At 46.5% G+C, this 71,772-nt stretch overlaps 3 protein-coding genes across 3 annotated transcripts; all 3 read right to left on the reverse strand.

Annotated features, from left to right (window-relative positions):
• Window positions 1–5,759: 5,759 nt before the first annotated feature.
• Window positions 5,760–8,626, reverse strand: LOC144125862 (protein LLP homolog). The gene is made up of 2 exons (XM_077659608.1): window positions 8,297–8,626; window positions 5,760–6,044 (listed from the first exon to the last, which is right to left on the reverse strand). The coding sequence occupies exons 1-2, from the start codon at window positions 8,508–8,510 to the stop codon at window positions 5,839–5,841; spliced, it is 420 nt and encodes a 139-aa protein (XP_077515734.1). The 5' UTR covers window positions 8,511–8,626; the 3' UTR covers window positions 5,760–5,838.
• An 11,630-nt stretch (window positions 8,627–20,256) lies between these two features.
• On the reverse strand, window positions 20,257–47,838 carry LOC144125863 (uncharacterized). The gene is made up of 14 exons (XM_077659609.1): window positions 47,402–47,838; window positions 47,194–47,300; window positions 46,965–47,102; window positions 45,773–45,881; window positions 44,527–44,661; window positions 35,832–35,958; window positions 35,651–35,722; window positions 33,908–34,046; window positions 30,240–30,395; window positions 27,008–27,373; window positions 26,502–26,697; window positions 24,074–24,165; window positions 21,459–21,626; window positions 20,257–21,025 (listed from the first exon to the last, which is right to left on the reverse strand). The coding sequence occupies exons 1-14, from the start codon at window positions 47,637–47,639 to the stop codon at window positions 20,660–20,662; spliced, it is 2,409 nt and encodes an 802-aa protein (XP_077515735.1). The 5' UTR covers window positions 47,640–47,838; the 3' UTR covers window positions 20,257–20,659.
• Window positions 47,839–52,526: 4,688 nt separating this feature from the next.
• Window positions 52,527–60,241, reverse strand: LOC144125864 (ocellar opsin-like). The gene is made up of 5 exons (XM_077659610.1): window positions 60,153–60,241; window positions 59,169–59,441; window positions 58,031–58,309; window positions 55,827–56,088; window positions 52,527–54,991 (listed from the first exon to the last, which is right to left on the reverse strand). The coding sequence occupies exons 1-5, from the start codon at window positions 60,209–60,211 to the stop codon at window positions 54,677–54,679; spliced, it is 1,188 nt and encodes a 395-aa protein (XP_077515736.1). The 5' UTR covers window positions 60,212–60,241; the 3' UTR covers window positions 52,527–54,676.
• Between the last annotated feature and the right edge of the window lie 11,531 nt (window positions 60,242–71,772).

Raw genomic sequence — 71,772 nt, forward strand, 5'->3', positions numbered from 1 at the left:
TATTTAGTGGTTTTAAGCCAATACCATGCAGTGATCCATGTATTATAATGTCATATGCATCATTGAAAAGCAGAATACATGCAAACAAAATTAGGTGTCTACACTAAAAAAATTTTTACCTGATTGCAAACCCTGCTCATGAGCCAAAACTTTTGTCAGTGTTGTCAAATGTAATGTTAAAATTATTTTGTGGAAAGTGCAACTGTTTTGAGTTCACAAGTTGAAAAAGTAGCCGTAAACTAAACTAGCATGTCAGCACACAAGCCAAGAGTGGCAGTCAGAAGTGTTGGTGAAATGGCACCATTCACAACAAAAATGTCTTAGAGGAGCTTCATCTGACTCAGAGTAATGAACATTTGGTTTATGGTTCATGGTGTATGGGGTCTAACGTCCCAAAGCAACTCAGGCTGAGAGATGCCATAGTGTAGGGCTCCGGATGATTTCGACCCGCTGGGGTTCGACCACCTTGGAGCACTGACACTGCACAGAACACAGGCCTCTAGCATTTCGCCTACATTGAAATGCCACCACCACGGCCGGAATCAAACCCGCATCTTTCAGGTCAGCAGCCAAGCACCATAACGACTGAGCCACTGCAGCTGCTTATGAACATTTGTTACTTGATAGAAGGTTATTTCTAACAAAGTTGCATGCTTATCTGCACAAGGATTGGAGATGAGGGTATGCATTTGTTGGGAGAATTAGTCTGGTGAACTCTGTTATAAGTTTGTGCATGTAGAGCCATCAGAATTGGCATAATTTCGACCACCTGGGGATCTCTAAACTAGCGTGTCAGCACACAAGCCAAGAGTGGCAGTCAGAAGTGTTGGTGAAATGGCACCATTCACAACAAAAATGTCGTAGAGGAGCTTCATCTGACTCAGAGTAATGAACATTTGGTTTATGGTTCATGGTGTATGGGGTCTAACGTCCCAAAGCAACTCGGGCTGAGAGATGCCATAGTGTAGGGCTCCGGATGATTTCGACCCGCTGGGGTTCGACCACCTTGGAGCACTGACACTGCACAGAACACAGGCCTCTAGCATTTCGCTGGTGAACTCTGTTATAAGTTTGTGCATGTAGAGCCATCAGAATTGCATTAAAGCCTAATGCGTTAAACATGCAATGACATTAAATTTGTACGTGTGGCATGGGTATCTGAAAGGTTACATTGCTAGCAGTTAATATACATTTCATGAATAGAACCCAGCACACAATACAGTCACCGGCTGAATCTTCAATTCTCAAGAGACCATGAAAACAGCTGAAAAACCGGGCGGTTTGAAAAACCAAATCTCACCGAAAAAATCACTTTGGTCAGTAGTTTTCTGCACATTCTGAAGCTTCATGTGACTCAAAATCTCGCTGCGCATCATGTGCATAGACGACACATGGTGACCGCTCTCATGAGCTTGGCGTTCAATGGCCGTACTGCCATCAGCGCCTTGCGGACGAACGGCGGGTTGAGACTAAGTCCAGGCGTGAAAGCGAACCTGCCAACGTGGGAATCGTGCTGCGCCCGTTGTAGGGAGGGCCCAAAACAAAAAGGCGAAGGTGACTATAAAGGTAAAGGTGGGTTGCAGAAATCTGGAAGCCAGCTTCCCTGCACAAGTGAAATCCTTCACCATGGCCACCGGATCAGTTTCTGGGGAAGAAATTACATGCAGCGCTGGAGAGTTCTGCAGTCAGATAAATGCCAAGAGTCTCCTTCACGCTCCTGCATTGTGCTGCCATCACGATTAAAATATTACGCGCAATTATCTCAAACCACTGCTTCGCGACAGGGGATGAAACGAAGCCGTGCCAAGCTTTCTGTGGCTCTGCAGCCAAGACTAGACAGGAAAGGGAAGGAAACAGACCTTTGTCCCCATGCCATGGAGAGTGGGTAATTGTCATCCGGATCTACAGGCGTATGCAGGCATAAGGCTTAGAATAGAAATCTGCATTGCAGCACCCAACTTCTGCCAGCAGGAGGAGCCGCGCTGCTAGATTGAACTGTTTTTGCTTTGCAGAAAAGCTAACATCTGTGCTTCTGCAACCCACCTATAAAGAACCGACAAATGGCCTAAGCAAGTTCTCAGTCAGCACTGGCCTTTGTAATTGGGCCTAATGACCGGAACCGAAAACCAATCTTAGAAAAGATGGCACATGACACATTATTATATATACTCTGCGGTGGCTTAAAATGCGTCATCAAAACTGTAGTTCTGATGGTTTACAATAGAAAAGAAAGCTGCAGCAGCATTGTGTACTGTCACGGGTACGACTTCTCGCTTTGAAAAGCACTGCCATTTTCTTCTACTCATTGTCTCTGTGAAGCTGCACACCGCATGCGCTTGCTGCTGCCCCTTCATTATGTTCGGCATGAAAGAACTCATCAAAGTATGTGCAGCGGACATCACCCGAGAACAGTACGAGCTCGCAACAATGAGTGCACAATATGCTAAACCACAAAAAATGTCAGCCCTAACCATTTAATAGTGTCCCTTCTAGCTTGTATTCCACTTTACTCGATCCCCCTGAAGTGAGAATAAACAATGTTCCAATGTATGCATTGCACAGCGGCCTGGCTATTGGCGACAGCGCTGCGTCGAGTGAGAATCAGGTTCCGAAAAATTGCGCAATCAGTTGCGATTGATCCAAAATTTCAGTCTCTCTTGTACATTAGCTCTATCAATCATGTCGCAGTGCTGCAAAAAAAGTCCGAATAATCAAGCATGTCCAGAAAGTACGGTTCCAAATTTTTGGTCAGCTTAGTTTTTTTTTTTTTGCTAAAATAAACGTCAGGCACCTGACTTTTCATTCTCAATTTGTGTCATTTAATGCAACAATTTTTGTTTTCCACCTAAAATTTTTTGAAACGGAAGATCACAAAACCATGCACTTCCACTATATCAACTATCAGCACTGCCTGTACAACATACCAGCAAAATATGGCTGTGGATATCTATGCTAGGTATTACCACACATACGTAAGATGATTTCTTTTTAACCTTTACAGGTCTTTATTTTAAAAACTGTGCGAGACACATCGGTACGATCCTTTTAGCTGGATTGTATTATGTACCTCATATGGAACAAATTAGATTAATTAACTTAAATTAACTAATAGACTTTTTATTTTATGGGGCACAGTTATATTGCAATATTAATAGCCGCCAACATGGAAGGCCATCCTTGTTTTTAATTTCTCTTTACTGGCAATGGAGTTCGGAATATTGAACGTCAAAAATATGCACTTCACAGCTTGTTGGATTGGCTTTCCCACATTATCTACTCATAAAATGCCATCACTGCGTGTTGCATCATCGAAATCAAGTTAACTTCTCCTGCAACATAGGATATACCAACTACAGTTGTATTTGATGCATAAGAAGCGCGAAAGATAATCAATTTATAAAATGCAGTGCAAGAAAGCCAATCCAGCGCGCTTTCAAATGCACGTTTCTGGCGTTCAGTATTTTGAACCGCATTGCCGATTAAGAAATTTTAAAAACACAGCTCACCATCAATGTTGGCAGCCATTGATTTCGAAATATAACCCTGCCCCATAAAATCAGAAATAAAAAGTTTATTAGTTAATTGAAGTTAATAAACATCTAATTATTGACTCATAAGAGTAGGGGTTGGTCTTATCAATTTCTATTTTGGAAAAATTTGGCAGACTTCTTTTGGATTTTATTTCCGAACACAGGTTTCAGTTTTTTCCAGTGAATATTATTTTTGACGAATGAAACATGGTCTTTTTTCTATGATTTAATGTAGCAATTTTGCGTGGATAAAAGTGACTTAAAAGTCTATTTCGGTGCTTTTGTCATCCTGAACAATTTATTTCCCAGTAACTAATGTGCAAATGATAGTACTTGGAGCTGTGCTTGTAGAAGAAATTGCTGTAGTCATTAAAAGAGAAATTCAAGTTAAATGAGATAGCCGACAGGCAAAAACAGAAGAGGAAGTTCACTTCTACAATCTAAGCTGACATGTTTTCCGTAGGTTATCATCCGCAAGTTTTCCGCGGGGCATCACATGGTCTGTGATGCCCCGTGTTGATGGCAGCATTGGAACAGTTGCTTAGTCATCGCAGTAGCCAGAACTTTTACGTGACTCCCATGCATGTTCTGTGTCAGTGTCCTACATTCAGTCGATTAATGTACTTAACCGACTAACTGGTTTAAGCAAGTGATGATAGTGAAGAAACAGTGCTTAGCTAGAAGGTGGCAAGGAGGTGATGCTTCCCAGTGTGCAGTTATCAGTTTCTTTTTTTTTTGTTTAAACCAAAAAGCTCAACCCATACACATGAGGTACACAATGTCTGCTCAACTTGCTGTACAATCCAACTCAAAAGTCTGCATCAACGTGTCTCTCAGTTTCTAAAATAAAACTCCGTAAAGGTTAATAAAGTCATTGTGTTTAGAAAGTCTTTCAAGGAGGTTTTAGTGCTTTAAACTATAGCTCCTCACAACTATGTGCTTCAGTTACTGCCATGGCTTTCACTACCTTGGTGGTTGGCAGGTGCTACCCCATTTTTGTCTTGCTTTCCAGACACTACTGTCTACCAAGCAGGAAGGTTCGTTCCCAAAAGATATTGGCAGGCGCTACGTGACACAACTCTCAGAGCCTTTCATCAATGTTAGGTGAGACTTGGCCAATAACTACAAAGGGTTGAGCACCAACAGTAGGTGATGCATGCAAGTGATTTATACACAACTGGCACAAGAATTCTCTCACATGGCTCACGGTTCACAGCTGCTACTTCTCATTCCTCCTCAACAAAAAAGGAACTGGTCACTTATTCACAAAAAACCTGTCTTCCAGTTGTGGTGCAACAGGAACATTCTGACCCAATGCCCCGCTTCCATAGTAAGTGCACTGAAAATGGTGCAAAAAAACTGTTAGGCAATCCTCGGTGAATCGGTTGAATGAGCTAGCAGGCAAACGTTCGTTCCAAACGTTAGCAGCCACACGTTCGGAACGTTCGTTCCGGAAGGTTGACACACTTTTAAGGTTTCGTTATAGGTTCATTATATCTGAGGTCCAGCCAAGAATGTTCGGTATATCCAAGGTGGCATACTTAGGCACGTTATATTCCAGGAAACATGCAAAAGATTTTATATGCAAGGTGAACACATGAATGTTTCATATATTCGAGGTTAGCACACTAAGTTCATCAGATTCGAGGCGGCATACTAAGGTTACTTATATCTGAGGTTAACACACCAACAGTCCGTATATCCGAGGTGGCATGCTAAGGTTTGTTACATCTGATGGTAGTATACTGTTTGTATGAGTAGTATACTAAGTTTATTCGTAGCCCGAGGAGCAGGTTGCCACCTGCCACTGGCTACTGACAGATGGTAGTCGCCATTTCCACTTGCACAGACCCTTCTACAGCTAATGCATTAATAACCAAAATGGTGTTTCTACAAGCAGCACACACTAAACACTATCTGTGCTAGAGGCACTGTAGATAGCAAAGAAACATTCCTAATAGTACTATAATGTAAGCTAATAGCACCATAATGTAAGCTTTATCTCTAAACCTATACAAAAGCAAAAATGGAGTTACTCTCTTTTCTGGATGTTGATCATGCCAATAATGCATGTAGAGCATTTAATGAAGTGAAAGGCAGGGTATAATTTGTTCCTAGTGCATGTACATAAAACATAGTTATTGTGTTCACTATAGACCAAACTTCCAGCGCTAAAGTAAAGCACAGAAAAATCCACCTTGGATCCACACAGGGGCACACAAGGGCATCTTCAACAGTGAGCATACCATCTTTATTTCCATGTGCTTTCTATTAACAAATAGTGAATAAATGTGAGAAAAAAAAACAACTAATGAGAGGACTTGCGCTTCCTGTTTTTCTTGACACCCTTGCGAGAAGCTGACTTCCGAGACTTTCGTCCACGCTGAGTTTTTAGCTTCCGTATTGCCCTCTGGCTCATCCAAACAGGGTAGGTGCCGTGCTCATCTCTGAGTGTCTTCGGATCATACTTTCGCACGGGCTTGTCAATGTCCATTGTTCCCGTCTCGTCATCGACTGCAACAAAATGGTTGAAAATGCTTGCATAGACAATGTTTTGTGCAATCCCAACCAAAAGTGCGTGCCTGTGTGAGTTTACGGTGGAGTAGAATTTAAATCAAGATAACTATTACACTGAGCACCAATACGAATGCACCAATTACGCTACAAGGGGGCTGTATGACTGCACTCAAGTGGATGTCAAAGACAGTTATTCTTATGCACAATGCTCGCGGTGTTCCCAATGAAAGTTTTAATACTGCTGTCACACAGGCACTTTTAGCACTGAACGAATCAATGACGACTGGACTTGGGCCAGATTCAGTTGCACCTACCGTGGCTGTGAGCAGGTGCATGCTGGCAGGTGCAAGACAGCTGACCACAAAGTGATAATAATGAATCAAACCCAGTGCTTAGACAACATCCTTTGAGAGGCATTCACAGCTTCATTCTTGAGTTGTAATCTGACTTGACGTGTTACAGTGAGAGAACGCAGGGACTGCCATAATTGGTATCGTGACCACTCTGCCGTCGCCAGCCTACAGGCCTTGTGTTTTTGATGGCTACCACCGTGTTAGCACCATGCTGCAAGGCGCTGTTCAGGCTCTTGCTGTGGATAATTAGGTTGTGGCTAGCACGAAAATCTTTTGTGAATTCGCGTACTAGTATGTGTTAGTGCTGCAAAATGTTTCCATCAACCAACTGATTACCACGTCTCTTCTGTCAGCATCCGCCCAAATGTGTCGACAAAACAGTCAACCTACTGTGAGTTTTCTTTTCTTATTATTAAATTCAGCACCTTTGTGAACCACATAATTCACTGTCAAACTGCCCAGAATACAAGCACAGTATTGCGAGAGAGCTTGCTTACAGAGTTCGGTATTTTTTGCCAAATGGACGAATGTGTACAGACTTCAATGGACACATCCTAGGCGTACGGGCTGCTACCAGCTAATCAATGCCTGCTGAATGGGTGAGACATAAACATAACTACAACCGTAAGTTTAATTACGTATTAAAATGGTGCCTGCAATGTCTTTTCGAGCACGAATACCGAGGCAAAAAATGACGCATTAAAATGGTGCCTGCAATGTCTTTTCGAGCACGAATACCGAGGCAAAAAATGGTCTAGCCAGGAAGTGACGACTAGCATGACAAACAGGCAAAACACGAAGGTCACATGGTGATGTCTAAATTTCAGACAAAAGTATTGATACTCTCCACATGGCATCACAACAGAAATGTTAGTGAGTATCGATGTAAGCAAAAGGTGAAAAAGGAAACCTGGCGGGCTGGTTGGTGCATGATGTTATGTGACCAAATAGTGCTAAAAAGAAGATAGAGACAAGCCTGTGTGTGCTTGTATAATCTTGCATGCCACCCGTGTAGTCTTGTCTACCCCTTGTTCTTAGCGTTGTTTGGTCACTTAATGGATCTTCCTTTTCAGAAAAAATAAAAATCAGATTTTCCAGGACATGTGCATCCTGCGAAAGTTAATCCCAATTTTGCCCTACCCCCCTTCCCCCTTTTACTTTCTGAAACATGTTTGTCCACCGGGCACTTCCGGACACTTCGTTGGTGCGACCTAGCTTTTATAGGCTGTTTAAGGATGAACCAATTAGACCACTAACTGGTTTTATTGTTGAGTAGTTACGGCATTGCATAACACGCCAGGGACTTCTCCGGGCTCATTTTTTCCATACAAAAATTCTGACTGCAGGGGTATCACGAAATTTTCATCCTTCGAACTTCTTGAGAGGCGGCGCTGTCCAGCTCACATTCGGAAGCAATAGCGGCGGCAAAAACTAATGGACTCCTGGAATGAGGGCCCACCCAACCATTCTATGCATTAAACGTATCCTCTCTCCCCTCCAAACTTCAAAAAAATATAAAAACCGAAGGCTAAGGGTCATCTTTTCTTAGCGACGCGCCTGCACAGTTTTCCAAGTCAAAATATGCTGAAGCACTTAGGGCGGCCCTGCGTGTATACGCAAAACAATCTTATACTCATCCATACGCGGCTATGCTGTAATCTCAGAAGTCGGGAGGACTGTCTTGGTCCTGTGCATTCACTGCCGAAAAACTATTACGTTAAAGCTACATCGGCCGCCCTTCACGCAAATGAAGGAACGCTTCAAATCACACGTACAGTACAGCAGTCATTGTCATGTCCGCATCGCCGTGCGCACTTCACGTCACCGGTATGATAGGACCAAATGTCAAAGAGCAGAATTCACTAATGAGGCGTATGGTTTAATCAGGAAGCGTACCTTGCGCGCCAGACGGCTCATCAGCCGCAACAGGAGGCTCGGTGGCATGCTTGGCGTCAACGACGGTGCATAAGTCGGACATTTCACTGTCGTTTTTCGAACCAGCAGCAGCAGCCAGCATCTCTTTCAGCTTAGCCAGCTCTTTGACGGAGTACCTCTCGCGCTTTTTTGCTCGCATTTTGCGCTTCCACTTACTACGTAAGCTCTTCGCCATTGCTGAAGATTATAAACAAGCGCGCGAGCAAACTGCGAAAGAATCACGCTACAGCGACGTTACAACGTGCTCCGAGCTGCTGGAACACCCTCAACAAGGCTACGGCTATGAATATTAACGGCTACTGTCGGCTTCAAAATGAAGCGCTAGCTGAAACTGACCGTTTCGGTTTTGCTATTAGCAAAAAAAACGACGTGATTTCCTTTCTTCTTTCACTCCCTCCTTTCTTCTTCACTCCCTCCTTTATCCCTTCCTTTACGGCGCGGTTCAGGTGTCCGCCTATATATGAGACAGATACTGCGCCATTTCCTTTCCCCAAAACCAATTTTCGTTTTCATTTTTTAGTCCCAGTCATGGTACGTTAGAGCAAGTGCTCACGCTGCTTAGCTTGATCTCTCGTCACTATGCCTGAGGTAACCGATCACTGTCCCTTCGTGCTTCTGAAGAAGCTGCCGCAGTATATTTTTTTTTCACGGGAACAAGTAGGATAACACAGCCAAACATTCGTATTATTCACAAAAGATAAATATTAATTAAAATATGTAGCTCAATTATAGTTATAAGCGAGCTGAGATGAATCCGATGGTGTTAAATGCTCAACGCAGTGCATTACTTGCTTGGCTCTGATCGGGCTGCCTTTAATTTTCTGAAGTTTGTGGTCATGACATCGTCAACCAACAAATCGTGCTTTTACTGTTTTTACTTTGAAGCTACTGCTCCCGACGCTATTATGCGTACTTAAACAAGAAGTAGGGCTCTACGCGCGCATTTTAGCTGGAAATTGAAATTTGAAGTTATCGCCTCTAAGCCACTTCCCTGGTTCTAGGCCTCTGTACCCCTGGGCCCTGGCAGCGACGGCCATTTCGAAGCAGCCTCATCGTCGTCTGCTACAAAACTGAGCGCGCGCAGCAGATTAGAGCGCGCGCCTATTCGAGTCCGGCCGTGACATATATTGTGGTGACGTCACTGAGACCGGGTTGAAGCTAGACAGAAAAGGGAAGGACACAAAACTTTGTTGCGTCTTTCCCCCTCCAACTTCCCCACTTCGCTCCACCGCACCCCAAGCCTGAACAACGAGCAACTCACTCCCCTAAGCTCACTACCCGCAGTTCAGTCGCTCAGTCGCGAGCAAGTACATGCCAGTTAGTTTATGTCGTCAAAGCGCTTACTTAATTCACTAGCAATCCTGAAAAAGCCGATGGGTCTCTAAAGCAGCGATCTACATTTTAACCTTGACCTTTGATACCTCTCAGATACCTGCAGTAATTAAGATAAATTATTGTCGTGACAGGGCTTGCCACTGCACGAGAGCACTATGCTACAGCCGCAACTTTTTTTTCTTTATTGCCTATTGCGGAAAGCACAGAAATATACAAACTGTGTCTGTTGGTTTGACGTCCAAAAACTTACGGACTTTCATTTTGACAAGAACATCCATCACTTCAATGACTTCATCACAGAAATCTTGGTTTCTGAGGATATCACGCAGATCACGCCTCGTGTTTAACTGCCATATACACTCTCGCGCTGTGTATTGCACGTCGTCGTCTTCATCAATTTCCATAAGTGCTCAAAAAGCACTATTATGACAGCCTCCTACCCAGCAGGATTCGCAAGTGGATGTGAAGCCTCAGAGATAGTCACGAAAGGAAAGGAAACGCGCATAATTGGCTCCCTAGGTCAGTGGACACATCCATAGCGCTTTGAGCTAAGTGGCGGTAGTGAGTCACAGACAGATGTGTGCTGCATGCATGGCGTTGACAACGTTGTGGCAGAAACGCGGCACTGGAGCGGTGGCTCTGTGGTGAGGGCGCTCCGCTATTGATCCGGAGTGGTAGTGGTAGAAACACCCGGGTTCGAACCCGACCGCGGCGGCTGTTTCGATGGAGGCGAAACGCAAAGACGCCCGTGTGTTGTGCGATGTCGGTGCACGTTAAAGACCCACAGGTGGTCGAAACTATTCCGGAGCTTCCACTACGGCACCTCTCTTCCTTTCTTCTCTCAGCCCTCCTTTATCCCTCCACTTACGGCGCTGTTCAGGTGTCCGCCGATATATGAGACAGATACTGCTCCATTTCCTTTTCCCAACAGCCAATTCAATTCTGCAACAGGCCGCCGGCGTTCATTGGCGTTGGCGTTGACAACGTTGTAGGCTCCGTTGATTTTGAGGAAAGGAAAGGCGCATAACTGGCTCCCTGGATCAGTATGGACGCCAATCGCGCTAAATTTGCGGTGTACGTGACGGCGGTGTCCACCTGCAAAAAACTGTTTTCGAACAATATTTCCCGAATGTAGAGAAGCCTGCCGTCTCGATGGAGGCGAAATGCAAAAGGCGCCCGTGTGCTGTGCAATGTTAGTGCACGTTAAAGATCCCAGGTTGTCGAAATTATTCCGGAGCCCTCCACTGCGGCACCTTTCTTCCTTTCTTCTTTCACTCCCTCCTTTATCCCTCCCCTTACGGCGCGGTTCAGGTGTCCGCCGATATGTGAGACAGATACTGTGCCACTTCCTTTCCCCAAAAACCAATTTTCAATTTCAATATTTCGCGGTTAGCAATGCTAAAAAAATGGCTGTGGCTCAACTCAGCTGAGCCAGGATATACAGAGCGAAAGCTTTGTTAAGCATGGTTAGACGCAGTTTAACCTTGGCTCATCTTTATTTTTTCAAGACTTCAGCGAGAAAAAACTTTCAGCGAGAGCAAATCACGTGATGCACCACGTGCCACAAGTGCAAGATCGAGCGTCCAGAGCGGCGGACGTGACTGCCAGCGCAAGAGCGAATCACGTGACACATCACATGCCAAAACTGGCCAGGAGAAGCGGCCGAGCAGCAGCCAGCGCAGCGGCGGACGTGACTGCCAGGCGCGCAACTATGTCGTCGATGAAAAAGATCGAAGCACCTGCCACGCGCGATTTTGCACGTGCGCCGCGCCTCCCATTAGAGGTCAAATCCAAGAGCCAGATCGATGGCCTTCAGGCTCAGCATGGCAGTAGCAGAACTTTTCGCTCTAAAAAGATGACGCGGAGAGCCCATGTCGGTCTGGCGGCACGTGCGCACAAAAAAAAAAACTAAAAAATATCAGCTTCGCCTTCGGGTGCGTCGACAAAGGCGACAACGCAACACGCTGCATAAAATGTTATAAGTATGATGCAACTCAAGAACGAAGCGGCAAGTGCCCCTAAAAAGAGACCTGCAGCCAATGGCGTCAACCGGTTCTTATGACATCCTGGTTAATCCCCTTAGGCATGCTAGTGTGACATCGTAAGGGACTGAGGATTAGATGAGATTAACCATGGCTTAATCAGATTAACCGCGGATTCATGAGAATCGGTCGACGCCATTGGCTATAGGGCCTCCTTTGATGGGCATCTGCAGCTTCGTTCTTGGGTTGTATCCCAGTACGTCTCATTAGCCACCGTAATCTCATTTAATAGCGCGCCTGCGAATTGCGATGAGGCTTGCGCATGTCAGTTGTTTGGAGACGATTACCGGTGTCGCCATTGCGCATGCGCAGACCATGGCACCCTGAGGGGACAGATGGGGGTAGACTAAGGTGGCTAGCCAGGCGCCGTCCTAGCTGCTACGAGCACGCCTGCCGCGTCAGGGCCAATGAGCGCGTGCTCTCTGCGCGCAGTAGGCGGTAGCATTACCACGACAGCATCGCGCTAATTTGCGCAGGTAATTCCTGGTAGGCCCAATGAGCTAAAGTTTTGCGTATTATCTTGCCTAATAAGCAGCTGGCGTCACAAAAATCGACGCAAATTTGGAAGGCTGGCGAGGTGCGGAAAAAATCTCGCCCGCGCGCACCGTAGACGTGTCGGGAAACTACTAGAAAATTTCACTGACTGCCGATAGAGAGCGCGTAATGAGCGCGCTGTTCGATGCCCTCGCCATTTCGCTCGCGCGTGGTGGTGCCGGGTCCCAAAGAAGGAACAGCTTCCTGGAAGCATCTATCCTCACCTGACCAATGGAGATGCGTGCCTCTGCTGGAGGGTGAGAGAGATGGTGTACAGTTAATAGTGTGTATGCGTGCGCGAAGTTACGAAGAGATATGGCGCGCCCTATATAGGGAGGTCGTTCAACGCTGTCGGTAAGCTTCGGAGAAGCGTTCCCGCACGACTCCCGGGTCGACGCCACTCGCCCAGCCACGGACCAGCGAGGCAGAGTGCGCCAATCTTCGGGACGGTCCCGTCATGATATCATCCGGTCATCGGACTGTCGCAGTGCCCGCGGTGAACAAATTTTGATGTTTTGTTTGCCTTTCTGTTGTTAGTTCACTGCTGTCGCAAGTTATTCCGTTGTATTATAGCTTCTCTGGTGTTACTTTGCATGTGTTGCATTATCTTGTAGACCGCTTCTGTGTTCTTACGAATGATTAGAATTCATCTGTACCGTCTCTTTGCTACATAAAGTTTGCTTTGTTTGTGAACCTTTTGCTCTGACCCATTTTCTGGCTTGTGGCCGGCGAAAGCAGGGCACCAAACGACCACCTCCCTAGTCACTTGGTGGCTGGTTTCTGGCTGAGCTTGCCATGCTGAGTCGAAGGCATCTCCTGAGACCGAAACCGCTACTCCCACATGCTCAAAGGGTGTCTGGGAGTGCACGCGACAAGTGCGCAGTGGTGACAGCTGGCTCGAAATGGTACTCATGCTAGCTAGGTTTCACCTGTCTGTAGTACAACTATAACCACGACGTCACTTTTTATACCGCGTTTGAATTGGCAGTGATCTATCCTTCGACCCCTAGAGCCGGATTTAAGGAAGGAGCGGGGGAGGGGTGGCGCCCTCTTCAAGCGAAAAGTTAGTAAACAATACTGACCCCCATTTCTGCGGCCGCCCCCTCCCTCACACCCTGCAACCAAAATCTCCAACAGTGACCCACAAATACTCCATCACTTCGATCACCCTGCGCATAAAACTCGATATACATAACCTTGCCAATAATAACCTACCTCCTAATCAGCCTAAAACATATCGGATCATGAAAAAAAGCATTTGTTGCATTTCTCACGCAAACGTTTTTCCGAAACGTATGCCACGCTAACGTCACACAATGCTACGATTAAAGGTCGCCTTCCTGAAACAACTAATATTACGTAAACTATTAAGCCGTCGATGATATTGCGCGGTTGCACATGTCATATATCAATTTAAGTATTCGCCGAGAGCTTCTTGCACGGGACTGCGTTATTCGTCACAGATCCATTTTAGCACGGCGGCATACGGCCAGCTCCGCCGTAGTAACGTGGTGACTCGATGGTGCAGCAGATAAGCGGTGCGCAGGCCTTGACTATAGCGCGACCCTGGATGAAAATTTACAGTTCGCTAATTAGTAATTCAAAGGGGTGGCTTCTTCGATATCGTCGTAAGGGGACACTGTCAGGTCAAGAGCTGTGTACTTAAAGTCTCTCTTGAAATGAAAGAGGTGATTCAAGTCGATGTACAACATTGTAAGCACGACCGCTACCGTAAACACAGACACAACTGCTAACACGCAAGTCAGTGCGAGCGCCCTAAACCGCAGCTGTTCGTACTTGGACACGGCAGGGTGCGAGTCCGAAGCGTAAGCGTTGTGGCCGGCCACCTTGCCAGGCAAGTTCAGCAACGGTTCGCTGTTTCCGCGAGAGTTGTTGACGAGTATCTCCAGAATGTCTCCGCCAGTAGGCTCATCAGCCGAGCTGCTCTCGTTGGCGTCGCGCTTGGACACGGTTCGAAGTGGTACTTCCCTCGCCTGAGAATCGAGGACGTGTATGTTGTGGCGCAGCGGCACTCCGTCAGCTCTGGGCTCCGTCATTCGAATAGGTGCCACCCTGTCGGCGCTTGCTTTTTGCGCGCCCTCCTCGTTATCCAACCGTCGGTTGATTGTGATCCTGATGCTACCGCTGTTTGCTCCGATGACACGCGACCGCTGGATTTCGCCTTTGCGAGACGGCATGTCAGCCCTCTCTGGCGGCGCGAAGCGGAGGGACCTCATGAAGCGAACGTTGTCACGTCTGGCTCTCCGGTTGGCCTTCGCCGGTTGGCGGTAGTTACGAATGCGCTGTAGACTCTCGTTCACCTGCTTCACCCTCTTCTCGAATTCTTCCACATAGTCCTGGTTGCCGAAGTACGGTTCCTGATCATCGTTCCTACGCACTTCGACATACTTCAAAACCTCCCCAGGGACGGGATCCTGATCCACATCCCTCACTTTGACCGCCTTGGAACCATTTTCCACAAAGAAATGGTCGTCGGTCTTCACCATGAGCACATCGTGGCCCGTTTTGTTAACAAGGCTATGGTTCGCGAAAAACGTCTCGTTCACGTCAGCCTGCGGGTTGGACGGCTTGTGAACTATGTGGATGCGCAAATGATCGCCCCGCGAGTGGAGATTGTAAGGTTTTGCACCACTGCCTTTGGCAACCTGACTTGTCTCCACAGTAGCACTCTGCGCATATTCAGCCGATTCATCGGCCTCGGCGCCTGTCCCGCCCTCGCTGCCCGACGCCGACTCGTACTCGTGAGCATCGTCCTCGCTTGGCAGTTGCGTATCGACATGCGGAGCGGGCTCGTCGTCATTGCTTTGAGACGCAGTTTCTTCGCTTGCATCCTCACCCGATGATTCTTCATAGTGCTGTTCGATGTCCTGGGCCTCCATATTGTTTTTGGCTACTTCCACGTCGTCGTTTTGCGGGCAATTTTTTATTGGGACACCGGTTGACCGTGTTGGAGAAGTCTTTTTGCTCGTCGGGGCTCGAGTCGTTTTTGGCCACTTGCCCTTCTTCGTGGAGCGAACTCGAGCACTGGTAGATTTACGAGCGCGGGTGACGACAGCAGTGCGCCGCACTGCAGCCGAAGAAAAGAGTGCGACTGGACACGGCGTCGTTTTTGAATGCGGCCTTTCAGCGATATCACCTTTTTCGCGCCCGTGGTGGAGTATCTTGATGCGAATAACGCGAAGCGACTCGTCGTCCCTCTTCTGCACTAAATCATCGGTGCCGGCCGTCACGTATGCGTGAGTCTTGAAGGATTTGTCGTCATTGCGGTACGCAACAGCTCCGCCGCCACCGACACCACGGCCATGCCGTCTGCGACTTCGGCGGCGCCTTCCCGCCTTCAGTACCGCGGGACCACCTTCAACGGCGAGGGCAGATGCATTTCCTTTACCCGCTGCTGCGTTGAGCACTTCCTGACCCTTCTTTTCGAAATTTCGCAGCGATGAGGCAAATTTTATGAGCGAGTCGTGGAAGTCCATCATTGCATTCCGCTGTTCTACGAGGTCGCCAGGGTCGCCATCGCTCACCGCGGTGTGGCCAACCGCGAAGGTCAAACACAAGACGAGGACAACGGCCGCGCGGATCTTCATGCCGGCCGAAGCGCATGTGCTGACGCTGTCGCGGCTGTCCTCCCTTCAGGCCATGGAGCGGCCCCGTCGCGCACTCCGCAGCAGGGGCCGTGGCCGCGGCCACTTCTTCGTTGCTTGCGAAGGCCACGTGCCATTCGCGCGCCGATGTATGCCATGATCCCTCTGGCGGCTTTTTGCGCCTCCACGCACGCATGTTCCACAAAAGGTGCGATGGAGCATAAATACTAAAATGCTAATGTTTAAGCTGCTATCTTCCGCGTTTATAACAACCCACTGCAGCCATACAGCCGACACTTCATCATCAGCTTCGTTGATTCAGTTCTTGCTGACGGTGGACGCGGGATTTTGCGCTGCTCGTACGGGTCACGTGTTAAGGTCCGTCTTTTTCATGCAGGACAGGCGTGCAAACCTGTCATAAAATTGGTGCCTGTCAATGCCTCCCTTCCATGCACAGGAATGTGCGCTGGAGAGGCTCGTACATAATATCGGCGCAATTTTAAGCAATCGTGGTCAGCTGCATGATGGCTCTTTCATAGTAGCACAGATTGTTGCTATAATGTAACAGAAATATTGCACACATTGCATGACTTTGGCGCAACACTAATGCAATGTTCATACCACAGTAGTTTTCGGCATTCGGCAACATTGCAATAACGTAGTCAATATGCGAGCTAGCATTTTGCCATTCAGAAACGCTGCCTTAACAGAAGTATAGTCAACACTGCTCTTGCATATTTTTGGCACAGCAACTCTCGAGTTGTTTGAATGTAGTATTGGCAAATGCTTGGCAACCAGCACGACAGATGCACGCACTGTGTTGATGAAAAACAAAATTGCAGTAGTATAACCTTACAGTACAGAATATAGTGTGAGGTTGAAAGGAGGAACCTCTCCCGCTCCACTAATACACCGCGGGGGCAACGTTAAAGTACAATACAAACTTTGCCTTGCACGATGTGTTCTGCTCAGCTAGAGTCGCCCTGATGAGGCCTTTCTTGCGGCGACTGCAGCACGGCAGAGCGCACATGCGGCTGGCTTGTCAAGATTGTCGTCATCACAATGACATCACGTAGGGCTGCCCTCCAGGCCACATGCTAAGGTTAAGTTTTCAGATCAAAGATTTCTGCTTAATTAAAGTTACTGCACGAGTTAAAACAAAACGTTTTGTGGCGTACTCTATTGAAAAAGCCGTCAGCAATATAAATCAACCATTAGCTGAGTGTGCTTGCCGAAGACGCACAGCATCGTTATAAGCGCAGCACGTTTCAGACCCCTTTAATTGTGCGTAAAGCGTGGCCCTAACGCGTTAACGTGCCTGAACAAGGCCCAGTGATATCTAACAGCCAGTGCAACAGCAGAGCGCGAGTGATGCAACTTAGTGTCACCACAGAGTCTTCACTCCCGGAGCCGTGGACACACTCACAAGGCATGTCGGTAGCGAGACAGATGAATAGAGAGCGATCGAACATAAGAGTTTCTCATAATATTGGGAAACTATATATGATCAACACTGATATCGAAAGAAGTCCGCTTCGAGGAGCACTGCTAACCTTAGCCTTGCCGAACCCTTGTAACAGGCTGTTGTAATCGTATTCAGTCAACCTGCCCGATGTACGGAAGCCCTGCTGACCAACAGTCAGAGAGCTCGGCCACACAACAAGCTGCATAATGCAGAACGCATACAGTGAAAGCTAGCTGACGCTATGTCAAATAGGAGCTTGTCCTCCAGCTCTCTCTCGCAGATCAGCGATCACCTGCTGTGATATTGAAAGTGCTCACTGTTCTCAGTACAGTTGGTCTTTACATTTGTTCAGGCGCTCCCACGAACCACTTATTCTGTGCCCCAAAAAGATAAAGTGCTATGTTTAGCATCGATCAACAAACAAACAAAAAATGTTAACAGATTATTGTCCAGTGAGTGCTCGCTGCCATTTCAAACCTTCTTTGTTTATTAGCTGATTACATTTCACCGCATCAGACAAAATATACAGTGGAACACATCTGTTAGGTTTTTCACGGGACCACAAAAAAAAAAGGAAGAAAAAACCTGCGAGTTGGAAAACTGGGTAGTGGTAGCAGAATACAGCGCAAGAAAAAAAATTGTACCAGGTAGAGAAACCAGCAGAAGAGGACAAGTACAACTGGCCCAACAAGCTACGCTTCGAAAAAAATTGTGTGCCGTTGCCTGCCACACATTCTTTCTCATTTCCTGCAAGCACAACTTGCTTCTCTAGAAGTTACAAGGCTTTGTGGCTCTCAATTGCAATCAACCTGCACATACAGGACGTCCTAAATGCCCTGCAGCCTAGCAGCAATCGGTGGGTGGCGACAGAAAGGAGGGATCGGGCGCGGAGCGGGCTAAATTGCAGCACGTGTGCGCTTCTGCACTTTTCGAGGCAGCTGGTTCAATCCTATACAGAATACTCGTTTTTTGGAACCTACAAACTGCAGCTCTAAAGCTGCAGGGGCCAAGAAAAGAAGAAAAATTGGCGGTGGTTTAGCTCTGGTTAAACCTGGAGTGACGCGATAGCTACAACTATCGTGACACGTGACAGCGTAAAAAGCCACTGCACTAGCTTGTTTGACCTTGTCCACAGAACCATCCGTGAAAATTTGAAGATGGCAGGCATACTCTGTTTCCAAGTATTCCAGTACAAGCGAACGCGTTGCTGCCAAAGGAGAGCTGCGCTTTGGACTGTAAGTGGTCCGTCCGCTGTACTGCTGTCGTATCCTCCACAACGGCTGAAAGTGTTGCTATTGAGGCGGCTTTACGGAAGTTAGGGTCTTGTCCGGCTCAACCTGTTGTCATCCTAACTGATTCAAAATCTGCCCTTCAGAGGTTAGAGTGCGATTCCCTACTGACCCCTTGTCTCTAAGCTCTCTGCGCTTGGTGCAGAATCTGCACAGCAGAGGCTTTACTCTACATTTCCAGTGGGTGCCCTCTCACATAGGAGTCAACGGTAATGAGGTGGCAGACAGTCTCGCCCATAAAGCTCCCTCAAGGATTCCATCAAAAAAAGTACCTCAAGATGGAAAAAGTCTCTGCAGGAAAACGGTGCTCGATCATTTCAGTACCCTGTGGTGTGCGTTCCACAAGCCATGTGTGACCAAGGAACTGAGAAGATCTCAGGTGACCCTTCTACATCGAATTCGCACGGCCTCTGCTCGCACTCCTGCATGGATGCATAAGACCGGCATAGCATCGTCTCCGCTCTGCTCTTTATGTGGTGTGTGCGGGGATATCGAACATTATATTATGTACTGCCCAGAGTACAACGCGGAAAGGCATGTGATGTTCGCTTCCTTCAAGAAGACAGGAACCCGTCACAGCACAGTGCAGGACATTGTCTACCCGAGTGGAAACCAGACATGCAGAAGGGAGGCTGCACGCCTTCTTTTAACATTTCTGCAGAACACGGATCTTGTTATTAAATGGTGACAGCAGGAACGGACTATGGCCTACTGTGATTGAATGTGTGCGTAGATGGTGTCTTCCGGAGTGGACTACTTTATACTGTGAGTGAATGTGTGTATGGAGTGTGGCACTACAATGGCGTATGTTCTACTGTGACTGAATATGTGCATAGATGGTGACTTCTGGAGTGGACTGTGATGTGAACTGTGTGGATTGATTGTGTACATAGATGGTGACTGCGGGAGAGAATGTGTGCCATTATAAGAGTCTGTGCGCTTAGCGGGGTAGATGCGGCATTGTTAATATCGAAGGGACGCTGTGGTGGAGCAATTGCCGGCAGATAACGCAAGGCTAACCCCACCTGTAGCATTCAACACCTCAACCTCAACGTGACAGCGTGGTAGTAGAGCCACAGGGTAGCGGCGCAGCCACGCTGAAGGCTCAAAATGCTACCGTAATGTAGCTATCGCTACAAAAAAAAAGGATTACAGAAACAAAAGTCTCGGAGCCTACTCACGCAACTGCACCCTATACAGCGCTGCCGACACGCTGTTTATCGCGGTGGTTTCGTTAATTATTGGTCTTTCAGACGTTCACGCTCGCATCACTGCAACAGTAAAACTGCAGCCTTTCATGCTCGCGTCACTGCAGCAGTGGAACTGTGCCAACAGCCTAAGAAAATTCATGACACCAGTAAGCTTGTGGGACGTCGGCGTGGGGCAGTGCGCTGCAAGCCGCTGAACGCCGTGGCAGTTATGTGCTGTCGCCATACTGTGCACGCTAAACAGAGGCTGTGAAAATTCCGGCACAGAGTAAAGCAATATTGCGCAACGATATTCATGATGTACTATGCGGGAGCACTGCCAGAATTGCGATGTAACAGTAGAGTTTGTGTTGTATGAGCTTCTATGGGAGCTGCAGCGAGACCCCCTCAGAACAACGTAGCAGAGGGGAAAGCTCTGTAGCATCAGTGAGAAGTGGTTGCTCTCTAGATGATGATGTTTATTAACAGTGAGGCATGACAGATGCAGAACTGTCATTATTTACATTAAACAATCAAATGTGCATTAAGTTTCAGCAGCATGAGCATTGGTGGTTTGCCAAGTCAAAACTGAACAGCTGGACCTTAAATTCAGTTCTCTTCTCAACCTCCACTTGTACTCTTCACTGCAATTTTTGCCATGCACTGTTGGAACCTGCCACTTTTGACTACCCTTTGATAATTTTCCAACAAATAGCAGGAAACATCTTCCACAGCCAATAATCTGGGAGGTGCAAAACAACAAGAATGAGTATGCACAGTGCTTTTTCTTGGACATGCTAGCATTTTGCTTTCAGCTTCCATTCTCAATGAGCTCCACAGTGCTAACTAACAAGCTTTAAGGCTTCCTCAAAATCCGTCCATGCTAACTTTCTTTTTCTTTAACGGTACCTTCCATTCTTTTGGCTTATTCAGCCGTTCCGCTGTGGAAGACATTTGTGTCAAAGATGCTAGATCATTTTCGTCATCACTGACAAACAGTGGCTGACTTGGGTCAAAGTATTCAAGAGTGGAAGCTTGTGAAGGCAACATAGTGTCCACTGAAGGTATCACATCCACAGGTGGTGGGCTAGAAACTAGGTTTTCACTAAGAGACGTGTTTTGCCAGGTATCGGGCTGATATGCCCGTTCCTCTTTCGTACAGTTCTGTGAAATGTTCAGAGAGGACATTTGTAAATCTTCAGTCATTTCACCAGGGTTTTCTGCACACTGTGCCTGAAAAAAACAGAAGAAAATGGTTACTATTAGTTGTTGGCCTTCCTGTGGAAAACATAACGATACAAAATAACCACATGTGACATGAAATCTGGTGTGCGTGCTAACTCCATGATGAATGCACTTACGAAAAAAAATTTTAAATTCAATCTTCTGTGCAATAAATACAACGAAAATGAGCTTTCGCTGGCGATCAATGGATGAATGCTACCACTATCCTGTCCTCAGCTACACCTGCTAGTCTTTTTCAGTTCGGGGCCATGAGATGACACTACCACACCTTTAAACAGCTGCTCCACAGTGATGTAATTTGTACCCTTTTTAGGATCATCAAAAGCATGAATGATGTTTGGGAAAGATGTAAGTAGAGAGCAAAGTTATTCTAAAACGCTGAACCAATTTCGCTCAGTGGCAAGTAAGGTCAAGACTCAACTGCTTCTGTCCAGTGCTCGAGGTAGCGCCTCGCGGTTCGGTCCCAGGTGCCCGAGTGGACTGTCTTCAATGTGCACAATTTACCATCCATGTTGCTGTTTTCCTCTGGCTCACATGTGCCAATTTCCCTTAAGGTTTGTTTCCACTCCTTTGAACGTAGTACCCTGTTCTGTAAAGAGAAGACCGGTGTATAATATTAGCAAGGCATGGGACTAATGGCCTGTTTCATTATAAAGTGTCACAAAACAAGGTGAAGGGAAAACTTGCTGCCAAAGATTTGTACTCAATAACCTCAATGTCCTGCTATGTAGACAAAATGCTTCAATACGATGCAGTATACCTGCATATGACATATTAGATTACACGTTAACGCTGCCAAGTAAAAGATGGAACAAAGAAAGCTTTGAAGATAGGAAATTAGAAAAGTGCCCACAGCCTAAGGCTCTGATTCAAAACCTGTGCAGCAGAATTGAGACATAGTAGGAAATGATCTAACACGATGCCTCTAACGCAGTTCTAAGTAATGTACAGCTTATTTCTTGTGGACTACCAATATCAGCTTCGTGACGTTTAATGCTATTCACTGCTGTTCACTACACGCATTCCTTGCAACAGTGGCACTTAAGACGAGTTTTTGCATGCACTAAACACTTTCATTATTCTGAGCCAGCCTTGCAGTTACAAGATATAAAACAGCAAGAATACACAAGATTTCCCGAGTCACGCAAGGCCACTCGGAAAACCCATTATAGTCTCAGAAGCTGCCTTTTTGTACACTGTCGCATAGGAGTCCACCTTTTCACAAAAAAGATCATGTGGAATGGGGGCGGTGGGGGGTAGACATACACCAAGCTGATCTGTTTGTGATGTCTAAGATAGGCATGTACAAATAGTAGTTTTTTGGTTTGAAGCGAATTTGAAGCAAATGGTAATTTTCTTTGAATAATCTCGCAGCGAATATTTCGAATACTTCTGGCACAAAAAAAAAGGTTGAATGGCACAATAGGCATTTTCAAAAATCATGTATTTTTTTCAACATAAGGATATTACAGTAAAAGCTCATTACTTTGAACTCCGTCAATCTGAAAATCCAGACAATTCGAACTTCTGGCACAACCCCAGCTAACGCCCTTGTTAAGTCTATGGCGTGACACGCTCCCTAAAAATTGGACAGCATGGGTGTCGCACCGGTTAATTGTTTACACGCCTGACCCGTTGGGACTAATAAGTGCGTGCACACTGGCGGCACGCAAAACCGGATCGCGCTAGGCTGTATCTCTCTATTAGAGAGTTATAGAATAGCGCAATACGCTACGGTGATCCGCTTCCACGGGGTGCCACTGAGCGTGCGCGGATCGGCCAGAGGGCGCCAGATGGCGCCACGTACCCGTGAGCTGCGTGCAGCATGATTGCCGCGTCGGGACCAATCAGCGCATGCGCAGTGGTGCCCTGCGGAAGCAGTTCACGATATTGAATCGCACTATGCTATAACTCTCTATTAGATACATTTAGCATATCGTGCACCCCTACCACCGCCGCTTAACGCGTACTGTGTCCCGCTACTGTGCATGTGCTGATTGGTCCTGATGTGGCAAGCGGGCGCGCTATTGACGGGAACGCGGCGCCACCTTGTGCCCTCAGAGCGATCTGCGCACGCACAGTGCCGGACCCAGTACGCGGTAAGCGCTATGCTAAAAGTATCTATTTATGCACGCCGCCTTTCTGGTTACGGCGCGTGCACACCGCAGGTAGCGCAGCTGCAGACACCCGGCAGGTACAGATCTGGGCGCCATGCTTCTGTCTGCTCGTGTCTGTTGCCGTGAGCATGTGCAGGCATGAGACACAAAGTCAGAGCTTTGGTTGCACGTGCACCGTGTTGCCATCCCGGAGGAGGTACACTGAACTGAAATCACATGCAGCAAGAGTTCCAGAGATATTATTCGCTCAAGATGAACACTTTAAAATTTCGAATACTTTCAGATAGAATCGAATATCGAATACTTGCTATTTGACCAAATATTCGAAATTATAGAATATTCGCACATGCCTAGTCTAAGGTACCCCGTTCCTAGCAAGATGCATGGAGCGCCATGTGTCAAAATCAAACTTAATTCGTTTGCAGATCGGTTCCGCGAATTAAAATTTGACTGCGCGCCATTCAGACAGCTCGCTCGCACTGGCAGTCGCTTTCCCGGATGAGAGGTAGACAGAGCAAGAGAAAACATTCAGTAACCGCAGGAGCACGCGTCGCACCGGGATCTGAAACTGTGGAACTATCAGCAGCTCCGTTCATTGATCGTCAGCCAGGCTGTGCACGAATATGGAAAGCAGGATGGGACAGCGTTTTATTGCCTTTGATCTCCATTTGTCTACAACTGCTGGCTTTGCGACTGCATCATCGTACGGTTATTGCTTTGAGCTGCACATGTGCTGCGATGCTGTCACGCAGTGAACTACGCAACATAGTGCAGCAGCGGGGTGGGGTATACATCAACTTATAGCTGGAGTCAACTTTTCTGTTTTCGCTAGCTAGGGCTGCAAGTTGGGGGAGGAGGGGGAGTTACTTAGTATATTCAGAATCGACTTAAACACGGCAACATACATTAATGCTCTTACCTCTTTCATGGCTTGAAGGACCATGTGCTGCAGATCCTTCAGCTTGGCCTTGTTATGCTGTGCCAGTTCACTACTGTCATCCGACCTCACTCCTGGATAGATCGTTGAAATGTCCCAACGATAGGGTAATGAAAATGAAGTGCAGGTAGGTAAAACACAACCAATAAAAGTCAAGGTGAACACTTTAGAAACTAGACAAAAACACAAAGCAGAGAAGATGATCAGGTAATTAGCATTTACGGAGTGGAAGTTTACCGAGATTTCTGCTGACAGGAAAGAAGCACCTGCCTGAATGAACATATATTTGTTCTGTCTGCAAGAAGCACATTTAATCCTGACTTTACTATGAATGCCTGGAAACTATTCCAGAAAATTTTTTTGCAATGTTTTCCAAGTGACAGCAAAAACTAAATATGCTTACAGTGCAGCACTGCAAAGGCACTAGTGACGAATGCGGTGGGCAGCATGGCATTACTGCTAGAACACAGATGTCCAAAGCGAACAGCACATGCACTGAAAAGGCAGTTTACGACAAGTTGCATCACAAGCACGCTGGATCGAATCTGCCCACATTTCTTTTCATGTATGCATGCCAACCACACTTTTTTCACACACCACCTCCCTGCCGACATTTTTCCATGCCATTGCACAGCATTCCTCAGAAAATAATCATACTCTTAATGATACTAGGACCTACTATTGATACTAATGCTAGCTGTAGTCTGCAAACTTAATGAACGTGTCACTGTACTCCTCAAAGGCATTTTGTTGCTATAAACTTGCAGATATCATTATTTACTAAACATTACTTCCACCAAGGGTAGACAGCTGGGCTAGTTGGTTTGCATTATTATGCAACATGGTACCAGCGCAAGAAACAAGGATGAAGGGAGAAGAAAGACAACACGAACGGCGTTCGTGTTGTCTTTCAGGTTATCATATGCTGCCCTATTCACTTTTACATGCATGTTAGCTTTTATATGCATGTTTGCTTTTACATGCATGAAGTTTGAACCTAGGCCCATATTGCATCTTTATCCTCACGAGAACAGATTCCTAGCAGCCACCATTGACAAGCCAAAGCATCAAAGTCAGCTTTCTCTCTTCAATTCTAACAGAGGAACAAAACAAAAATTGACGATTTAACCTGTTTGTAAACGTGTTATATGTGCGATAGCACTTTTCTGCACCTGTGAAGCCTTGTCCGGCTATGAACTCTGTTGAAAAGTATTGGTAAACGTGTTGCGTATACTGACATCTTATATCATGTCTATAATGTCGGAAGACCACAAATTTCCAAGGTATTTCTCCATGTCCAACTGTCTCAGGTTTGAACAGTACAAATACTATTTTGTGATTGCTAAAGTAATCTGACAAAATTACAGCCGATTTAGCTTACTTGGCCAAATGGGAAGTATGTGTGCTAGCACCTCATGTTTAAATTTGTTTTCGGTTCCCAGCTAGGATTTCAAGGTGTCTTCAGGCAAAGATCGGCGAAATCGGTGATCGGGGACCTTGGTGGGAATGCTATAAAATTTTGGGACTGCTTAACACAACTTAAGAGGGCACTGCGACAACGGTGTGTTCTTTATTCATGGTGAATGGAATGAAGTTGATGAAGACGACATGCAATGCAGAGTGCGAGAGAGTGGCAGTTAAACACAAGAGGTGATTGGTTGCGGCGATAGGATAGTGCTTTTGTGCAATGGCCAACGAAGCTCATCTGTACACTCAGATGAATAAGTGTTTATTTCGACAGCGGTATCGTGAAATCGCAAGTGACTTGTTTTTTCGGTGGTCTTGAAGCTTATGCCCATGGCATGGAAAATACAGTTGCTATGTCGAGCATGTCTCTCTGGCAAAACAACTTTTTCTTTGATAGACGGTTCAACTGGCTGTCTAAGCAACTTATCAACAGAGTCAGAAAAAGTAAAGGCACAATATGTTAAATGGCAAAAAGACAAGCAGCGCTACCTCACCAACCTGCCCAATGGATTAAAGACAAAAAGGCGGGGATACTTTAAACTCATAATCAGTAGCCAGCCACATCACAAAACATGTAGACTGCACTTAGCAAACACTGGCTTCATCATGCTAATGCAAAGTTTTCTGTTGCAATTAAATGTACACAGTACCACCACTGCCTTTTTTAAATAAAAATAATTCACTCTCACAGCATGATTGTGCATGGTGCCCCAACATGCTGCACACACAGAAAGCAATTCATAACATGGTATTCAAAAGTGCACAAAATGTATGCACGATATATTGCATCACAGAACAGCCTCTGAGAGAGCCACACTTACTATGCCAGCATTGTGTTTTATCACTGTATAGTTGCACAGATGTTCAGCATGATCAACGGTCTTCCCGTTTTAGACACCACCACAAGAACACAATACAGATAAAAGGCCTATGTCAGACTCACCTTGATAATCAATAAAATGATTGACAAGAAGTGGGAGCTTTTCTGGCCGTTCCTCGTACTCTGGGTCACATGCAGTGACAAGGTCTGTCCACCATTCCACATTCTCCTTTATTTCATGAGCCGGTAGCAACTTGCAGCCAGCACTAAAATTCCAGGTGCCTGAGCTCAGAGGCTCATCGCCATCCAACACAAAGTCCTGCAAGAAAAGAGGCACAGTGGAATGCGTGCTGCCATAATGCTGAAGCTAGCGGAGAAGAAAACAAGAACCTGCTTCATTACCTGCTTCAAAAGCAGCCAACCATTAGTTTCTATATAAGGTCAATCCAGCCTTGCACACTGATGACTGAAGGCCTTCAGTTCTTTGTTTGGCCAATAAACAACACAGCTTCAATAAAATAACATTATTATTTATGCTCATTGCCATAGTTTAGAAGATGTATGCTTTATTAAAGTCGTCGCCAAAGCAAGACAGTGAGATACATCTTTGAAAAGATTTGATTGTTTACCTGGTGGAAGATGTCCCCATATGAGGTCAGCTGCAGTGCCGAAAACGTGCCACTCATGCACTCAACCATGCAGCCACCTATCAGTGGAGCATTAACACGCTTCAACACTCTCTCATCGACGGCACACCCCTGGTGCTCAAGATGCTTCACGAAGTCGCTCGGGCGCGACAAGTGCCATGGAGGAACCAGTGACAGAGGCTGGACAGCAGGCGAATCCTGACGGACATGAAAGACTGCAACCTCTCTTGACCTCTGTGAACCCAGTGTAACGTAGAGATCGGAATGACTTCCGTCTTCAGAGCCTTGCAAAGGGGTAAACTCGAGGAATGATGGAGCATGTTGCAAACAGTGACTCCACGTAAGCATCTGGAAGGAAGCAGGCAGAAATAATGACTTACTGTGCTTGCATCAATCTTTCTATTACACTTAAACTTTGCAGCAACAAAACCTAAAGGCAAGCATTTATTATTAATTATGCTTACTTTTGTAGAGATAAATGGCTTAACACAAAAATAAAAGAAGACTGACCAGAAGTCTTGTTTTCAGCAAAAGCAAAATATAAGTGCCAATTGCACTTGCATAAAAATTTGAGATACTCCCCTGAAAGTGCAGCCACCGCCTGAAAGTTAAACACCATGAAATTAGAGCTTGTGCTAGTTGCACCAAAGGTAATAACTTAAAATTCTCCTTGCGAGTTGTGTGGCCTGCACTTTCGAACACAACGTTTGAACTGGGTGTGCTCCAAACGTGCCACTAGATGCACTCCGCACAACTGTTATAAGGTACAACATGGGAGAGCATGACAACACAAGGGGACTGAGCATGGACATTGCTAAGAAAAGTGAGAACATGACCTATACTCCTCCCACACTAAAACTGAGCAATTTTCCAGAAGCTACATCTAGCGTCAGTTAACCGGCACCTGAACTCACAAAGCCACTGTCAGAATAATTGGAGACTGAACAACCCTTTGCATGCTTTACAGGGGGTGGGACCACACTGATTGAACAGATTACATGCTTTATAGGGGGTGGGACCACACTGATTAAACAGATTAAAACCGCCAACCAGTCATGCACTACTTTTATATGCAAACAGCTTCATGGACTTGTTCTCTTGTAAAAGAGGCCTTCAACAACACTTTGCAGTTTTAGTGGTAGTAACCATGACAAATGGAGATATCAAATAAATTGTTGATTGTGTGGTTTAACGCTCTAAAGCGACACAATGGCTATGAGGGACGCCGTAGTAGAGGGCTCCAGATTAATTTATGCTACCTGCTGTTTTTTAAACCGCACAGCACACAGATGTTTTTGTATTTCGCCTGAATTGAAATCCGGCCACCGTGGCTGGGACTGAACCAGAGATATCTAGCAGCCACAATGAAATACTGCTGACAGTACAAATTGCCCGAAGACCATTCTCAGCAAGCTCTGTGGTGCCCCTCAACACTTCAAGGACATCTGCAAACAAAGTCTTTCCAGCATCATGTACATGCTGCTACCACAAGTTTCTTGAAGTAAATTAAGGTAAAATTTCACGCAAGTTTCAAGTCCTCCCTTTCATTAAAACTTTGCACCATAGAGCGAATTCTGCATGTTCTGACAAGGCCAAATTAACAGAATGCGACTGTTCAAGAAATCTTACTGTTATGTAAGACAGATTCCAGCCTATCTGTACAAGACAAGTATAATGTTTCCAAGCCAACGATGTAAAAATAAAACATAGCACAGTTATACTTGTTACTACGTAGTAGCTGGCTTGTAAAGCACATTTCCATAAGCTTTGTTGTATGTTAATTTTTGAACACCTTGTTTTGTTTACTGCTGTTAGCACGTGGCCTCATTGCCACTCTGTTCACCATGCAGGACAAGTTTTTTAACCTGGTGCATGGCTTCTTGATGCTACTGTACTGTTCACAAAAATTTTCAATCAGGTGAGCAGTGAAGCAACTGAGCTGTTCATGACTTTTCATGAGGACTACTGCCAAAACATCCAGAGTCACCCTTAGTCACGCTTAAATTGAGAAGCACTGACAGAAATGACCATTGTGACCCTGAAAACTGTCAAAAACACCTCTGCTTATTATCACCACCAAGTTTTTTTCTATTTTTCCTTGACTCAAGTTTGCCCAATAAGGAGTTTGAGTTCAACACCAGTGTTTCCATCTATCGCCTAAACAGACAACCCTGTCAGTTGTTACCACTATGCGGCAACTTAGGAGTGAAAATGGGGAACAAGAACCTTGCCGCACATGACTGCTATATCAGTGACCAAAACATCTGTGAAATTAAGGCTGCCTCAACTAACATCACAACTAAGTACTGTTAAAGGAGAGGCACAGAGTAATACTTGTGCCACAGGGACAGATTTAATGCCATTAAAAGCTTACTGCCCTAAGTTTTAATGCCATTCGTGCGGTGCCACATGCATAAATTTAATGGCATTAGCCTTACTGCCATTTGTGACCAACTGAGTTCGCCGCAGCTGATTCGCCCGAGCAATGCATCCTCTCGTCCCCATTCCACATGCAGAAAAGCGTACAACTTTGTTAGTAACAACTTTCTATCCAGTAGCAAATGGTTAATTTATAACTTTCAGTCAGATAAGGCGTTTCTACTGCATTTCCGATGTGAAGGGCGCCATTTTTAGCAGCACTTCTGGCAGATACGCCCAGCTTGTGTGCTGACATCCCGAGTTTATGGCTACTTTATCGACTTCACAAGCAAGAAAAGTGGCGTTTCCTCCAAAGAAATTTTATATTACACTGAATTACACTGAACAACTTTGCCGAGATATTGTGCTGATTAGAACTGTTCATATTCAAGTAAAATTTGAATGCTTTGCATTCAATGACATAATGGCATACTAATGACATAAAACGTGGATGCGTAGCAGCAACTCTGAAAATAATAAAATTAACAAACTTAAGGCCGTAAGCATTCACTGCTATTTCTTGTGCGTGTGTGGCGCAGGTATAACATGCATTACAAACTGCTCTGTGAGCCACTCCGACACACTTTACCCTGCCTTCGACAGAGCGGTTGTGAACCACGAAGTTTTCAACTACTATTTCCTACTTTAGTCAGCAATTTCTAGCAAATGTGTTGTCAGTGATTGCTGTTAGCACAGTCAACCCACATTATTCATACACTTGTGTGCTGGCATCACAAGACTTGACCTATTGTTACTTTTGTTACAAATTCTAAAACACTGAAAAGACAAAACTTACCGGCTGTCGAGAGTGACGTTCATCCCAAACTGACAACAGCCTTGAGCTTGCCAGGTATATTTGGTGGCAGTTAAGTGGGTTAGGCTTGAACAAAAAAAAGTCGTCTTTCAGAAAGGCTTCATGCCTGTTATTGCAGAATACATGCCTACGAGAACCCTGAAAAAGAAAAAGAACTTCAAGAAAACAGGAGCTAGAACAAATCTGTTCAAAAATTGAGAAAGAAAATGATTACTTCAAGAAGCCAAATGCTAATAGCATATACCACGGCAATATCTGCACATCAATATTCCACAGGTTTCTCCGGGGCATGCTAAAAGCTCCCGGTGATACCCAACAAAACATAAACATACAGCACATATCAGCATATGAACCTCAACAAGTATAATGCAAGGTTCAGACAGAGCATGCCTTAGTGCTATAGCAAACTTTCCAGGGAGAACACCAAATTGATTCACAGAATGCTGTGAAGGCACAGTAACTGCAACACACATAGCAGGTGGAAGTTCCCAAGCAACACAGAGCAATATATTAATGAAGTACAAGACTGAAATAGATTTTTATTTTGTGATGTGAAGTGTACACAAAGCATTGCAACTTTCACTCAAAAATGCCGACAAGCTACATAAGGTAGGAAATGGCGAAGTTACAAATGCGTTGCATGTGGCAAAGAGCATGGTCTGGTGTTCTGTCTTAAAGGGACTATGCAATAAATTAATTGAGATTACGTAAAGCATACGAGAGATAGGCATTCTATTACTCGTCACCCCAACGCAAGAATTTTTAAGCTAGCATCAATAACAACCAAGATATAGACTATTAAAAATTACGCTCCTCCTCTCCCCCCTCAACTCGTACACGCGGGGCACCAGACAAAAATAAAGAAAACAGCTCTGGGACTGGGTCCCGCCCATCAATACGTCATCCGCTTACGTTCCTTTTGCAACTCCCGGTTGTCCCGCCTAGCACTCCAGCAGCAGCGTCGGCGGCGTGATTGCGGTGCACGTCGGGTTTCTTTGCTTGTCGTCTGTTGTAGTTAGCAGTAATGGACCCGGACCTCGAGGTGCGACTGCTCGCTCTTACGGCCACGATGGGCATCGAGCCCTATGCGTTCACGCCATACTGGTTGAACGCCAGCGACGACAGTAGCGACTCGGAGAGCCACTGTGAGTGGCTCCGGAACTCCCGACAGAAGGAGGCGGCAGAGGAAAATTGAAACCATATGCGCGAAGGCCATGCCCTGGCTCGCGCTTGCCCAAGAGGGTCGCACGGTGGCACGAGCAGACGATTTTCACGCCTACCGGAAATGTGCCTGTGACGGCGTGGCTGCCGTGGCTCCAGCGAATGACAGCGCGTGGTGGCCTGGTGACGACATGGGTAGAGTGACGTCTTTTTTCATGATTTTAGTTTCAAAATCGGTCACTACAAGCACACCAATCGGCCCACGAATTTTAAAAAACACGGCTTTTAAAAATTGATAATAAATTGCCAGCTCAGTTCCGAAGACTCATACTTGGTGTGAATGCTTCTTAGGATCACTTCTAAGCATTGAAAACGTTTATAAGCGATTTTTTATTCATTGGATAGTCCCTTTAATGCACTAAAGAAATGAGTAGTTCCAAACTAGGCAGTCAGTGTGAGGATAAAGTCATACAATGCACATGCTTCTGAGATGTCAAAGCACGGCATTGGAGAGCCTCCAGAAAACTAAGTTAATGCACGCAACTTTCTCTGTGTAGAAAACGGTCAAAGAAAAATTATTATTGCTGAATGAGAATAGTACACTCCACAGTAACAGTTGCTGGTCATACTATAAGTAATTTCAAATTTTAAGAGAAAATAAAACCTACTCCGTTCGGCAACAAAACTACGGTAATTAGATGGCAACATCAACTCTTACGATACCCTTTACAAGTCATAGAGAGCACCAGGACAAGTACCAATGGTCGCTCGCCGAAAGCATTATTTGTGTGATATGAGCTCTGCGATGTTCACACATTTTTAACACACATATCTAAAGGCTTGTGCTCCCCCCTTGTAATATGCTCATAACGAGGGCCTTTCACAGATATTCTGAATACCGTATTTACACGATTGTAAGTCGACCTATTGTTAAAAATGTGAAAATCCGAACGCACCATAAATAAAGGTGAGATGACAAACAAGATATCAGGCATGCTGCAGCGTGGTTGCATTTTTGCTGTGCGGCTCCGTCGCATCGTTCTTGGAGCTGGCCTTGAGCAGCTGCTATGTCAACGCGCAGGACCGGCATCCCCACCCAACGCACGGCGGACGATGGTGGCTGTCAATAAGCAGCAAACAAGCACTGGCACTAGCCCACTCCCCACACGTGGCCGCACATTGTGGCTTCTGATAAGCGGCGGCAGCCGGATAACACATTCGCGTTCAACTCTTAATTGGCGTCGTCCAAGTTTATGTTTTGTTTACTTTCAACCAAGCACTCAGCGCTCAAAGGAGCATCGATAGCTAATGGAAGGGCCACTGTTCCAATCGCGGTGGCACCGCCACTCGGAACCGCAGCGGCGGAGGGAAGTGTTGGTAGCTGACAGAAGAGCCAATGCCGTTCACGCGTAGTTTCTCTTTGGCTCTGACGCATTTGACTACTGTCGGCCGCGTTTCACAGGTTTTTAATGTAGTGCTTCATCACTCGTCATTTCTGCTCTGGGTCCGGTAAGCGACCGCCACTCGTTCACGGCTACATTCAAGATGGCTGTCATTCTTTACGCCGAAGAAACAAACGACTGCGTGCTAGGCCACAAGTTCGACGTTCGCAACAGGTGATACAGGTGTGGCAGCTGCAGCAAGGCATAATTTTCAGCTGTTCCACACGATGTCGTGATGTGGTTGTTTGCGAAGTGCGGGATTTCGCTGCATGATGGTGTTAGAACGACGAGCTGTGGGACCGCAGCAGCGATCACGACGGCAGCGCTAGTGAGGACGATGGCACAAGTGTGAACGAGTAATCCAGTAACCAATACATTTTCATTTTGGAATGTGCCCAAGGGCGTGCCCAGGCGTGGCAGCCGATAGCGGCTGGCGATAGGCGGAGGCCGGAGGATAGTGCTATCACATTCTATTATTGAAGGTTAAGCTTAAACGACTTGCCTCCAAATTTTTTTTTTTTTTGTTCAGAAATGTGATGTGGGGGGGTGGACTTACAATCGTGTAATACGGTACAACAAAATGCAGCTACCGTCAACATCTCATAAAAACCTCCCACATTCTTCATCCTTCTCCAAAGCAGAGGAATGACAGGCAGTAACTGTAACGGTACTTGCATACCCAAATAAAGTCCCCCATATGAGAGTAATTATAACACACAACGGAAGCTTAGTTGCGTAATATATGTACTCACCTTTTGGCCAACAAGGCATACATGGCCCAAGCTCACCTGAATCACACTCCCCACAGCTCAGTGGGTAAACACAGTAGTTTACTGTCATGACCTACTGCTCTAATAACCATGTGATAAAGCCCAAAGGTGGTCCCTCATGTAGCTACAGCCATAAAAAATTACAATGCAGAAATAAAGCTTTGCTACGTAAGTTACACACAAAATTTCAATTACTAAAAACCTTCTCATGCTATAACCTTTAGAATTAGACCTTGAGTTCTCCATTTCTTTTCTCAATTGAAGATAAGGGGCTCACCGGTCTTCTGGCATCGAGGCTGTAAAGCCCAGAGCGGTCCATGTAACAAACGTGACGAGGATGGCTGCCAAAATCTGCGCACCACCACTGGTTCGTAGACGGCTGCTCGTGAGACACTGAGGCTTTCCAGGAGGGCTCACTGTGATGAATGCACGCATATCTCCACGCTGAGCAATGAACATTCTTCACATCTAGCCACTAAAGGCTAAACTTTATATGAATCAAAGCAGATAAAAACATCAAATTTTCTGCTGCAAATTTTTTCTTTGGAATGATGCGGAGGACATCAGTAAAAATGGCTTACTGCATGGAATTCACCTGCAGCTAGTAAATAATTAATAACAGAATTTCTTCTCTAATATAGGCTCAGTTTTGGTTTGAGAAGCTGTAGACTGGCAATAACAGCACTGGTAGGGTAAAAAAAACTGCCGTATAATAGCTACTCGTGTATTCACATAGTAGGTGGTGGCCAAGTAGTACACCAGCGGCTCATGGTCGCTGGGGCCAGGCTGCACCTAGGCGCAGTTATTCAACTCTATCAATATTCGAAATTTTCCCATTAGCATTACTGCCCTCACTTTGGCAAAACCTGTCCCTCTGTTGTATGATGCTGCTGCCACCCTCTAAGAGGCTTCTGCCCACTACCCACCCACCTTTGCTCTCCACCCACCAGAATACTCCTCCCACCACCAAGCAATCAACCTTCACCTTTCAGAAGCTTCATCCACCACCATCACTCACGTCCGCCCACCAGAAGGCCTCCATCCAGCACCTACTTGCCTCTGCACTAGAACCACGTTCACCATCCAGAAGCCACCATCCATCATCAACCCATGTTGGAAAAACATGTCCATCTGTCTGAAGCCTCTGTTGGCAGGTGGCAGAGCGGATAAAGGAAGAACCCCCTTTGCCACCACCTCCCACACTCTCTTTGTTTTCCCTCTCCTCTGAAGGTGAGGGTTGGATCCAAGCTTCTGGGAACAGACCCTGGCGTCGGTTGCGATCTTTCCGCCACTGGGAATATGGCCCCGGAGTCATGTCTCAGCCATGGCGCGAACAAAACGGAGTGGAGCAGACCGAATGCACGGTGTGTAAACAAAGTTCTTGTGCGGCCATGGCTCACTGCTCAGTTTCTCTTCCCGGCTGAGGTCACACAAAAGCCACTAAGCCGTGAAACGTAGGCTGGAGTGGGTTCACTGTGCAAGAGCTGTTTACTGCAGCCTTGTGCGAAACACTTTGGGCCATAAGCCATGTTAAAATTGCCTTCTAGATACAACAGTAATCAACACCATAAATTAAAAAAAAAATCCCATATGGTCCTTGGTTTCGGTGGCTGTTGGCTTCCGTCATGTATGTCATAACAAGCACCTCTTTTCCCTTCCCTTGTCTGCTCAATGTTAACTAATGCCATGTGCATTATTACAAAGAAAGAACATGCAGCAAAAATTTGATGCTCCATCCCTTCCAGGAAGTGTGCTCTGGGCTGCAAAAACAGGCACCTGAAATGCCGTTTCGGTCATTAAAATGACTGAAATTCAGTTTAGTTCCAGAGCAATGCCTAGCTTGAGAAATGTGGTGTGCTGCAGGAATTTGAGTTTGCATTCCCTGTTCACATTAGTACCTTAAAACACATATTATGACCTCAGTTCAAAGGTTTCTGCATTCAGCGGTCATTTATGGCAGTCACCATACCTATAATAAATTACACACATAAAACTGAACAAGATAGCTCTATGAACTCACGTGCGGTCACACTGTTGCAGCAATATTTGCCCTGTTTCTGTTACTGCAAGAAGCTCTCCAAAGATGTGGTTGCTGAAAGCAAAAAGCATTGTCACAATAAATGCACCTGATTTGATATCAGCACATAGCAATATCTCCTGCTCAGAATATCATCATTGAGTCATTACAGCTCAAGTATTACCTTGGCATGGTATAGCAAAGGACGTCGTCACATACAAACTCTGAAAGCACTGTGGGATCCTTATCCAGTGTACCAAATAAGTGAATGTACCGACAATGGTTTCTTGATCGAACGCAACAGGCAGTCTCTGAAAAAAAAGAAGAGTATCACAGTGACAATCAAATGCGCCACGGAGAAAATCCTGCATAAGCATGTGTCGCCTGAAGGGCGTGCTAGCGACCAGCATTCACAGATAAAATAAAACCAAGTGAGACACACAGTGTACCGGTTAACAAATAAACAATCTCTTCATGGTAGGACTCAATATGCAAGGTGTGTGAACCACAATGCAGAACGACAATGAAATTTTGCGAAAAAGGCGCACCTGTCATTCCTTATACCCCAAATGTTCAGCAAGCTACAGCAAAAAATTCAAATCTCTTTTAAAAAAAATAAGGCGGGTGCTAACAAAACTATTATTGATTATCTGGATGCAAAAAAAAAATCCCAATGCTGCTCACTATCTACATGGCACGATTATCCTGCCAGAAAAAGTAAGAAGGCTGATCCCAGTCAGACTCAGTGATGAACTAAACGAAACACCGCAATAAAGTTGCGAAGGCAACTGTGTCTCGAAACCCTGCCTGCACCATTCACTGCCAACAGTGTAACTGTATTCACATAGTATATAAATGGGCCCTGCAACACTATTCAATAAAGTTATGTTGCGGTATGCATAAGAGGTTAAAGAATGCTGCTTCACAAATATCCTCCAGCAAGAATTTTTTGAATGCGTTTTGTAGAAGCCGAGTTTCCTGGAGTCAAAGTTTTGAGAACGCATTGATAACCCCAATGAGAACTTAACGCAACAGTGAGACTCGCGCACCATCTCTTGGCACATCGGCACACTCCGCTACACTTGTAGTTCCAATGCCACTACAACACATCAAGCGCATTTCAGTTGCTCGTAGGCACAGGCTTTGTTAACTGCCGAAGAGAATTGGTGACACTAACTGATCATCTCAATTAACTAGATGCTGATGCCCACTCTGTAGCATACTCTGCGGTGCAGTAAGCTTACACAAGGCCTCTTTTTATTGCCTTCAACCCAAGCTCCTTTGTGGTTGAGGGGTTTCGCGCCCAGCTCTCAGCCAAAAAGGCATGGGTTGAGTCCCAGCTTGACCATTTTTCATTTCATTTCGATTGCTTTTCTTTCTTCAGAGGCGCTATGTAATGGTGGTGGAATGATGGCATGACCTTGTAGAGCACCGAGGAATTGTGTGGTGATGGCATCACTGTTGTACTTTGTGACTGTTGTGGGGCATTTGAATTACCCATGCATGCGGCTGTGATGTCACACTGTCACGGACCAATAGAAATTTCATTTACACACCACCAGGATTTCCCCCACATATGCACGCTAACACTATCTCATTAAAATGTGAATTGCAGCATCTTCAAGCTTTTCTCCCTCCTTTCATCACTTTATATGCACACAAAGATCGACGTTCTTTTGTCGGCCTCACCAAGTCAGCCCCACCACCCAGGTACAACGTGGGTGGAAATTCCCTGGGAGGCAGAGATCGCTGATGCACCGTTGCGAAGCAGCTGACTGGTAGTGACAAAGAAGAGGGCACAAGTTTGAAAAAAATAAAGTCCCTGAAAAGGGTTCGCCAACTTCTGAACATATTGTGGGATTTCTGCTGCATGTAGAAGTGTATTATATGGCTCAGATGTTCACGAGAACTCAGTCTAAGGGTTAACTGAGTTTATTTGCTATGCCAATTCAGAATAGTGCTGTGGGTAGTGATAAATAAATAAATTTGGCATGACTGAAAGGTGTTGCAGGGCCTCCTTTAAAGCCATGCACAAACAGTCTGATAAACTAAGGGGTGAAATCTTAGAGATGCCAAATTTTCACTTTCAGGTTTTCTTCTTTAAAAAGATGTGTTAGACATAAGCATATATAGATCACCTGTTCCAACACATACTCACCAGCTCTCATAATTTTATGTAATGTGACTTTGGCTAAAGAAATTCAGTTTCTTAGCATCTGGGTAGTATTGCTTGAGAATGATTTGTGACCACCTTATCACCAAACTCACAACTTGGTTTCCAGTCAGCATGCAAACATGATGATGAAATTCAGTTTTTTAATTAATATTGCATTCCATAAACTTTGACTGCAAGCTATGGCTCTTTCTGGGTATGTTGATATTTTTATGGCAGTAAAAGTGCATTTATTGCTTAGAAAATTGCACTTAAATATTGTCCCGCCACTCCATTCAAACTTGTGAAGTCTAAACCGAAAGAGACTCCAAGATCACTGTTAAAAATGAATGGCAGTGTAGCCTAAGCTCATGGATCGGCAGCCAAAAAAATTTCTCGCCGCATGCAGTTTATTTGAAAAATTGGTCTGTGATGGTGAGACCTCTACCTGATTTTAATGCAATAGCATTAGAGGTCCCATTCACAAGAAAAACTGGTATCCACATCCGTGTCACGAAAAAGTATGTGGCCCTCCTACTACAGTGGGCAGGTGGCAATGAAATTAATAGAAATAAATTCAATGCAATTGCCACCTGCCCACTGAGATGCTATGCATCAGCTCATTGGTCAAGAGAAAGACAGCCGCTCGAAGAACTACCTGTGCAAAAATTAGCCATATGGGAGTTGAAGAAGACCAGCCTGGGTCTCAAGCCCCACCCGTGGCTGTCAGACCTGCCAGGGTGGTGGCACACTGCTTAACCGCGGCAACACTGCACCACTGTGGTAGGAAGGCTCCCCCGGTATCTATGAATCTATGAAAGAGGAGTAGTACTTGTGCGCAAGGGATCTCTAATTCTATTCCATTGCACTCTTAAGCGTCGTCCAAGATTTTTTTTTGCCTTTTCTGGCTTATGAAAGCTGCAGTTTCAGTGAAAACAGAATCTTGGTCATTATGATGCGGTAATCCAATGGTGCAGACCAGCTTGTATACGTACTCAGTGTCTCTTTCAGTCCTGGAGGAAGATAAGTTCCAGTAAGTTGCACTAAAACCAAACAAGTATGGCCAAACCAATCACCAACCAATAAAAAAATTGGAAGCATCATCAAGACACTATAGTCGGGTACAACTTAAGAAGGCAGCGGCATTTGCCCCTCAAAGGCGGATGCACACGAGCCTCCGCCAATAGGCGCGCACTTCAGGTGACGTCATGAGCCGGACGGCCGGTGACCCCGCCGACGGAGAACATGCCTAACATGGCCGCCCTCGCTTCGAATTGGGCCGAGTCGCGTCAGCTGTGTGCGTCTCCCTTCGTCAGAGTGAATTCGAATTGTTTGTGGGCGTCTGTCATGTCGGAAATATTATTGCAAGCTTACGATGCACAACTTGTTCCGCGTGCGTTTGTTCTGAGCCGTGAGGCGACGAAAAAAGGTTACAGCGAACATCAGTGACTGCGCTGCGCTGCGCTTCGTCTGGAAACAGGATCCCGCAGCGGCACACCGCTGCAAACGAACGTCGTGCGTGTTTGTTCTATGGTGTTTTGTTTTGTTCCTAAGTGAAGTTACGACGAGGAGAATTTGCCAAAGTCTGGTACCTACTGTGAGCGGCGGGTGTGTTAGTGTACTGTGCCCCTGTGTTTCACGTCGGACGTGGCGAAGTGATGGAGCAAAACCATTCTCAGGATAAATGAGAAAAGCGTGCGCGGATGAAACCAACCTACGAGTTCCTCAACCGAAAAGATTTGCGGAAGCAACCTCCAACGCAATGATTTGTTGCTGCCAGCTCAGCGCGCAAACAATCGATCGTTGGCAGCAGTATGATAAGATAGCCGAGCATCTAGCAGGGCGTCGTTCGAGTGTTGTGTAGCACCGTCGATTGATAACTTTCCACCAGTGCTAACCATCAGTGACTAACACGCGCTGCTTGAGCAAATGTCATTGGATTATTAACGGCCAGGCGTGTGGGAGCAGTGTTTGTTTCCTTAATGTCAGCCCTAGTACTAATATAAAATTAGGACCGATACACTGGTGCCTTTACAAGGGAGCTTGGCATGAATTCGCGTCTCTGTATGGCTTAGAATTCTTCACTCACTGCACGCGCCAGCTGTAGAATGCCTGCTGTGACACAATCGCACATCAGTTGTGCTGCCAGCGCTCGACTTGCTTTCCCACAACACAGATTTGCGCTGCTTTTCGATTGTTATGATATGTTGCTACTAAAACAATTCCAGGACAGTGAAGGCAACAGAGCCATTATGTACATCAAATAAAAGTACGACAAAGTAGGCACAGCTGCTTGTGAACTGACTCCTAATACCTCTACTCGCGTCTGCATTAAATGTGTGTGCATGTTCTCTTGCGTGTTTGTTTATATTTGTTATTTTCCCCTTTTTTGCATTTTAGATCTCAGATTTTGCGCTCGCGTTTGTGTGCATGTGTGTGAATATGTGAGTGCTTCTGTGCGTGTATGTGTTTATTATTCCTATTTGTGTCCTTTTATTTTTGTGTTTGTTCTTGTAAGCATGCTGCATCCACCTCTTCCTTTACAATTTCATTAACTCGTCTCATTCAAAGCACGAAGTCCTGTGAATAGCAGGGCTGGCCTCTTCGATGTCATTAAATCCTTACATTCTTGTCTACCTTGCCTCCTCAGTCTGCCATCTTGCTGTGTTTTCTCCTACTATTCTGACCTTGCTTCTTGTGCTGTTGTCGCAACGTGATTAACCAACTTGCACTAAAGAAACTTCTATCAGCTGTGACGACAGAAACATTGACCGATACAAAATGTTAAAAGCATCACGTGGCTTGCGCAAAAACTTCGTCTCTTACCCTTGTTAATGTGTTTATGCATCAGTGCATACAGCAGCTCGCCAGGAGTGCACATGAAAGGGTGCCATATTGTGCAACAGCATCTTGCGATGTTGTTGCATTCAGTCTTAATAAATAGATGGTTTCGCTGCCCGTCACATGTGGGGGTACACATAACATTGTGCAGTGGATTATCATTTCCTGTCTTGATGCTTTCATCATTACAAATGCAGTTTTCTAGTGAATGGAGTCCAGCAATGCAGTGCTGTGAGAGCTTTTTCAGCTTTCACCATTTATCACCTCACCAATATCACTGTCTGAATCTGGCCGTCATTTTGCCTGCGGCTTGTAATGAACAAAGTGACTCACTAAAACACGTTCAACCTTGCTGAGCATTTTTCCGGTACGTAAATATGACAAAAAAAAAATGCTAGCAAAGTTATTCACGTTAGTAATTGTGCTTGCATTCGCGTTAATGCCAGAGCCAGATAAATAAATTAAAAATTGGCTATGACAAGGCTGCGCTTTTCAGTGCATACTGCTAACAGAGCCATAAAGCATGCTCTGACTACTGTTATTTCAACATGGGGCCCGACAAACTCGACGATGGCTGCCTGAATGAGCATTTTGGGCCTCAATAAGCTAATGATGCTTTATATTTATTCTCTTATTCTCATTGCTTGTGTGAGCCAGATAACCAAAATAAACAATGCAATCACATGAATGTGCTTTGGCGTGCAAGCTGCTAACAGTGGCTGTCAGTTTCGTGTTGACTACTGATATCGCAGCTGCACTGGCTATGACATGACTGCGATTTCCAGTGCATACTGCTAACAGAGCCATAAAGCGTGCTCTGACTACTGTTATTTCAACATGGGGCCCGTCAAACTCGACGATGGCTGCCTGAATGAGCATTTTGGGCCTCAATAAGCTAATGATGCTTTATATTTATTCTCTTATTCTCATTACTTGTGTGAGCCAGAAAACCAAAATAAACAATGCAACCACATGAATGTGCTTTGGCGTGCAAGCTGCTAACAGTGGCTGTCAGTTTCGTGTTGACTACTGGTATCGCAGCAGCACTGGCTATGACATGACTGCGATTTCCAGTGCAGACTGCTAACAGAGCTATAAAGCGTGCCTTGAATACTGTTATTTCAACATGGGGCCCGTCAAACTAGATGGTGGCTGCCTGAATGAGCATTTTGAGCCCGCCAAAGATAATCAGAGTTAACAGTTGTGTTTCAATTCAGATATACCAGCATTTAAACATGTCTCTATGCCACTTCTTAAATCGAGCACAATGTGTGCTGGACGTTGCTTATCAGAATTGAGCTTCTATTATAAGGAATACGCCATAAATGGCACTGCTTATTTATTTCAGAGGTCACGGAATTGATGGTTGTCTGTTGCGAACCAACGGGAAAAATTTTGTTAGCCCTAATAAAGGCTGTTCTTTCGTTAAAAGAAGCCGTTATGCTTCGTCGAGTGGCTCAATGCCAGACAGCTCGCAGTCGGAGTAGCTTTCTTCAGTGTCATCTTCACCCAGCTGGATGATGATGGGTTGAATGTGCTCACTCCCAGACGTGTCAAGTCTGAACTTTGCCTCCAAGTCCATCACGTGCTGAATGCTCTTCGCCCAGTCTTCCGCCGCTACGTGCTTGATTTTCTCCCTCAAGATGGCGTCGACCGTGGACAGCTTGAAGTCTCTGTTGTCCGCAGCGATGCCATTTTTGACCTTGGCCCAAACAAGCTCAATGGGATTAAATTCGCAGTGGTACGGCAGGAGCCTGAGTACAATGCAACCGGCGCTTACAGCTGCATTGTCTACGATGTAGCTCAGAAAGCGTGACTTTACAGATGCCACCAGCTCAAGCAGCTGCTTCTTTATCATCCTTTCAGCGTAGGTGATCTTCTTGCTTGTGAGCCACTCCTGTATCTTCTCCTTCTTCCAGGCCGTCGTTGGCAATTTCTCTTCTCGCCGGCTATGGTAAGGTGCATTGTCTAAAACAATGATGCTACCAGCTGGCAATTTCTGCAGAACGCCATTAAACCAGCCCTCAAAGCGATTGCCGTCCATTTCCTCGTGGTAGTCGCCTGTCTTTTGGCCTCGGAATACATCCAAGCAGCCGTCGACGAAGCCATCCTCGCTGCCGATGTGCATGACGATCAGGCGCTGACCTTTCCCAGAAGGTTGTTTTAGACCCGTCGTTAGGCCATTTGCTCGAGCGAACAGGCGTCCGCGCTTCTGCACCACGGTGTCTGTCCACACGATCGACCGAGTGTGTCCCGCCGTCACCCATGTCTCGTCCAGGTAGAAGATCTTTCGGCCTTCCACTCGGTAGCGCTCCACGTCACGGAGGTAGCGATTCCGCCAATCGGTGATGTCATCCCGGTCGATAAGCAGCGAGTTGCGGCTTCTCTTTTCGTGCTTGAAGCCGATCTCGGCAAGCAGGCGACGCACAGTCCACCGCCTTAGTAATGGGAGTTCCATACGTTCCGAGAACTCGGTAGTGATCTTCTCGACCGTCGGTATCTCGTTACGGCGAAAGAAATCGTGCACACATGACCTTAGCGCGCACAACGTGAAGCTGTCAAACTTCGCGCTGCGTCTTCTCTTCTCCGCATTGCGTGGGCGTTTTCGGGACGGCGTCGTCAGTTTTTCACCCGAAAAATGCGAAGCTTTAACTTCCTTCCTCACCCTGAACACAGTCCCTTTGCTGACACCGAGCATGTCAGCGACAAACTTGCTCGTCTCCTCTACGCTGCGTTCAGGCTCCCTGTTACGCCAAAACGTGTAGCAGTGGAAGATCATGTTGCGTGAATCGCTGTTCAGGATGCGGCCACTATTGCTCTTGCCGAGGCTCCTTGGTGGTGTGATCATCGATGCGACACAAGGCTCGTTCGGCAACAAAGGCTCGCGTTCCGATGTCACCTCGCTGGGCTCCATGGCGGAAAAGAGGTACGGAATGCCGTGCGCGAACGTGCGTGAACTCACGAGATTGTAGGTTTGCAACCGCAAAAAAAAAAAAAACAAGTAGCAATTGAAAAATAAGCCTCACACATTAAAAAAATAAGCTTGTGAAAACACACAAAAAGTACATATGAATCCTATGCTATTGAGCCAGACTGTTTTGTAATTACACGCCCGGTGCCGCCGATCTCACTCCGTAGCAGACGACGCACAGCGTTGAAGAAGGCACGGAGTTATTTTTCTCTCGCGATCCGGCATGTGCTGAAGCATTTGCATCATGATAGTTTTACTAAACCACTCATCAAGATACACAAATCTTATTTATACAAAGAAATACGCGTTTTAGAAGCAGTCACAATTTTTTGAGCGGGACTATTTCTTTAGTCGCAGAGGCAATTGGCTGCTGCGCTTCGGTCATCTGGGCGGGGCCTCTCCTGTCTTCTAAAGTTGTACCCGACTATAGGTGTGGCTTTCATCGCCCATTGCTACAAACATGGTACATACTTTGTATGAGTGAAATAAAAATATGAGAAATAAAAATGTAAGAAGTTCAACATGTGGCCCCCTGCACGTATGTCCATCTTGAGAGTTGGGCATCTTTGCAATAAGGACCGTGATTTCTAAAACCTGGAAGTGAATACATTCAGCAACTTGCCTACATTGAACACAGCAGCACAGCTTCACTTTGCTTTCCTAATGCAGAGGTCTCGTGAATGTGCTCACTTCGGACGTCTCTTTCCATTCTGCCGAATATTTCTACCCATTCAGAAGGCCGAATGAGAGTAAGATGAAGAGGCAGTAGAAAACAGAATGCATGCGCATGTTTTAAACTGGCCTCTTTGCCTCTGCCACACCCCAAAACTGGAACTTGAGAAGTAAAAAATCTTCCTACACCAAAGCCTACTTTTATACATAGCATGTTGTGAAGAATTATTGCTCAAAGGTTACCTTTCTGAACGTTTCGCAAGCTCACTTGGAAGATGGTGCCTTGCCTGCTATCCGTAGGTTTCAATACAAGACTTGATTTCTTTTGCAAAAATGCTTCTGTTGAGGCTGCAACAGCTGATCTGTATTCTGAAATATCTGAAAGCAGCAATGAGGCATAAAGAAAATTTAGTCTTCAAGAAATCCCATTCATTACGACTACCAAACAAATTAGCCCTGCTGATAATATGAAAGCATAAAATTGCAATATGCATGTTAAAGATCCCCAGGTGGTAGAAATTATTCCCGAGCCCTCCATTATGGCACTTCTTTCTTCCTTTCTTCTTCCACTACCTCCTTTATCCCTTCCCTTACAGCCCTGAATGTATGAGACAGATATCGCGCCATTTCCTATCCCCAAAAAAAAACAATTATTATTATTATCACAATTTACTCTCATGATAGCATGCATCATAACATCTGAAGAGCAATACATTTTTTCCGCCTCTATGGCACTTATATTCAGGTAGTCATAGAACTTGTTCATTTTCTGTTGGTTAAACCTGTTATATTACATTTTCTAGAAAGTACTGTTATGCTATTACAGTAATAATAAGAAGGAAAGATAAGTCAATAACTGGGGACTACTAAGAGATAATGCATAATTCAAATGAGGTACTTGCGTACGCAGCTGTTTAAGAAAGCTTGCTCACCGGCCAATTTTTATAGCATTTATGCAACAGCACCCTTTCCAAAAACTAGCAGTAGCTAGAGTCAGGAATATTTGTTAAGAGCCACAGTTACAGTTCTACCGTACAACTTTCAAAATCGTCAAATACAGTCAACACAGACACTTCTCACATGCACTTAAATGCAACTGTTTTGTAGATGGACAGCAAAGTCTCTGGATGAGTTGCAGCCAAAACACCCGTGGTACAAGACATTGGTACTGCAACTTGGTAGCTGGAGTAGACAACTATGCTGCTGTCCACTGCATGAATTGTACATCATGGTCCTTTTTTCAGTTACACATATCTGCAATTTTCTGAACACGCCTGTGCTTTGGTAACATAAGTTTTACAGCACTGACCGTGCAGGATTGAATTTCACTTCTGTAGCAGTGTTTGGAGGTAGGCATGAAGCTACTGGTCCCCATAACAAATACACTGAACATACAAAAGGTGGGGCAGGAAAGTGAAAAAAAAAATGGTTGGCAGACACAGGAGCACTGAACTACACTTGATACAACTGCCGTTGGAAGTTAACTTACTTAACTTGTCCAAGTCGGTTCCACATGGATGAGCAACAAGTATGGAGCCGTTAGGCAAGCCAGGAGGAACTGTGGCAAGGCAGCCTCCAGTGAAATTCCAGTTGCATTCCTTCATGAAAGCCAATAACAGTAAATGCACTGTTTAAATCTCTGAACAATACTTTCACTTGACAAGCAAATCAAATAAAGCTCCAACACTGGCTGGCACATGTGATGAACATCTTAAACAGTGTAAATGAGCTGTAGGAATGCAAAAAGGTATAAAAGCAAAGCTGTTGTGAGCAGCTATGTGTGTGACAAAAAAAAGCCCGACAGAATCTGCAAACACCAGTGGTGTCTGGTGTATATATAAAGAAACAGCAAGTATGATACTGACACCAAGTTATGAACATATCACTAATCTTTTTCTTTTTATTGAAGAACTATAGACACCAAATTTTTGTTTGTGTGTTTTCTTCTTTAAAATGACGCGCTAGAGATTGGTATGAACGGAGCACCCTGTGGTATTCACCTAAAACCGTTAAATATTTTTTAATTGAATCTCTTCTTGACGCTGTTTCAGTTTCATCAACCGAACAATGGCTGTGACATTTAGTTGATGTTTAGGTCACTTGAGGTGCACAAAAAAAAACGGGAATATAACTGCTGATAGGACGTTTTTTGTAATTCTAGCTATTGAAGCAGGCTGGTTTAAGTGCTGTAGTGAGTTAATACTACGTACCATCATTTATATAGCCTTTTTTTCGTGCGCTACGACGAGACTTAAACATCAGCTATACGTCATAGCCATTGTTCGATTCATGAAACCGAAACAGCATGAAAGAAGAAATTCAATTATATATTATTTAGCAGTCATTGGCGAAAGCCACGCAGTGGTCCATGTATTCTAATGTCTAAAGCATCATTTGAGAGAATACACACAATAATGTTAGGTGCCTATAGTCCTTTAAGTGCTTTATATGTGCAGCTTTTGTCAAAAGGAAAGAGCGCAAGGGGTGGCAGGGTTCTTGTAGCATCCGCGGGAGTCCGAACTTTCAGACGGGCGAGGATGAGAGTTCTCACCTTCAATAGATATGGAGCACTTATGACGCATAACCGCAACACAGCAACAGCATCGCCAAGAATGAAATTGGTTGGGCTCCTTACTTTGACAAGAAGGCTCTTTAATGCGAGTACCTGAAAAACTGCTCACCCTATAGCAGAATGACTCTGGCTGCGCTTGCATTAGGTCTAGGAGACTCTGATGAATTGCCGTGTTCTTCAGCTGTTTGTGAGCTTTCTTTGAATTGAGAACTTTAGTCATCTCTTGAACAGCGTCAGAGAAAGGTCCCTGGAACACAGAAAAGGAAAATTTCACCTCAACATAAACAACTTGGCAACATCGCAACAGCTTCACAAAGCAAGTAACCAACGCTGCTCACCTTGCGTTTGATGATACCACGGTAATTGCTGATAGTCGACTCAAAGGCACGTATACGTTGGTTCAGGTCTAGTTGATATTGTAAGCATGGTTCCACAGCACCTGTGACTGCAGAATATGCGAAAGAAAACACCCAAAATATAAAATATGTGCTATCTGCCTGTGTCTACCTAAACACGTATGCAAGCCTGTTCTAAGCGAAAGCATACCTTCATTCGGAACCGTGAAAGGCAGCGTCAAGTACCGTGCGGAAAGCTTGTTCTGTCGAGAGTCATGGCATTTCAAAGATAAGCAACGAGAAATCCCGCTTTCGTCCGTTTCAATATCCACTCCAGCACCTCCGAAGTCCGGCTGATACTTTGCTGCAACGCTAAAATCAATCAAATCAGCCAAAGCATGCTCTGCTGCGTTGGACCACACTGGTAGCAATTTCGGAAGCGAGTCCATTGTATCAATTAACCAACAGACTAATCAGGATAGTTTGAAATTAAACGACATGAATACGACCTTCTGACAGCATGACGCTCTGACAAGCTAATGCCTGCACCCACGATTGCACTGCAAATTTCAGTAAAAACATTTCATGTAGTCTACTTTGCAGCACACAGCGTCCGCGCGTTCACAATCACATGGGCTCATGAATGCAAGCGATGACCATGAGGCGCTCGTGTAGCAAAACAGTGAAGATGATTATTATAAAACACTACAAATGCGAATAAAAGATAGAATTTTACTACTGAACGTTTGGATGTTTTAAATGGTTTTAAAAAATGTTAATATTGCAGAGTATTTGAATTCCTAGTCGCTACGATAATACTGGCGCTAGCGTGCAAACGGCGCTAGGGCGCTGGCACCGGCACCCTACACGGCGCAACTTTCAACTTCGAAGAAAAAAAATGGTTATCATGTATAGTCATAGCTACAGTATCATAGCCTCCTTAGTAGTATAAATGAGGCTATTGTATGTTTTTTCCGTCCTCCGTGTTATGTGTGTACAAAAGTACAGTACTACCCCTTCTAGTACACTATAACAAAGAAAGGAAGCCCCTGTACTTTCACCCACACACGTTTTTTCTACCCATGCATACATAAACACCACAGGCGCTGCTTGCTGTGCACTTACCACCAGGCTGGTCATGCCGCGGCAGTGGGCCGTAGCAATGCATACTTTAGAGAGCGCTGGACGTGAATGCATTGCCGGGCAACATCGCACAAAAGCAGTTGCTTTAAACACAAAATGCTTTCAATTCCCATTCTCGGCAATATCCGCGGTGAAGCTGGAGTAGAAACATGAGCCGAAATTTCCGTTGCTCAAAGTTGGATCGAATCAACGTCGACTGAAGCAGGAGACACATATCCGGCAACATGTCCGACGGGCCGCTCCGGTCGCCGCTTGCGAACTGCCGCCCCACTGCAAGCAGGGACACACGGAGCGGCAAGTACCGACGCACAGCATCGCATAGCAGTGTCTCGGCTGTGTACTTCACGTCCGCCCAGAATAGACAAAACAGCCTTGCTGTCAGGAAGACTGCTATATTCGAGCAGCGACAAAGCATGCCTGCGCAAGTAGCGAGCTTTCGGCAAAGGCGCCGCCCGCGGGGTCGTCGGGTAACGAACGGCGCTGATACCTGGCTGCCCTGGTCGCTAGGCCTATATAGCCTGTTTCGCATCAAAGCCGCACCGGACAGCGCTTCGGAAGTAAGTCTTCTGGGCTATAATAAAACGCTTACTATTGACATCGTTTTAGCTGTTCACAACATTATCTCACAATAAAATTAGTGTGGCCGGTTTCAGCAGCGGAGCTAACGAACGCTAGGCGAGTCGCACCGCCACGGCGGGCAGCGGCCGCTGCAAAGCTGTTGTGGCAAGAAATTTGCTTGTATCGCAGTTGTTACTTTTACGAGTAACTGCGTGTTGGTCAACGACCCTCAAAAATGGTACATTTCGATATTTTTCTATCCCAGGGTCTATTATTTAAGTGAAGAAATTTTAGCTCATTTTTCTGACGCTGGCGTACGGGATCTCCGGAATAATTTTGACCACCTGGGGATCTTTAACGTGCGCTGACATAGCGTTTCGATGGAGGCGAAACGCTAAGGCGCCCGTGTGCTGTGCGATGTCAGTGCACGTTATAAAGATCCCCAGGTGAAGTTCAGAAGTGCAAGATGCCGGGCTAGTTGGTAATCCATGATGATTTTCAGTTGTTAGTCAGCGCCCGTGTCTGTGTCTTCTTCCTTCGTGTTTTCGTCTCGTTCCTTGCGCTGTTTTTTCATCATCCCCAGGTGGTCGAAATTATTCTGGAGACCTCCACTACGGTTCCTCTCTCTTCCTTTCTTCTTTCACTCCCTCCTTTATCCCTTCCCTTACAGCGCAGTTCAGGTGTCCGCCGATATATGTGAGACAGATATACAGCGCCATTTCCTTTCCCCAAAAACCAATTTTCAATTTTGTACAGGATACAGGCTGGACGGCCGGCCGGCAGTCTTGGCTCGGTGGACTTCGCGTTCACATCAAAAAAGACAAAACAGCCATGCTGTCATAAAGACTGCCTGCTATGTTCTAGTAACGGCAGCATGCCCTGCACGAAAGCCGAACTTTCGGCAACGACGCCTCCCGCGGGCGACGAACTGCGCTGCTCCCTGGCTGCCCTGCTCGTCGCTATAAGCCTAGTCAGTTTCGCATCTATGCTGAAGCTGAGGGCGTTTCGGAAATGGTCAGCGATAGTATTACTATTGTCACCGCTTTATTTTGAACCCCGTCACATGATCAAATAAAGATATGCTCGATTTCCGCGACGCCTTCAGCAGGCGCCAGGTGAGCCACCCCAGGCACGAACAAGAAATTTGCTTGTATCGCAGTTATCACTTCCACCAGCTACTCGGTATTAGCCAACGACCTTAAAAAATTATTTATTTTTGATATTCCTCTATCCCATGGCTTGTTATGAACGGGAACAAACAGTACTATAGCCCATTTTTCAGGCGCCAGCAGCCAGGCTGGCAGGCCGGCCGGCACCGAAGAAGAATAACTTTATTTTCCACATATGTAGGAGGCCCCCTACTCCCCGCCCCGGCGCGTAGGCTCAAGAGACAGGGGCCGGGGCCTACGCAACTTAGGACAGGCGAAGTTAGTGTTTTTTTCGCGGCTTCCGTCGCCAGGCAGATGACTTGCTGCTGTTCGGCGGGGGACTCGCTTCGCAGCAAGGCCTCCCAGGCATCTCTATGCCTGGGAGGCCTTGCTGCGAAGCATTAAAACATTAAAAGTATACTTTTAATGTTTTCCCTGACGCCTGGGGACTCTGGACATTGCCAGATTATATGATCAAGAGTACCCCTTTCTCTGCAGATTTTACATTTATCATCTTATATTCGTGTGAAGAACAGTCACACTGGATTTGGGAAATTCCCAGCTTGCAGGCGCCGCCAAGCGACAGCCTCTCCGTTACTTGAAGTTCGGTCCCGCGGTGGTAGTGCTCGACGATTTCAGTGTAGGTTTGCGCGCGCTCACCCAGTCCCCGACAGCCGGGTGGCTCTGCGGTTACCCGGAAATAGAGAGCTCGGGCTGACTCGTGTGGCGCCTCGTTGCCTGGGACTGATTCGTGGGCGGGGGTCCAGGTTATCGTAATTTTACGGTTCAATTCAGAAATTGCTAAAATTTTGTTTTTTTCTTTCGACACCCTTCCTTTGCCAAAATTCCAGACAGCCGTGTTGCTATCGCTAATTATGATGTTTGCTTTCGTTCCAAAGCAAGAGAGCGCTATTGCAACCTCCTTAGCTGCATACCTATGTTTCGGCTTATAATGGATGCGACGGCAACTGGTATGCCACGGCCATTGACCACCGCGGAGATTGACGCCCCCGAGTTTCCTTTAGCCGCGTCTACATAGGCGACTTCCTCAGATTTCGTATTATACATGCGCTTCCACCCTTTTTGTAGCGAGAGCTACATTATGCGCAAGTCTCGCCGTTTCGCCGTGGCCGCACCGTGACCTTGAGCCGTTGCCTGGCAACCGCTGCAGCTGGCGGCCGCCGCTCGTCGCGCCATCTGGCGTGACGTCACAGGAGGAGCAGGTGCCGCGGCGTACCGGCGAAAGAGAGTTGCAACAGCTGTGCGCATGCGCCGTAGGAGAAGGGGGGGTTGGTGCAGCTGTATATATATAGAAAGCGGCTGGGTGGAGCTATCGGTAGATATGGATAGTGAGTCGAAGAGACTGAAAGAGCCAGGCTTCGACCACGCAGTGGAGATCCATGATCGACGTGGTTTACCAGAGACAAACCTTAGCCTCAAAGTACTGCGTCGGATCCATCGAGACGGCTGCCTGGTACTTCACCGACCATCGGGCCGTCTTTGTGGCAATTGAGAAACGAGATGAGGAATTACAAGACGAAGAACCGGAAATAAAATAAATGCGTCACACTTTGCTGCATAACAAATGTCCCATCTTTAATGTAGCCTTAATTACACGCAACGGGGGGATAACAACCAAAGCTAAATTAACATTGGACGTAGCCGGAGAGAAACCAAGCTAATCGACAAGGTGTAATGAAGTTTAACCGTATATCTCTCGCTACGTATATCGTGGCCTAGCTGAGCAAAGCCACTGCCAATTTTTTTTGTCTCCGTTCCTTGTTATAAGTCGGGTGCATGTTTTTAGAAAGTGGAGGGACGAGTATGTTTTGAAAGTTGTTTTTTCAGGAAAGGAAATAGCGTAGTAACTGTCTCACATATCTCGGTGGACACCCGAACCGCGCAGTAAGGGAAGGGAGGAAGGCGGGAGTGAAAGAAGAAAGGAAGAGAGGTGCCGTAGTGGAGGGCTCCGGAATAATTTCGACCACCTGGGGTTCTTTAACATGCACTGACATCGCACAGCACACAGGCGCCTTTGCGTTTCGCCTCCATCGAAACACGGCCGCCGCGGGCGGGTTCGAACCCGGGTACCCCGGATCAGTAGCCGAGCGCCCTAACCGCTGAGCCACCGAGTATGTTTTCGCGACATTTTCGGGGAATATCTGTCCTGTCACTCGCACCCCTGCCTGATTGCAGCCCCACCCAACCCAGGATGGTTCTGTCCGTGTTGTGAACGCCAACAAACAATACTAGCGCATTTTTCAGGCGCCGCGACCAGCATCCAGCTAGGCTGGCAGGCTGACAAGCCCCGAGAAGCGCTCCCCTACTTCATCATGACGATGGCGCTCTCCGCGCTACAGTGCCTCGATGGCCAGCGGAGGCGAGCGGACAAAGGCATCCTGGGTGTCGCGTCGGAAGAGGTCTGACAGGCTCTCGCAAAAGCCATGCATAAACAACGAGCGTGATTTGCGCAATGCTTTTAATTGAACCAAGCACCAAAATGATGCAGCAGATGCCACGACACGTGCAAGGCGTATCTGTTTTATTGTCATCTTTCGGCACAGGTACAGTCTTGACAGCGGAGCTATATAAGAAACGTACACAGTACACAAAAGGTGAACAGTATTCACACGATGCAGAATTGGCGCGTGTCTAGCGTTTTCCTGGCGCTGAGAGGACTCCGCAGCTTAGAAACATATGCATCTATCGTGCTCATTTGCAGAATGTAAAGATTTCAAAAGCCGGTTATATACCCGTGCAAATGAATATACACTTACCTCACACAACTCGTGAACAGGCCCTTCGGACTAATGCCGAGCTCGGAACAGGCTATTCTGTTAAGGCAAAATAATTCCGTTTAAAGTCTCATTTAAGCATTCACAAGTCCAGAAACTGGATTTCGGTTTTGTACTTAACAACCCTAAGCTGCATGTATAAGGCCCGAACGTCTCAGTGCTAAATACAGGAGGAGAACTTGACTGCCGGGTTAAGCTTGTGAAATTAAAGCACAGTGCAGCGGAAGCAACGCAAGATCGCTGTTGGAGGGCGTTAGAAATGAATATGCGCGCGTACACACAATTCGTGCGCATGCGCACATTAGCCTCTTTGGTACACTGATGTTCTACTCGGTCAGGTGCGCAAATGTGATTGGTACAGACCACAAAACTGCGACTAGCTATCTGATCGTACTCAATGCGTAGCACTGAAACGGTCAATCGTATCGAAAGTAGCTCATGAAGATTAGAAAAAGACAACCCAACAAGCTTGGGGACAAAAGACCGAAGAAAAATAATGAGAAAAAAATTCTACTAGTGACTTTACGCGCACATAGAAATCAAAGGATTCCATAAACCGTCGCTCGCACGTTTCCCTGTGAATCTAAAGTCAGGAAATGTCATGTGGCAGCTGATGACTATCATGGGCAAGTTGTCTGACGAATACATACATGATCTGGCCGGCCGCGCACGGGTAGCGTCGACGGACGGCATTGCATTGCTAAAGTGATGTCTAAAAGGCACTCGGGAAGCAGGGGTGAGCGACCCTGGACATTGGTGACGTTTGAAACCATTAATAGCCTTTGCACCGCCGATATGCCGCTAACAGTGATTGGTTTTTGAAGTCCTGTGGATATCGGGACAACCGCGAGGATAATCACTGTTAATGGCTTATTGGCGGTAAGAAAACTATCAATTGTTTAAACCTGTGGACACCGTGACAACCGTGGGAAGAAGCAAATAGTGCCTGCATGAAGAACGCAGCATACAGAACGCATGCATGCATTTCACTTGCACGTTCTTGGGAGCATGCCATTGCGAGGACTAATTAAAGAAGAAAATTATTTGTGCAAGGTGGGAAGGTGAAGATAAACGCCCGCTGGAATTAATCGCGTTTACAGTGTAAATCACTGGCTGGGTTCTTCAGTAAGACGTAATGCTAATTAAGCCATCGAAGGGCAGTGCGCCTTAAGTTGTCACCAGTGTTGTCTTTTATACAAGAGCGCGACGTTTCTGGTGACGGCATCTAATACATGGCTTAACGTCACCGGTGAGCCGTCGTGGTGAAAGTGGTGGAATGGAGGTATAGAGCGAACGTGTTCTAAAGATCTGTTCAAGCGTGCTCGGAATGGAGATCACTTCTCCTCGGCAGTTCTGCATCTCAGTTTCATCGATATAAAGCCGCCTCAGAAGCCGCCTCAGACGTCTTGTATAGCCACATTCTTGTGTCTTGTAACACACGCCGTACGTCGCAGACTTGCGACGTCAGGAGTGAACCCGTGGGTACTTTTTTGTGTCTCGCGTCCCCTCAGTTTCCCATGACCTCATACCTCTCCTACGCGTTTCATGGTAATGAATTTGGCAATGTCACCTATTCCACCTAGGAGGTGAGCGCAGTGAAGCAAGTTCCGAAGCTGTTCATCAGCCTCCTGACAGTGAACTCTGAGCTGACAGTATGGCGGCCTTCTCTATGAGCAGACCGATGTGCGTTGCGTCGCTTCCCTGCGGTACCCCCTCCAAAGCATAAGCTCGCCCACGTCATCTTTCACTGCGCTGCTATTGGTACACGACTGCGACTAATAGCGACGCCCAAAATGGAAAGCCTACTGCCGGTGCGTGTCCACGTGACGTAGGAGGAGGTGCTTAGGTCTCGGTGGTCATGACGCGGTCCTCCGGCACGGTGGTGATGCCGGACGCCTCGGAGCGCGTGTCGTCGGCGGCGCCAGGTGGAGGCACGCACACCAGGGCCGGGAAACGGCGAGCCAGCGCGGCACGGTACTTGGGGTGGCTGATGCCGTACACGATGGGGTTGTAGCAGGCGTTGGCCTTGGCGAATACCGAGCCCCAGATGGTGGACAGGGGCGTCAGTTTGGAGCCGTCGCTGAAGATGCCCGCCCAGGCGATGGTCAGGTACGGCGTCCATGCCATGAACCACAGGCCCACGGTCATCATGGCAATCTGGGACAGGAACGTGACAGGAATGTGACGTGGTTGTGGCTGAGCGCGGCCTGCCACTGAGACCGCCTGAGTTCCATTATTTGCCTCAAAGCCGCCAAACTCTGAACCTAAATGTGCATATAGGCGTCTATACAAGTCACATATAAAGCTATTTTCCTTGAAAATCACACGGGCTGCCGTGGAGCCTGCAGCGTCTGCAGTACCACCCAGCCTGCGATACCCTCCGAACATGGACGTTATCTGTTACACGGCTAGAGAGAGAGAGAGAGAGATAAAAATTTAATGTCCACTGGTGTGGGCTGATGGCCTGGGCTAGGCACTGCCTCACTGCACTAGATGCCTGACAGTCCATGTCGCTGCGGCAAGGCTAGAGTTTTACGCCCTGATGCGTGAGCCTGTAGGGCTTCACTCGGATTAATTTAGACGCCCCTAGTTTGGTTGACGGCAATCGAAAATCCGAAACCACGTGATTTCCTGCGCGTCGTAATCCCAGTCACCACGCGACTGCCATATCTAAGAACCAAGCTAGCAGCAGTGTATCCAGCAAACAAGGTGAAGGCCTTAATGCCGCACCAAAGAGGCCTAATACCGCAGACTGCGTACTACAAACGGCCCTGCACGGGGCAACACCGTTGGGTGTAGAGCAGATGAAAGTTTTTTTTTTCATTTTGCCGCCGCCCCCCCCCCTTTCCCGCCAACAGAAAGTTCAACGATGCGCGAAACGGAAAGTAAGGGCGTATGTCGACAATGTTAGCGCCTGGAGGATGAAACCGACGCGCAGAGTTGTAGGTGGTACTGAAAGGTGGCGCCCCCTATTGCCATGCATAGACCGTACCTTTGCGAGTCGGGCCTCGGCGCTGGTCTTGTGCTGCTCGGCGTTGGCGCGGAGCGAGGCCACGTTCATTTTGCGCGCCTGCACGCGCAGCTGCTTCTCGTGCTGCGCCACAGTGCGCACGATCTTGGAGTAACAGTAGATGTTGATGAAGAGCGGGGTCCAGTAGACGCCCACCGCGTACGCCACCACGTACGACGCGGACAGCAGCGTCTTAGTCAGGTAGTCGACGGTGCAACTGGTCATGTTGCCTTCGGGGACGTACCTGCGTTGAACCCCGTCAGTCATGAAGACGTACGCACCGTTTCATACGAATTGCTTCGAATTCGTGTGGTGCGTATGTATCTTTGGATCTGCAAGGCGAGAATAATAATAATAATTGGTTTTGGGGGAAAGGAAATGGCGCAGTATCTGTCTCATATATCGTTGGACACCTGAACCGCGCCGTAAGGGAAGGGATAAAGGAGGGAGTGAAAGCAGAAAGGAAGGAAGAGGTGCCGTAGTGGAGGGCTCCGGAATAATTTCGACCACCTGGGGATCTTTAACGTGCACTGACATCGCACAGCACACGGGCGCCTTAGCGTTTTTCCTCCATAAAAACGCAGCCGCCGCGGTCGGGTTCGAACCCGGGAACTCCGGATCAGTAGTCGAGCGCCCTAACCACTGAGCCACCGCGGCGGGGCGCGAGGCTGTGGTGAAGACTAATATCGCCGCACTTGGCGCCCCAACAGCAAGCGGTCATGGCTCCGCGGAACCATTGTGAGCACATGAGGGGATCCTCGCGTGTGAGTGTTATATACCTTGACAACAGTAATTTTCCTATACACCCCCTTGCTTTTGTGAAGGCTCCCCCTGAATTGGTAACAATTTTTTTTTACACGCTACAGAAATTTTGTTTAAAAGCGCCGGAAGAAAGTATATATACGCGAAGGGACACATCGTCCATAGCTGGCAGGCGGGGGATGAAAGCACGACTTACACACGAAAGAATGCCACCCGGGTTTCAGAGTGCCACAGCCAGGGTGCAAGCATGGGGAGCGTGCAGCAAGATGGTGGCGCCGCGTGGTGACACCCATCGAAAGCCTGTGGTGTGTTGTCTGGTGGTGGCATAAAGCAGCGCGCTGAGCATCACCATTGAGTGCATGGAACTACCAGACGTTTGAGATGTCATTGACAACGGCCGAGATGTTTTTATCGATTTCATCGCGAAAGTGGTGGGATGTTATAGGAAGAAACTCAGACGGGTGTATAGCTGTTCGAAATGTGATTGAGAATACGCACATTTATTTCTGGCGGTTTAGTTTGTTTTTTAATGATAGCAATTACAAAAATACTCACGTCTTGGTTTATATATATTTCAATAGTTTAGTTACTGAGTGCATAGTCGGGATATGTTAAGTGCCTGTACTCGGTATACATTCAACCAGTTGTGTGAAGCAGCCGTAAATTCATATCTAGATGTGTCAGTGTTAGGAAAATCATCGTGGTTGATACCAAAGCACCCATTTACACCCCTCGCATATGTGTATAGTGTTGGATATGGATTCGACTTCCTGGTGTGTATGTGTTTAATTACTGAGTTGCTCTGTTATGCCTAGTTCACAGGTGCGCGTCTTTTACTGCGTTTTTCATGTCTGCATCACGTGGATGGTGTCATACAGCTAGTTTTTTTTTCTATAATGTTTAGGGACTTGGGCAGGGCATGTAATGCGAGGGCAAGATAACCGGTGGTCCTTAAGGGTAACGGAGTGCATTCCAGGAGAAGGCAAGCGTAGCAGGGGGCGGCAGAAGGTTAGGTGGGCGGACTAAGAAGCTTGTAGGCATAGGGTGGGCGCAGCTGGCAAAGGAAAGGGTTAATTGAAGAGACATGGGAGAGGCCTTTGCCCTGCAGTGGACGTAATCAGGCGGATGACGACGACGATGATGATGATGATGAGCCTCAACTGCCACGCAGTTTCTCAACACAGTTCCTGTTCTTTATCTTTGCCTGTTCATAAACGCTACCTATGTCGTTGTGTAAAGCGAAGTAATTGTTCGCAATCACCCCACCCCCCTTTCCCCCCTTGAGATTTAGACACCCCACCAATACCGATTCCCTGGGAAACCCCTGCATGTCAAGCTTAATGTTATTCAACCATACTGCGCCAGTGCTGGTCATCAAAGGCACACACCGTCAGTGTACGTGCTGCAAGAACAGTGCTCCGTACCTGCTCCAGCCGAAGAACGGCAGTATCGTCCAGGTGACGGACCAGAACCAAACGAAGAAGATCATGAGCGCCGCCTTCTTGTGCGTGAGCGGCGCCGCGGCCACGCCGCGCACGATCACGTTGTACCGGTCCAGAGTGATCATCACCATGGACCAGATGGAGCCGCAGCCAAACAGCGAGCCCACCATGCCGTACACCTCGCACATGAACGGCCCCAGGATCCACGTCTCGGCGAAGCAGTTGGCCGCCATCGTCGGCATCATGAACGCCATCATGCACCTGCGAGAGTCCATACACCGCAGCTGTGCCCTTGTTGCCTGCCGACGAGAACCGAGTAGTCGTGGAACGGCTAAAATGAGACGACTGGGCATCTGTGTGCTTTTAACAGTTCTGATTCTGCGTGCTAAAAAGCGCGTGTAGACAGTGCCCTCTGTTATCAAGATTTGTTCTTAATGCACGCACGTAATTTGATTCGAAATTTATACTCATCTAAGAGGTAACGGAAAAATGTCGCTGTCAAATACAAGTTTTTGAAGAGAAAATCAGTTGTGACAGCTGCAGCCGCAATTTTTTACGTATGTGCATATCACAGCTTGCTGATGGCAGGGATGGGACTGTAGTCGGATACAACTCAAGAACGAAGTGTCGAATGTCCCTTACCCCTCAGAAAGGGCCCTCTAGCCAGTGGTGTCAGCCAGTTGTCGTGATGTCGCAGTTAATCCATTTAACTCCTCGTTAATTTTCTTGCGCCTCAAAGCTCCAGTGATGTCACGCCAGCAGGTGAAACAGGATTAAGCACGACGTCACGACACTCAGTGGACGCCATTGGCTGAATATCCTCTTTTGAGGGGAACTCACCGCTTCGTTCTTGTGTTGTATCCGACTACAGCTCTCTTCATCACAATAGTCCTCCTGGTGATTCGGTACCATCACTATATCGCGGCATCTCTTTAAATACCACTGATGGACATTTTCCTGTACTTTTTTCCCCGATGAAGCCTATGGCTTTCCTTGCTGACGAACTCAGGCTGATGATATGAGCAGGTTCCTAATGCTCACTATGAGCTGCGCCACCGCAATCAGGGGCGAATCAGCGCGGCCAAGAGAAGCGTTGTAAAGACGGCTGGGCTGAACTGACCAGTCTGAGAAGGCGAGGTTGACTACGAGCATGTTGGTGGGCGTGCGCAGTGACTTGGTGGTGGTCATGATGTACATGACCATGCTGTTGCCCGTGACGGAGATGACGCCCAGCACGACCATGGCGAATCCCAGCAGGCTGTGCCACAAGGGGTTCATGGGAGGGAACCTATACCAGTGCGGGTGGATCATGTACATCATTTCTTCCGGCACATTCTCCACCACGGTGCCGTTCTTCATGTAGGGGCTGGCCAGCTCCTCCAGGAGAGACATGCTGCAAAAAGGGAGGGGTCATGGCAAGCGAGATAGGCATCATGCAAGGCATATTTACCACGTCTACCAAGCTTTGAGAAAACATGTAAGAGTGTGCGGATGGCAGCGATTATTTTTATGCCCTGTGCATACGACTGCAATGCAAGTACGCGGATACGAGCATGAATTAAATGACTATAATGAAGAGCACTGAATGTTGAGAGAGATTACGAGAGACTGGCGGAATACTTTTGCCGTACTTGTGCAGGAGGCTGGATTTCAGCGATTATAATGAGCTAGTAGGAACGTATCCAAGGGGGGAGGGAAGAGGGCGAGGGTCCCCCCCCCCCCCCCGAAATCGCGCTCGACACCCCCCCCCCCCTCCCCAGCAGTGTTCTTGTTAGGCATGGGCCCTGCCTCCTTCCCCCCCCCCCCCCCTCACGCTTTGCCCTATACAACTGCATGGGGCCCCTCCCGAAAAAAAAAAAAATTTCTGGCTACCTGCCTTGCTGGCTCAGCCCGCTAACATACAGACCTTAATGCCATTGTTGCCCTCTTTGCTTACTGTAGCAATGCAGTGGGAAAGGACATCAAAGAAACAGCAAAAGCGCTAACGTAGCTGCTGGAACACCTTGCGTACCTTCCGCACACCCGTCCGTGCCTGAGCATCCGCAGTGAGATTAGCATCGTGCATGTGGGGTTCAGCGGATGTGCATGCAAGGTCCGCACTTACGCCATTGTGGTGATGTCCCCCTGGCCCCCCGACAGGCTGCTGCTCGTCGCTGTCGGCATGGCGACGCCGGTGTGCTCACGGAGCGGAATGATGGGCGGCTCGAAGGACGGCTCGCGCTGACTGCGCCCTTAAATGCATTAGCAAAACGGCTCCGAGAGGCTTCGCCGCCAAACTCGATTACATTCGGCGACGAAGCCGCGGTCGGGCTCTGAGGTTGCGTGCCGCCTATAGCCACGCCGCTTAGTAGGGACCCTTCCGCTTAGCGTAGTTACCCTGCTGGCAGGGTGGAGACAGAGGAAACGAGCGGTCGGAGCTACAGTACGCGGCCAGACGCGAGGAGGAACCTGTGTTCTACGCCTAAAGGAACGCAAAAAAAACAACACATAATAGGCGGGTCTAGCGACAAGTTGCGTGTACGTGAGCAACAATCGTTTGCGACACTGAGTCGCCTTCAGACATTTTTGCGTTGTTTGTTTTTCCGCTAAATTTTGAGGCGATATAGCTGAAAAGAAACTCCTTTCGCCCAAGGTCAATGCCCGCGTGATTCACAAGCATGCGCAAGGTCTCGGTAGAGTAGCTCGGTACAGCTCATAATTCTCAGAGATGGGCTATGATTTCACGCTGTTTTTGATCATTATAAAAGCATTGTTCAACTTGATTATGTGTTTGCCTGTTAGTTCCAGGTGGTTAAAAAATAACGAACAATGCGGCAGTGTTGAACTTTTTTCTTTTTTTTTTAGAAGACACGTTGCGACATTAGGGAACTCGAGCATAGTTAAGTCTTCCTACCCATAACTCAGCTTGCGCACTCGTGTAGAAAAGATTATCCAACTTCTTTCTTTTTTTTAGGCAATGCTTTCAACCTGTATTAAGTAAGTCATGAGCAATACTTGGCGGAGTGCACAGAGAAAGAGTAGTTCTTTAGCTACAAGTAAATGTTTTCTGTGGTTCAATATTATTTTATTTTCAAGTAAACCTGTTTTTCTGGCTGTTACCGTTTTTTTTTCTTTTTAATGAATTATTAAGACAGAGAGGGGGGATAAGGAGGAAGAAGGAAGGCAGGCATGTTAACCAGAAGGGTGCTCTCATTGGCTACCTTGCACTCTGTTGTTGCATAGCTTCCTTTTGCTACTGGAAATGCTAATTTTATTGCCCATACCATTGCATAATATAAACTGGCAACTTCATAACATATTTTAACGTATTAATACAATTTTTTTTTAACGCAGGGCAGTGATTACACTAGATTTGTAGCGACGGCCCATATCCTAGCGGAGCGGAGTTCGGAATTCTTCGTTAAATTAATGTAGCTGAATATGTTTTTTTTTCCTTTTGGGACATACAATTATACCGCTTACTCGTATTGTACCGATACTGGTCGTAATGTGCAAGTAGCTCTGACGTCCGCCGAAGCACGATCTTACTCGCAATTCGCTGGAAATGTAACACCATCTACGGTGCAGCTGTGAGCGCCAAAGGAATCGAGTGCGATTCGTCCTGCTAAAAGCATCAAACCGGAGTTATTCGCGCTTTAGCGTCTGGAGCGACAGTGCGTCCCCACTTCTACGGCGAACGTTCTCCCCGTGCTGCTGAAACCGTTCTCCATAAGAAGCGCTGCTGCTGCCTGCAAGCAGACGCCGTCCAAAACATGTTGTCCTATCCGGCGCCGTCCGCGAACGCGAGATTCCGAGCCCGTCTGCACGCTCTCTTGCGTTGTCGGGCTTCTTGCCACGCGCAGCCATAGAGCGTCGGCGGTGCCGGACACATGCGGGGATTCGTGCAGTGTGATCTTCGTTGCAGGGGCATGCAGAGCCGGATTTAGCCACCGTGCCTACTAGTGGTGTCATCCGGATTTGCCCCCAAACCGCGTTACGTGCAGTAGTGGCTGTACCGGGCGATACTGTGCGAAGACAACAGCGTTACCCGCTAACCGGGGGCTGAAGTTTTGAACCCGTGCAGTGTTCAAGAAAGCAAGTAGGGGTAACTTTTGTGCTCAGTTTCGTCAACGAACCAGCTGAAATTTAATTCCTTTAGTGCGACGACCGGGGATTTCTATCAAACGCATAGGTCTTCCACAAAGAGGTTTGTGGGTTTGACCTCATGCAGTATATAGGACACGCACGATTTGCATTTTTCTTAATTTGCACTCATTTATGCTTTTGTCGCTTTTTTTTGTTCTTATGCGCAGGCAGACAATTTTTTCGTAAATTTTTGTAATAACTGGTAAAAAAAAACATAACAGGATTTAATTCACGACGTTTCGACTGGATGACCAGCCTTTTTCGACACTCGAAAAAGGCTGGCAGCAGATTGATCAATATAATATAAAATCACCAGAAATTGAGAAACAACACGATTCAATTCACGACGTTTCGACTGGAGGACCAGCCTTTTTCACCAGAAATTGAGAAACAACACGATTTAATTCACAACATTTCGACTGGAGGACCAGCCTTTTTCGAGTGCCGAAAAAGGCTGGTCCTCCAGTCGAAACGTCGTGAATTAAATCGAGTTGTTTCTCAATTTCTGGTGATTTTATATTATATTGATCAATCTGCTGCCAAGAACTCACTCCTGGTATATATATATATATATATATATATATTATATATATATATATATATATATATATATATATATATATATATATATATATATATATATATATATATATATATATATATATATATATAGTAATAGTAGTAAAGACTTTTATTCGACCATAATTTATAGGCCGAGCATGTCGACCGCCTGGGCGACCAGAAGCCGCTGTTCTTCTTCCCCTTCAGCGCCAAGCCAGTCGAGCCAGGTGGTGATGGATAGAAAGGGTGGGGGGAAGGAACCCGACTGCTGAGCAGCCGGGCAATAGAAGAGGCAATGGGCCAGGTCCGCATAGATGCAGGGGCAGTTGGGACAGGAAGGGTCCGATCGATAGCGATAGAGGAAGAGGCGGGACGGGGTGATAACTGCATTCATCTGAATCTGCCGAAGAAGGCGAGACTCCGCATATATATATATATATATATATATATATATATATATATATATATATATATATATATATATATATATATATATATATATATATATATATATATACTGTTGGCACAATAAACCTTTAAAACGAACAGTCGCGTTTATCGTAATACTGTACTTACACTTGTAAACTGCCGCATTGGAACCCCTGCTATCCAATGCGGCAGTTTACAAGTGTAAGTACAGTATTAAGATAAACGCGACTGTTCGTTTTAAAGGTTTATTGTGCCAACAGTTTCGGGAATGATATTTCCGAAACCGTTGGCGCAACTGTTGGCAGGGCAGGCTTACAATGAAACAGTTTTGTCAATATAAGGATACAGAGCGAGCGAGAAAGTGTAATATCTGCCCTCAAAGTAAACTTGAGATGAGAGTGAGGGCAAGGGGAATGGACCGCGCAGCAGCTCTCACAGGGGCAGCGGCTGAATAAAACACAGAAAAACGCAGAGAAAAACGGGGGAGGTGGAAATAGGTAAGGAGTAGAAAAGAACGAATTTGAGCAGCGATAGAAAAGGGAAAGGAGCGTTAAACACGGCTCTCGATGCACCAAGAGCCCGCACTACCCCCCCCCCCCCCCCTCCACCTTCTCGACACCCCCGAAAGACGCCGCCGGGTCCGCGGGGGCGGCCTGTAGGTATCCTGAGACGCTTGCTGGGGACGCGCACGACAGACACTTGTTGCGCGCCGCAACGGCACCCTGCGACCGTGACGCATGCGTATCTTAGCATCTTTTCTTCGTTAGGCTCTTCTGTCGGGCTTTTCTACCAGACATCCTGGCGCCCTTCTTCGCATAAATATTCTAGGCCGTTTCAACCCGTGTCCGGCAGTGCGCTTCCCGCGAAAAAGCGGCAGCCGTGGAGAAAAAAAAAGAGAAAAAATACGGTGAAAATACGGGTGAAATTTCCTACGTTGTCTCCTTCAAGCAGGAGAGCCTCCCAGGAGTAGCGTTCATGCCATGGGAGAACGTGCCAAACTTGTGGATGAGGTACGACTCCCTTTGTTTCCTGTAATAGGTGCTAGGGAACCCGGACTGTAGAAGGATGACGCGGATGTTTTCGAAACTGTAGAGTGGCAGACGTAGATGCTTGGAAATGGGTAAGCTGGGTAAGGATGACACGTGGGCTTTGTGCTTGTTAAAGCGGAAGCGAAATGATGTCTTGGTCTGACCAATATACTCTTGCCCACACACCTCACAATGAAGTTTGTAAATCACATTGCTTGAGTCGCAGTCGAGGTCTTCGCTTATGTGAAACACAGAGCTGTCGAACTTGGATTTTGCCAGCTTGTTGCCTAAAATGTGCGGACAGACTTTCCTCCGAGGTTTTCCGCATGAGTGGCACCCACCCTGGGTAGAGTTCTTTGTTTTCGCATTGACCAGCAAGTCTCTCAAGTTTTTGTCCCGGCGGCACACCATTCAGGGCGGTCCCTTGAATATCAGAGACAATTAACCTATTACTCTGATTATATTAAAATGACGGCTTAGTATGTTATTATGCGAGCCGTTGAGGAGAAGATAATGATTAAGTTTGTTTTGATGTCGTCTTTCACCTTGTTTTCTGCCAGGATGGATGTGCGGTCTAGGTTGCGAGCGCGTTCAATCGCGTCATCGACTATTTCCCCGGGGTATTTCTGTCGTGACAGAGCGGCTTTGAGAGTTCCTGTATGTTGGTCGAATTCCTCTGTGGTAGAACATATTCTTCGGTACCTGTGCGCCTGAGAATATGGAATGCTTGTTTTGCAGTGTTTCGGATGGCTACTCTGGAAGTGAAGATATTGCTGTCTACCCGTGTTCTTTTTGTATAGTGCAGTCGAAAAGCAGTTACCGTCCACCGATATCTCCACGTTGAGAAAATTCTTCTGTGTCCTGTCTACTCTGCGCTATAGTCTCTTGCTTGATCATGCACCAACAAGCCCAAAAAGCCACGCTTTTGAGAAAATTAAGTCCTGCGTCGGAGATACTGTGGGTGAACCTGACTGAGGGGTGCAGGGCATTAAGCTGAGCAATGAATTCCAACAAGCTTGCTTCATCATGTTCCCATACAAGAAATATGTCGTCCAGGAAGCGCTTGTAGAAAAGTGTTTTTTTTTTTTAGGCTGTTTCTCAAGGAAGGGAATTTCTAGTGACGCCATGAAGATTCCGGCATAGTTAGGTGCCATATTTGTGTCCATCGCAGCAGTACCGCTTATTTGTACGTAATGCTCACCACGAAACTCAAAATTGTTCGAAATCAGGACCAGTTCAAGAAGGACGGAAAGAGTTCCATTGTTCAAATTTACCGAAGAATTTGAGGTTTCGAAGGCTGCCAGCGTTGCTGCTATACCGTCGGCGTGTGGATGTTTGTATACAGGGATCAAACATCCATAGTCGCTAGAAGGCCCCCTGTGGGGATGGTCAAGTTGGAAATCTCCCGAAGGAAATGGCTTGTGTCCTTGTTGTAAGAAGGGAAACTAGGAGGGATGTCCTTGATGAGAAAGTTGATAAAATTAGATACGTTCTCCGTCACAGCCCCATTGCTGGACACGATTGGACGGCCAGGATGGTTGACCTTATGTATTTTAGGGAGGAGATAAAACCGGCTGGGAGCTGGATTGCTCGGCAACATTGATTTTACAAAGAACTTTGAAAGAAGAAAATATTAACACACACACAAAAAAATGAATAGAATGTGGCGCCAAACAGATACGAATTGGTTAATGAGAATGAATAAGGCGCGAAAGACATAGGTTGTGTCAAATGTTTCTTCCGAGTTGAAGTTTTTTTGGCAGACATGTCATGTAAAACATTGCGCCCGGTTCCCTGCATAAGGGACAGGCCGGATCATATACGTCGGGGTGCCATTTGCTCAATGTGACTGGATTGGGCAGAGTGTTAGTTTGCATTCTCCGAACTATGCATTTTTCTTCCCTACCGCGATCCTTTCTAGGTACGGTAACACTCTTCTTTCCGCCCTATAGTATTCTGTGACGTCTGCGTAGCTTAGTAGAGGGTTTTACAAGAGAGTATGACGGCTCTGTACTCAGGACTCGGAAAAGTGCGGCTAGAGTCTGAGTTAGCCGAGTCATTTACTGGCGTGTTCCTGTGTCCAAAGGTACAGAAAATCAATAAATTGTTCGATTCTGCTTCTTTTAGTGTGTTCCAGCAGGGTGGCGCACAAGGAAAGCGCCTGAAAAATGAGCAGGCAGGCTTAACGCGTAACGGGACATCAGTATGTGAATTGTGTGGTTTAACGTCCGGAAGCTACTAATGGCGCTATGAGGGAGCCCCGCCGCGGTGGCTCAGTGGTTAGGGCGCTCGACTACTGATCCGGAGTTCCCGGGTTCGAACCCGACCGCGGCGGCTGCGTTTTTATGGAGGAAAAACGCTAAGGCGCCCGTGTGCTGTGCGATGTCAGTGCACGTTAAAGATCCCCAGGTGGTCGAAATTATTCCGGAGACCTCCACTACGGCACCTAATCCTTCCTTTCTTCTTTCACTCTCTCCTTTATGCCTTCCCTTACGGCGTGGTTCAGGTGTCCAAAGATATATGAGACAGATACTGCGCCATTTCCTTTCCCCAAAAACCAAATATTATTATTATTATTATGAGGGACGTCGTAGTGGAGGGTATCATATTAATTCAGACCACCCAGTGTTCTATAACCTGCGCTGACAACGCACAGCGCACGGAAGTTTCTGTACGTCGCCTCCATCGAAATTCGGCCGCCACGGCCGGGACTGAACCCGCGATCTAAAGCCACAGAACTTTTGCGGCGGGTCGTAATGCGACATGAGGTCACAGCAACCTTGAGGTATTTAACGCACCCTTTAAAAAAAAAGAACGAGGAGTCGGGTTAATTTTAGCAAGGAAACATTTTGGCAAGGAACACTTCTGTTACTCTCTACCATCACTTTGAATAGTTATGAATGCATTCCTTTCGATTTATTCACTTGCTGTGTTAGCAAAGCTGAAGCCATGTAGTCTAACAAGGGAAATTCAATGTACTCACTGTGACGTTTTTTTCTTTTGGCCGGGCTATCTTTTTGTGTGCGGGCTGATGTGAACTGATGTGGTGTTTCGGTCAATTGATGTTTATATTGTTTTCGTTTCTGTTGCCTATAACACTTCCTTTTTGCGTGGGGTTGCTCTGTCGTCAGGCTGCTTACTGGTAGCATTGTTTCCATCACTTTCATTTGTTGTGTACAAGATAGAAATAAAGATTTGATTTGAAATACTTACACCACAGATTTAAGCAGTTTGCTTCTCTGCTGTTGTGCCCTACAGTAACGCCAACGTTTTTTTTTTTATCATCTCTAAAGCCGCAGCTTCTGATTGAGCATTGGGTGTGATTTTAGCGTGACGTGAGACAGAATAACGTTTCTGAAACGAGACATTGAAGGCTGGCAGATTTCGTAGTACCCCGCTTCACCAATCCGCTGAGAAAGTAAATGGCCCCTGAAGAAATTCTTCCCTAGAAGAAATTACCGCAGCTCCACGCCTGAACGCACAATACGTCTGTAGCTCCGCAAGTTGCTTAGAACTTCGCATTAGAAGCTAGAGTATGCCTTAATCAGCTCATAAATCCCTGAATCCTGTCAGTGTACACAGGATGTTCCAGGAGCATAGAATACAAAAACACACACCTTTTGCAAAATCTACGGCCGACAAGGGTAGAGAGAGGGAAGAGGGGAGGAGGGGTTTCTACACACTCCCAAAGTGAACGGGGGGGGGGGGGGGGGGGGGGGGGGGAGAGAGCCTCAGCGTGGTTGCCAAAGCAAGTCCTCTTGTCGAAACGTTTGCAAGCACCCCTCCCCCCCCCCCCCCCCCCCCCCCCCCCCCCCCCCACTCCGTTATTCACTTTGTGCACGGTCGACAAAGGTAGCTTCAGTTTTTCAAACACTGATAATTTGTTTAATTATTATTTAAACACCATTTTGTAGCACATTACTAAAGATCGAGCCAAGCAAGTCACTTCATTAAAGGTTCATACTTTGTGGCCCTCATGAATGACATTGCCAGTCGCCAGCTATAGAAAGAACTGGAGTTTTGTAAGTTTTCGGTTAAAACGTATAATACCGTACGTGGCTCCGACACCGCTTATTCCGTTTACTTCGAAAGGGATTATGTCTGTAAAAAAAGAAAAGGTGTTTTTATGGAACGGATCGCAGTGAGTGTATCGTCGTGGCTCCCAACGTGCTGAGGTTAGGGACCAAGGATACCGTCGTGGCCATGGTCCGCGGCCAAACCCAGAACGTGTCCATTACGCTGGGAAATCACCCGTCAGGATTCGACGCTTTCTGCAGCAAGAACCTGGTCGTGTATGCAGGTGAGTGGGTGTGTTAGTCTTAGTCAAGCGTTTTATCAACTGAGGAAGTTCGAATAGCGCGACGGAAGGTCATGACCTTGATTTTCACCCACATGCTGTCTGCGCGCGCAGGTAAAGCGGCCTTCGCGGAAGTGTTGGTGGGTCCGGGTGATTTTCCCCAGTGGCCGCTGACCAGGGGCCAAGCACGGGTGACCCTAGCCGTCAGCTGCGGGTCCCTCCGGACACGGTATGCGAGACTTCCGGTGAGCGAAGACACTGGCGATCTCCACTTCCTGCAAACCGACAAGCCCATCTACCACCCCGGCTCCACGGGTGAGCGTTCGATTTCCTGTAGGGGTCAAACAGCTGTCTTTTTTTTTTTCACAGCTAGTAGAACTTTTCTCTAGTTTGTCCAAAAGGTTGCAAAGAAAGTGGAACAGGTTTATGGGTGAATTTATCGAAAGGCTAAGATCATAAACGCCAAGCTCGGAGCGAGCAGTTGTTTTCGAACTATATTTGGTCGCCACATCTGTAGGGTGCGTCTTTAATTTCACAGTTGCACCAAGTAAATCAAGAAAATGTGCATGCTTCGCACTGAGGACAAAAATATAGTCAGTTCTTCCATGAGCTTAATTAAGTACAATTTAACAGCGAATCGCCAGCACCTCACTTCCTTTTAAACGCCAGCCCAGTGGACGTAAACCGGACTAGCAGCGCCGCTAGAAGAGCATACTGTGCACAAGGATACGGCAGCATTAATCAAAGGTGTTGCAGGTTGTTTCTTATGTGAATAGAAGGACTTACACGAATAGCAATTTCCAACGAGTATTTTCTCGATTTCCACTTTTCCCATGTGCCATTAGTAGACAACATACAATAAAAGGGCTAGAAATCCGCAAGCGATCTCTCTCTGCTGCTGCTGTCTGCATCCCACGCTGGCTTCGGTATTATAGGCGAGACTGAAAGGACGCGTTGCGAATGAGAAGTCCAACAACAACAACAACAACAACAACAACAACAACAACAACAACAACAACAACAACAACAACAACAACAACAACAACAACAACAACAACAACAACAACAACAACAACAACAACAACAACAACAACAACAACAACAACAACAACAACAACAACAACAATGACGACGACGACGACGACGACGACGACGACAACAACAACAACAACAACAACAAACACTCCGGCTACCTAACCTCTTTTTTAACCTCCTACGTGCCTAACAACAGTGTCTGTTTTCTCAGTTTCATCCAACTTAACCAGCTTCGATGTCCTCACCTTTTTCAGCCTGTCCCTGGCAGACGAAACGATCCAAAACAAGGCACACGCAGTTCTAGCGCACCGAATTCGCATTTGGTCTAACTGCGCGAATCGACCGTCATTATCTTCTTGAGTTGGAAATCAGATGCAGCATCAGAATGATGCTTCTTGTCTGTTTGTGCCACTGGTTACTGGTGCACACATGGAAGGTTGTGCGCCCACTATCTTCAGCTTCGCCCCATCGGTACTTGTGGTTACCACCAACACCCCATTCGAACCAGAGAGTGCCATAAAATGAATTGAAAACTGCCCTTCTTTCTGAACGTCTCCAATACATCGGACTTGGTAATGTACGTTACCAGCATATTACACGCTCCTTCATGCTGCATTTTCACTAAGCTAACTATATCCTCCTTTTCTTCGCGGAGCGTTTGTTACGCCAAAAATTTAGTTGAAGATAGAGCAGCGCGTTATACGTGCACTTCTCTTTTGTTTAGTGTTCAATGGTAGCTCTTTTCTCTATGCTCGAATTGCTCGAATCTTTCTTTTTTTCATTTGACGCAGTTAACACCAGGTCTATTGCACTGGACGGATCATTGGTGCCATCACCAACGCCTTGCAAGCTGGAAATTAGGGTATGTACTTTGCGACCAATTTTCGATAGAGCTAGGATTTTTTCTTTGTGCCGTAATAATAACATAATAATGATATAAGCCACATCACAAACCTGTCGCAGCCGTTATTTCTTCATTTTAAGTTCGTGAGAGAGCAGAGGTGGTGTCTCAGAAGAAAACTGGGGCGTGTTGAGTGTGAAGCCACGATCAACCTCATGCAAAAAAAGGAAAATAACTCCAACAGAAATTCACAGGCATATGAGGAGTTTTCTTAAATTTTTATTTAAAGGAACTGAGAAAAATGCGAAAGTTCTGTATTCGCATAAACCTCAGTGCTGTGCACGCTGTTATATGATATGTTTTGCACATAATTTAGAGCAACTACATATACAGCATACACTGAAAAATTGTGCAAATAATATTAGCATGTTAACTTTCTATTTGGCTTTCCTTGATGTGAAACCATAGATCTGCCTTAGTTTAGTTTTTATTTCTATGGTACTAAACTTAAACTCAGTTTTTTTAAATATTATCTAAATGATGATGCTTTGAATTGGGTATAAAAACAATCAGAACATCCATTTTATGCATTCAGGGGCCGGCACGAAAGGCTGTGATTTTATTGCACGCATACTGAACATTCATTTTACTGCTACTCCATTTTCTCCTTCATCTTCATATCCCCTCATCCCTTTCCCCCAGTGCAGGGTAGCAAACCGGTTTATTCTTCCCGTTGACCTCCCTGCCTTCACTTCTCCTGCTTTTCTTCGCGTCATCAGAACAAAATTATCGCCATCACGACAGTGCCACAGGCGGGATTCTATTGCAGTGGCTCATACAGTTGCGATTTTAGATTTCTTGAAACTGGCGACAAGCCAGCAATATCGCCTGCTTTCCTTTCAGACAACCAAGCCGTAGCAAGGTCGTTCTCAGAAGAAGCTGACAAATTGGGACAGAAAAAAGTTTGATTTCAAAGAACGCGAGGACTTCAGAAAGACATGGATATTCGAAGCCCGTACCATCAAGTGAGTCATGCCACAGCTTGCAAACATTGCGTTTGGGGGCTGTCGTTTTGAGGGCGTTAATTTTGAGACAGTAGGTCTTAAAATTAGCATGCAGAAAACCAAAGTAGTGTTCAACAGTCTAGCAAGGAAACAACTGTTCACAATTGGTAGCGAGGTGCTGGAAGTGGTAAGGGATTACGTCTACTTAGGGCAGGCAGTGATCGCTGATCCGGATCATGAGAGGGAAATAACTACAATAATAAGAGTTGAGTGGAGTGCATATGGCAGGTTCTCACTGCCATGAATGGCAGTTTACCAGTGTCCCTCAAGAAAAAAGTATACGACACCTGTTTCTTACTGGTACCCACCTACGGACCAAAAGAGTAGCAATTTGGTCCTGTTGT

The sequence above is a fragment of the Amblyomma americanum genome, chromosome 3, assembly GCF_052857255.1.
Source record: "Amblyomma americanum isolate KBUSLIRL-KWMA chromosome 3, ASM5285725v1, whole genome shotgun sequence".
Classification (NCBI taxonomy): domain Eukaryota; kingdom Metazoa; phylum Arthropoda; class Arachnida; order Ixodida; family Ixodidae; genus Amblyomma; species Amblyomma americanum.

Coding starts and splice junctions, on each gene's coding strand:
- LOC144125862 (XM_077659608.1), bottom strand. CDS start 8,510: ATGGCGAAGAGCTTACGTAGTAAGTGGAAGCGCAAAATGCGAGCAAAA. Junction 6,045..8,296: donor TGAGCCGTCTGGCGCGCAAG/GTACGCTTCCTG, acceptor ATTTTGTTGCAG/TCGATGACGAGACGGGAACA.
- LOC144125863 (XM_077659609.1), bottom strand. CDS start 47,639: ATGGACTCGCTTCCGAAATTGCTACCAGTGTGGTCCAACGCAGCAGAG. Junction 47,301..47,401: donor TTTCACGGTTCCGAATGAAG/GTATGCTTTCGC, acceptor CATATTCTGCAG/TCACAGGTGCTGTGGAACCA. Junction 44,662..45,772: donor AACCGACTTGGACAAGTTAA/GTAAGTTAACTT, acceptor TGCTGCTTTCAG/ATATTTCAGAATACAGATCA.
- LOC144125864 (XM_077659610.1), bottom strand. CDS start 60,211: ATGCCGACAGCGACGAGCAGCAGCCTGTCGGGGGGCCAGGGGGACATC. Junction 59,442..60,152: donor GGGGACATCACCACAATGGC/GTAAGTGCGGAC, acceptor CCCTTTTTGCAG/CATGTCTCTCCTGGAGGAGC. Junction 58,310..59,168: donor AACCTCGCCTTCTCAGACTG/GTCAGTTCAGCC, acceptor GGACTCTCGCAG/GTGCATGATGGCGTTCATGA.